At 49.4% G+C, this 69,069-nt stretch overlaps 4 protein-coding genes across 8 annotated transcripts in view; 1 reads left to right on the top strand and 3 right to left on the bottom strand.

The window, feature by feature from the left end:
• Window positions 1-2,936, bottom strand: part of C1QTNF6 (C1q and TNF related 6) — an 8,888-nt gene extending 5,952 nt beyond the window's left edge. Inside the window, exon 1 of one of the 2 annotated variants that reach the window (XM_075753072.1) lies at window positions 2,826-2,936. Coding sequence is in view for 1 of the 2 variants with exons in the window: in XM_075753069.1 (XP_075609184.1) it covers window positions 194-202 (9 nt within the window). In the remaining variant the exon portion in view is untranslated. Of the gene's footprint in view, window positions 1-193; window positions 334-2,825 lie in introns of those variants that run through there. The other variant, XM_075753069.1, reaches the window with a different exon arrangement.
• Window positions 2,937-9,808: 6,872 nt separating this feature from the next.
• Window positions 9,809-15,655, bottom strand: SSTR3 (somatostatin receptor 3). Its single transcript, XM_075742878.1, has 2 exons — window positions 14,938-15,655; window positions 9,809-11,918 (listed from the first exon to the last, which is right to left on the bottom strand). The coding sequence occupies exon 2, from the start codon at window positions 11,861-11,863 to the stop codon at window positions 10,658-10,660; it is 1,206 nt and encodes a 401-aa protein (XP_075598993.1). The 5' UTR covers window positions 11,864-11,918; window positions 14,938-15,655; the 3' UTR covers window positions 9,809-10,657.
• Window positions 15,656-18,218: 2,563 nt separating this feature from the next.
• Window positions 18,219-28,151, bottom strand: RAC2 (Rac family small GTPase 2). 3 transcript variants are annotated; one of them, XM_075753060.1, is made up of 7 exons: window positions 27,939-28,151; window positions 24,884-24,955; window positions 23,072-23,189; window positions 21,507-21,569; window positions 20,643-20,802; window positions 19,232-19,366; window positions 18,219-18,740 (listed from the first exon to the last, which is right to left on the bottom strand). In XM_075753060.1, the coding sequence occupies exons 1-6, from the start codon at window positions 27,971-27,973 to the stop codon at window positions 19,236-19,238; spliced, it is 579 nt and encodes a 192-aa protein (XP_075609175.1). In that variant the 5' UTR covers window positions 27,974-28,151; the 3' UTR covers window positions 18,219-18,740; window positions 19,232-19,235. The 3 variants fall into 3 exon arrangements, with proteins under 3 accessions (XP_075609175.1, XP_010299438.1, XP_075609178.1); XM_010301136.2 differs by having other exon boundaries at window positions 18,340-18,482; window positions 27,939-28,098; XM_075753063.1 differs by lacking the exon at window positions 18,219-18,740 and having other exon boundaries at window positions 19,238-19,366; window positions 20,639-20,802; window positions 27,939-28,098.
• Window positions 28,152-37,772: 9,621 nt separating this feature from the next.
• Window positions 37,773-56,161, top strand: CYTH4 (cytohesin 4). 2 transcript variants are annotated; one of them, XM_010301137.2, is made up of 13 exons: window positions 37,773-37,914; window positions 43,777-43,859; window positions 46,179-46,279; window positions 46,523-46,589; window positions 48,871-48,989; window positions 49,372-49,452; window positions 50,112-50,224; window positions 50,805-50,953; window positions 52,664-52,775; window positions 53,217-53,293; window positions 53,667-53,738; window positions 54,575-54,729; window positions 55,053-56,161. In XM_010301137.2, exons 1-13 carry the CDS (start codon window positions 37,896-37,898, stop codon window positions 55,123-55,125), a joined length of 1,221 nt encoding a protein of 406 aa, XP_010299439.1. In that variant the 5' UTR covers window positions 37,773-37,895; the 3' UTR covers window positions 55,126-56,161. The 2 variants fall into 2 exon arrangements, with proteins under 2 accessions (XP_010299439.1, XP_075609162.1); XM_075753047.1 differs by lacking the exon at window positions 48,871-48,989 and having other exon boundaries at window positions 37,819-37,914.
• Window positions 56,162-69,069: the final 12,908 nt, after the last annotated feature.

The following is a 69,069-nucleotide window of genomic DNA, read 5'->3' as shown; positions in this document are numbered from 1 at the left end:
CTCCATTGCAAACCGGCTTGGGTTTCATCGGCGTCTTTTAACTCTTTCCTATGTAGTTCCTTTGCCTTATATATGTGTTTGTTTTTTTTCTCTGCCTTTCACTTCCAAACAGCCTAGCCCTGGTCAGCAAAATGCATGCAGCACAGATTGCACCCTGTGCAAAGCGTGGGCTGGCAGCAGGGCAGTATCCTACCTTGAGCATCTCAGGGTGGTCAAGGTGGGGTGCATCAATGCAAGGGACAGATTTTTCTTCAGGTAGGATGGTGCAGGACTCTGCCTTCAGTCCCCTGTGTTATTCGTCATCTCATGTATTACCCTTTCACTTGGCTGGCCACACTCTCTCCTTAGGTGTACCTGTCCCACTCATAGTCTCCAAACTTCATCTTTCATTCGCTCCTGCATTGTTTCTTCTGCACGTCCCTGCAGCCTCTCATCCCAGGCATGATATTTCTAGCAGGCTCATCTGCCAACTGGGAGAGGCATCCATTTTTTCCCTCTGGTCATCCCCTCTCCCTGGGCAGATCCCCAAGCCTTGCACTCTGGTGCGTGTCATCCCCCGGTCACGTCCCCTGGTCAGGTCCCAGGCTAAGCAGTTCCAACAGGAGGGGTGTGCCTGGCCTGAAGCACAACCCCGCTGCAGGGAGCTGCCTGCCAGCAAAGCTGAGGATCTGGAGCAAACGCTGGCCATGATCTTTGCCCCCAGTCTGGCGCCAAGCTGACATGCTTGTGCTGTTGGGGTGAGCACTAAGTGGCTGCACCAGAGCCTAGGAATGAAGGGCGTTTGGGGAGGGAGGGTACAGGGGGTGGGGGATAAGGGACTTCTTACACTGCAGAATTGGTTGGGAAGAGGATTTTTGGGGTTCCTACCCTGCAGCAAAACTGGATTTGGGAACTTACACCCGGTGTGGCTGCACATAAGTATCTTTGGGAGGCAGGAGGAAGGATGGGCAATAGCTCTCTTCAGAAGTGCCAAGTCAGCACTGTGCCTCCTGCAGTTTCCGAGAGAAGCTGGAGAAGGCTCTAAGGTTTCTGAAGGGGAAAGGGTTTTGTGCGTGTCTGTGTATGCTTGGACTATTTTTTTGTTTTCCTTCTCCCATTTGTTTGGTTTGGGAATGGGAGGCCCCACTTCCCAAAGCGTGGCTGGCGTTTGGCAGGACCCCAGCACCACTGGAGAAGCAAGCAGAAAACTCTGAGAAAATATGTGCTGTAAGCTGGGGGGAAGGGAGGAAGGGGGGCTGGGAGTCCTGGAGATATTCTCAGGCTGCCTGTCAGCCCAGAGCTCCATGAACGTGGAGTGAACATGCCTCCCAGATGGGGTGGAAAGAGAACCAAGAAATGTGCTGCTGTGCTCGTGAGTTCCTAGCTGGGCTCCAGCACTGACATGCAATGAGACCCATTGCAAGTCTCCCATGTCTGCTTGTACCTCAGTTTCCCCTTTTGGAAAATGGGAGGGAGAAAGGTTAGGGCAACACTTTTTGCTAATGGAGCCTTGACGACTGACAGAAGTGGGTTTTTGTGATCAGTTGTGCTGTCTACTCCTGCCTGCTGCTGGTGGGAATTTTGGCAGCTGACAGTACTATTGTTGAAAGCCAATAAATTTTCTGGGGTGCATGAAAACTCAGAGACTGACACTGACGGCAAAGTTCCTCTCTGTTCCATCAAAGCTATTGCAGTGGCTCACTCCTTCAGGTTTTCCTGCCTGCCTTATTTCCAAGCATGACATTACCCTCTTTTGCAGCTCTCTGCCTTACCGTCTGGCCGCCTTTACCTTTACAAGGGGAACAAGTAGCAGGGAAGGCCATTGCCGTCATTTCCATCCCGCCTTTCCACCTGCACTCTCAAGTTGCTCACAACCAAGCAAATGTTCTTTGTGGAGGACCTTATCATCTGGGCCTTTGCCCTTCTCTCATCTGACTGCAGGAACAGCTCACAGCAGGTAGCGAGCAGGACTTTGTATTTAATGTCTCATCTGAGCTGAACAGGCACCTGCAGGGAGCCAGCAGACAAAGACTTGCACTGGTGGCATTGCCCAGCTGGGCAGCACTTTCTGCCAGTAAAGACACTTTAGCCAGGGTAACATTGCCCAGCTCCCTGAAGGGAGCTGGCTGTACCAGCAACATTTTGCCAGAGCAGCCACATTTGCAGGAGGGTTTGGCTTGTATGGCTGAATGCTCAAAGATACGAGTTTTGAGAATGCTATCCAATAACCCCATGCCAGCCATGCTTTTAAGTGTAACCCAAGCCTGAAGGTACCTTGTGTGCTCAACAATCTTCTCTCTCCCTCATCGCACGCTCTGCCTTGGAGGCAGCCCAGGGAAGCTCTGGCCAGATTGGACTGCAACAATCCCTGCTCAAAAGCAGCTGCTTCATCCTCCTTCTACATTTCCTCCCTTCTCCTACACCTCCCCCAACGCAGGCAAAGTAGGGGGTAAAGCCTGGCTCTCCCCCAGTGACTGCCTCCATCCCATTAACCCTCTCTACCACAGGTACAGAAGGAAGGAAATGACTTTGATGTTTTCTCCCCTTTCCAGCCCCTGCGTACAGCTCCGCTCCCCTGCTGCACATGTGGATTCCCTGCCCTGGTACACATACACAGGTACTTGCATTCACCCACAAACACCCACACACTCCCCCTTCACAGCTCCTCCCTCACCAAAACCTCCAGAGCAAAGGTATCTTCCGCACCAAGAGGTAAAGAAACAGCCCCTTCTCTTCCCCTTCCTGGCTGCTTCTCCTCCACCGCAGCTGCTTTTCCTTTCTCCACCCCTCTGCCCCCACTCTCCAAGAGCATCGGAAGCTGGGAGGGGAAGCGGAGGACCTCTTACCTCCGCTCCCCTCCGGAGGGGTCCCACGCTGGGTTATCCGTATCCTCAGCTGCTCCTGGTTAGCAGCACAGGGAGGGAGGGCTGGCAAGGCCCAGCTGACTGCAGCCAGATGCTCGCCAAGTGCTCTTATGTAATTACTGTCTTTTCCATCCTGCCTCCGAGGCCTTTTTGAGTGCCTCCCTCCTTGCTCTGGCCCGTGTCAGGCTTGGCTTTCCCTCCCTCCCTCCACCCACCCCACACAGCATCACGATTTGCTTAGCTCAACAGCTGATTCCTTCTGGAAGCAAAGTTCAAGCATTTCGCTACTGTCGCTGCTACCCTTGGAAAGAGAGCTCACGTGTGTGTCAAGAGCTGGGGAGTGAGGGGCAGCACTGCTCTGCACTCACCTCCTCTCCATCGCTGGCCGACCGCTGCCGGGTACCTTTGCCTTGCCCTCCCGTAGTGCCTGAAAAGGGGGAGGGGGGCACCTGAGACAAAGGAAAAGTGGCAGTGTGTTTTTATGCTTCAGTGCTTTGGGGTGCCCTCGGGTTACCCTGTAGCAGCAGCTGGCTCTCTGACATATCGGGATTGCTAATCATCTCCAGCCAGGCTGCAGAGGGGGTTGGGAAGACCAGATGACCTTTAAAAGTCCCTTCCAACCCAAACTATTCTAGGATTCTACGATAAGACGAATCTTTTCCAGCCTGTGGACTCCACGGATGTGCACGAGGCTTGTGTAACAGCCAGCCCTCGTTACCCAAGAGCACCAACACGGCATAAAATTATTGGCTTAGAATATGTTGTACGTCTCCGAGAATGGGCAGGCCTGTTGGACGTCAGCTGCGTGGCTACATTTGTCTCGTAACTTCTGCCCATGTGGGGCCTGAACCAACCAGGAACGACACGTTTCCTGGCTTTACGCAGGCTGAAACTGAGTATAAGGGCACTTCTGCCAGCAGGGATTTCTGCTGCTTGGCGGCCTGGACTGTCTCACACGGAGATCAAGGCCTGGCAGAGCCGCTACATTTTTTTGCTGTGCGTTGCTGAAACGCCACGTGGCTGAGGAGCAGCTGGAAGAGCCGTTCACCTGCGCTCATCGCTAGAGCAAAGCTGTTGCTAGACCTGGCAAGTCTCCAGCACTGAGCATGAAAGTGTGAGCTTGTCTCCCACTTCCCACTGCCCCCACAGCTAGTCCGAGACACCACGTGTCTGGCAGACCCAGCTGAACAGTGTATCAGAGACTGGCTGACAAGCTGCATCGGTGGGGGATGCCTTGCACCCATGCTGTCCCTCTCCCCACAGGTAGCTTTTCCAGCTTCAGTGTCCCATCTCTTACCCCCACCTTGTGACCCTGCCTGTGGAACCATTGAGACAAGAAACTGTGCCAGTATCCACCCCAAACTCTGGCATGTGACCACAAGTGCTAACCCTGCTGCAACCAGCAAGACTTTGCTGCCTTGTGAGCATCTAGGCCCAACAGCTTGGCTGGATGGGAGATACCAGGCAACACTGCAGTCTGTTTGAACCAGTTCTTAAAAATAACCTTCAGCCCAGCCTGCTGCCCTCTGCTTCTCTGCATCTGAATGCATCTAAATGCCTCCTCCTCCCATCCACTCCTATGTAGACCCATTTGTTCTTCTGTAGTGTCGTCCCCTAGCCCTGCCCTGAGCAGTTATGAACAGTAGATCACTAGTGAGGGCATCTCAACTCTCACAAGTAGGGCTGAGAAAGGTGGACAGTGGTTAGGGCAAGAAAATTTTCTTCAGAAGTACCCATGAGCTTTCTTACCAAAGAAACAAGCACTTTGTGGCATGACAGGGGAAGCTGGTTTTTAAGAGCTCACAGAAACTCTTGGATCTGTGACAGGTACTTCCCACTAAGGGAGACACCCTGGCACCAGGGGGGTTTGAAACACAGAGGTTCCACCATCACTTGGTAGTACTGTCCTGAGTCTGGTCCTAAAACCAGTCAACAGAGCAAGAGTCCTGCCACGTTGTCTGGCCATTTGGTCTAGCTCAAGCATGTTGATCGCTTTTTCTTCAAGGCATAGGTGTTGTTTGATACCCATGCAGTGAAGTTTCATGCTTTTCACAGCAACAGATCTCTGCTGAAGCTGTGTGATGCCTTGCTGTAGCTACAATGCCTCTGAGGGTCTAACAGCTCTGCATGGCCCTCCAGGCTCATACACCTGCATGGTGAATATATGGGATTTCCAAGAAGATACAATGTCGGTGGGGGGTCCTGATCGAAGTCCCGACTAAAGTCCCTCGTTCCTGCAGTCAGCACACCACGGAGCGTGCAGGGGTGCTGGGTCCAGCCATTCGTGCAGCATCCCCGCCGGGCACAGCCCTTGCCTCAAACCCGAGAACACTTCCAGTTGAGAAGACAGCGTGTGTGTGAGAAGCGGGCCCGGCTGGGCCGCAGCACGCCCGCCCGCCCGCCCGCCCGCACGGCGGCTGCCGACTCCCCCCTGCAGGACGCGCCGCGCAGCGCCCCGCGCTGCCTCCTCCCCGCCCCGCGCTGCCCGGCTGCCTGCAAACGGCGGGCAGCCCGCTTGTGTGTGCTCCCGGCACCTGTGGCCGAGGGCAGGTAGAGGCTGAGGTGGGCTCACCTTCCGTCGTCCTCTCTGCAAACCCACCCCCCACCCCCCCCCGCAGCTTAGCAGCTGCCCCGAGTGAAGACCACCGAAGGAAACAGTGATGGGGCACAGTCCGTGCACGCACAGGTCGTCAGGCAAAGCGTATGTATTTCCTTCCCACATGGTGCTGTTTGTCATGTGTAGAAGGACATGCTGCAGCCCAGGCACACGTCTTTCCCAGGCTGCATAGACGTGGGGGGGTGTGCGTGTGCGCACGCACATGACGTGGTAAGTGTGAGATCTGAGTGAGCTGGCTGCGTTGTGCATGGCGTTTGCATATTTTATGCTTGGGAAGGCAAAGCACAACATTTTTTTATGAGCAAATATTTGCATATTTTCCACTTATTCGAGCAGATAAAGCATTTCAATTCCTTGTTGAATCCTCAGGAGAGCCAGGAGCATCTTCTTTTCAAGGCTGTTTCCCTTTCTTGTATCTCCCTATCTCTTATCTACTGGCTACCCTATTTCAACAACTGATTAACTGCTTCCTGCCCCCTCCCCTCACCCCCTTGTTCCACAGTTCTGTACAATAGCTGAAGCAGAACGTGGCCTGGACAGTTTTGCTGTTGCCTGAGCTTAGCTGCTGTGTTTTCCTGCTGATGACAAATATAGCGGCTCCCTAACAACAGCTTCAAATGACATTAAGTGTGGGTTGTGTTAGCAGCAGCCTGGAAACGCACCCTCGCTTTTCCATGCTGGAACCCCTCCCCGATCACCATTCGTTGCCCTTCCAGCTTCTCTCCTGAAGATCTACTGCAGAGGAGAAGGGTCAAACTGAGTGGTCCAAAGCTGCCCCAGATCACTGTTGGGCTGGCAGAAATGTGCTTGGGTGTGCATGTGTGGTGGGTCCGTGTGTGGGGAGGGTCATTTGCAAGGTCCAGTTGTCATCTCCCAGTTTTAGCCCATGCCTGGGCTGTGTGTATGAAGGTGTCTGTGCTGTGTTCTTGTGTTCATGCTTAGGCCAAGAGGCACGTGTATGTCCCGGGTATGTGTGCATCTGTGTGGGTGGCCACATATGGTCTCATGCGCATATAGATATACTTGAATCAAAGCACCCACAGACATGAATATGTATATATATTTATACACATTCACACAGTCGCATGTACCCACACATACACACATGCAATCACATAAATATTCATTTGTATGCATATATACACATCACATATATATGCCTCTCTGTATCTGCTCCTGTGCACTCTGACGTATACACATGTACACATGGACTCTCTGAGCAACTGGCAGGATGGGCTCTCCATGCCTCTAGCACCCCCGGCTATGATCAAACGTTTGCTGGGAAGAGGCATTGCACAATGCTGCTGAAATCATTGCGGCCTTTTCTAGTCTTGCAGCTCTGATCTCTACGTGACAAGAATAAAACCTTTTGTGCAGCACAGGGCTTGATGGAGCCCTTATCTCCGTGTCTCTGCACCCAGAATAGAAAAATCCGTTTCCACATCTGACTGGAACAAATCCCCCTGAACACGGCCAGAATTTGACTTAGCAACTGCTCACAGTCCCGTTGGCTTCTGGGTTGCCCGGAGTCAACCACACCATGGTTAGGAGAGGGATCAAAAGGGCAGTCAGATTAATGCTATTATGACAGAGAAAGCTGGGGATTCACCAGGAGGGAGGCAGAGCTGAGGACAGCAGCAGGGGTCAGGAGGCAGCGAGGTACTGTCTGTCATTCCAAATGTCCGTTCCTATGAAAAATAGCCTTTTAATCAATGGTGATACTTTGCAGAATTTTGTAGCGCTTAGTTTGTCCTCATGCATTTCAGACAAAAAAAAACCCAAAACTTTTCTTTTCCCTCCCCCAGTCTTATTTTCCATTTTATCTCCATTTTTTTCCCCAATTTGTCACTGAAAAATAGGATGCAGCATAGAGGAGAAAACACAAGATAGAAGAATATGATACTTGTGACTCTTTTCTTTTAAACTCCTGTTTTAAGACGTCCAGTTTTCTGCAGGTTTCCCTGGAAAACATTTTGTTTTCCCCAGCAGGCTCCCCTGCAGAGCTGCCTTGCTAGTGGTCTCTGACTCCATGTATCAAAATGATGTCTCCTTGGTGCACTTGCTTGGTGCTGGCTAGCATTGCAGTGCTTGGGCTCTTCAGAGATGTAGGTATTTTAAGAAGCCAACCAGTCGGTGGAGTTTCTTGAGTGGTGACTTGCAGCAGATGGAGCTGCAAAGGCGTGCGAAATGAAGTCTCAGCTCAATTCAGTGGTGGAGAGCATCTCTGTTAAGCATGTTGGCAACCAAGGAACTCCCCCATCTCCCCATGGCAGCTGGGCAGCCACTCTGTGGAGAAGGAAACCTTCCTATATCTGCCCCCCACCCATCTGAGCTGTCTCCTGTGACGTCCTCATTCACTATCACTGACCTTCTACAGCGCCTGGTCATCAGCCATGAGCAGCGCTACGTGGTCCCCAGCTGATATGATTTCTCCTCTATCCTACAGTGATTGCTGTGCCAGTGGTGCCCAGCATTCCCCTTGCCCTGTTTCTCACTGCAAAAGGAGCAACACAGACCCCCATTTAAAGTGCTGTGGTGTCCATCTAGTTGACCACTCGGCAGCCAGACCTTTTAATCTTCCTACTGTTTGTTGCCCCATATAGGTGCAGGAGCTTTGGCAGTTCACCTTCATTCTGCTAGGACTTCTTGACTGTGCTTTGTCCAGTGGATGCTGCAGGAGCTCCCCAAGCAAAAAAAAAAAAAAAAAAAAGATGCTTTTTTAGTCCAGCAGACTGTGTATCCCACACCCATGAATAGTTTAGCTGTTTTTCTCACTGGGGCCCACAGTATGGGCAGCTGGTGCATGGCTGGAAGGAGGAGGAGATGTGAAGAGGTAGCAGAAGATAGAAATTAGCTACCAAGCACTTTCTTTTCCCCATGAGTTGAGCCAGCACTCCTGGGTGTCTGACTGCCCACGCTCAAAGGAGCAAGCACGCTTTGTAAGAGGAGCAAAGCAATAGCTGTGTGGTATTGCTGATAGCTCAGATCCTGAGGCTGAGCCTACAGGCTTGGACAGCTTGGCATCAGCATCCCAGGCTCAAAGACAAAACAAGAGGATGGAGGATTCATAGGGACAATTGTCACCTCTGTCAGGGAGGTGACAGCTGTACCAGTGGCTGAGGGCACCACTGAATGTCTTTTGCTTGGTCATGTTTGCAGTCCCTTCCCACACTTCCTCTGCTCTTTGGCTTGGCTAGGACATGTCTCCTCACCTGATGCTCTGCTATGCAGGTGTCCTGCACTCCACTTCCCCTGATGCCTACCAGGTCTTCACTTGTTCTCACATCACCTTTGGGTGACCTTGTCTCTTGCTTCCTCATAAAGTGATTCTGTTCCCATCATCCTCAGCTGCTGCAGCTTGTTCTGCTTCCCAGTACAGGGCTTTTGTCTTCTGTCCCAGCATGCCTGGCCTCGTGCCATCCCTTCCCACCTTATGCCTTCTCTCAAGTCACCTGTGAGACACCTTTCCATCACCCAGCTCTTGTCACTGACCCTCCATGGACTGCCTCCTCCAACATCACCTGACCTCAGGGAGGCACGTCTCCTCCTGGTGGATCCCTCCTTCCCATTTGTTAAAATAGAATGAAGCCAAAGTGGAGGGAGAGACCTTCATCCCACCCACCCTTGTGCACTGCTGCTCCTCCAGCCTGCACACTCAGACGGGCCTACCCACAACTTCCCTCCAACAGCTGATGCACAGAAGCAAGCACTCATCCACCACTTATTTACAGCAACACACATACTCTTACACTCTTACCCAAGTATTCACACGCACACACACATTTCTAGATACACTTGTATGCCTGCACAAGCATATCTACACAGTTACACAAACACACTTCCTCATCTGTGTTTGTATACACTCACACACACACATACCCCTTATCTACATTTGTACACGTTTATACACGCCCCACGGCCACACACAGATTAGCATCAGTGCCCAACCCATGCACATCTCCCACCAGCACTGGCTCCTCTATCTCTAACCCTGTTCAGGCATTCTCACACACGTACAGTCCAGTGATCAAACTTTCGCATGCAACCACCTTTCTACACATGCAAACGCATCATATCTTCTCCATCCTGAGCCGAATATTCTGACATTTCCCATAAGACAAATCAATTCACACACTGGAGATCCCATGACCTCCTTCTGCTCCCTGCCCCCATCCTGTACTGATATATGCCTTGATCTTCTGTACCAGCCAAATGTTACTCCATACAAAGACCAACTCATCTCCAAGACATTGTGTATTCTCAGGAGAACCAAGTCTATAGCACCCTCCCTCCCCTAAACACACAGAATAGTTCTGCCCAGTTGGCCTTTTAAGTCCAAAAGCTTTTTGTTTATTTACAGTAAGGCTTAGATAGAGGAAAAGGGGAAGGGCATTTCAGCTTGTAAGAAACTCTGCCTCCAACCCATGCCTTGTTGTCTTCTTCTCTACCTCTGCACCAGGGTGCAGAGGCACCAGGAAAACCCTAAAGAATATGAGGTTCAGGAAAAAATTGTCCCATTTGTTCTCCCAGCTAAGTCTCATCAACCTACCCAGAGTCCATGAGAGCCCTGGTAAGAAAGAGAAGGCCTTGAGCAGTCAGAGTGGTCTCCAGCCAGGACCAGCATGGGTAGAGACACTGTCCCCAAGACTTATTGAAGAGCTAGAGAAGGGTCAGACATTCATGCAACTAGCATGTCTTAGCTGCAGACATTTTTCTTCCTGTTCTTCCTTTAGGGTAAACCACTTCTCCTGTTTATAAGGAAGATAACCAAGGCACTGAAATGCCTGTTCTAGATCTTCAATGGTACATGTCATATATGCCATTTTGAGGATTTTCTTGAGGTGCCACAGTCAAATGGCAGCTGGTGCCTTGCACAGCTGGGTGATCTAAGGATGGATCATGCAGTCTAGGGCTGGCCTTGCTCTCTCCATACTGTCAGTGCCCATCACCTCTTCAGCTCTCCCTGAATCCAGTTCTTCCTTTACCTGGTACCACACAAACCTGAGGTGTCCCCTCCAAAGCCAAGAACAATGCCTTGCTTCTTCCACAAGCTCATGGAGCCCTCTTCATCTTTAAGCAGAGTTTCGGCCATGAATATTTCCTTGTATCAACCTCTCCCATTGCCTTGGTGGAAAAGCACAGAGGGTGAAGGGGATCCCATGTCCCAATATCTCTTTCTCCTGCACCATCCCTTTCATCATAAATAACTCACATGCAATTTGTTGCTCTTTTCACATCCCACAGGCTCCTCAGGGAGTGGTTTTTGCTCACTGTTTTCTCCTTCCCCACTGCTTAAAGGGTGTTCCTGCCTGTCATTACCATTTTGGGTGATCTTGCTGATCTCACCCTCTTCCCCTTCATCATCAGTCTTCTCTGGGGGACATGCTGGCACTTCCTGGCTCTGGACTCGGCGAGACGGCCTGAGGATGGCCCTCCGGAAGCCCTGCTTGAAGCGGTAGGAGAGGAAGCCATAGATGATAGGATTGGCACAGCTGTTGGCATATGGCAGCACCACCACGAGGAAGTAGACACCAAAGAGGGACGGCTCCTCTGGCAGTGGGCAGACGACATTGATTATGTTGAGAACATAGAAGGGGAGCCAGCAAAGGATGAAGACAGCCACAACAGCCACCACCATGCGGGTTACCCTGCGCTCTGAAAGCTTGTGCTTGGAGGACAGAGCCCTCACCCGCCTGCCAGAGGAACGGACCTTCACGACGATAAGAAGGTAGCAGAGACAAATCACCAGCAGTGGCCCAAAGAATCCTAGGGTGGCAGTGTAGACGATGAAGCCAGCTCTCCACACGGAGGCAGGCTCTGGCCACTGAATGTGGCATGTGCTCATCCCTAAGGGGACATCTGAGAAGACCACCACGGGCAGCACCACCACGGAAGACAGCACCCACACAGTTGCACTCACAGCCTTGGCCACTCGTGCTGTCCGCCATTTGGAGGACTTCCCTGGGTGGACCACGGCCAGGTAGCGATCAACACTCATCACTGTCAGGCAGAAGATGCTGGTGAACTGGTTGATGGCATCCACAGCCATCACCAGGCGGCACATGAAAGACCCAAAAGGCCAGTAGGACAGAGCATTTTGTGCGGCCAGGAATGGGAGGCCCAGCATGAAAAGCTCATCAGCTAGGGCCAGATTCAATATGTAGACGTTGGTCACTGACTCGCTTACAGAGTGCCGTAGGACCACATAAATGACCAGAGAATTCCCGATCAGCCCCACCACACAGACAATGAGGTACACCAGGGGGATGAGGACACCGCTGACAACCACACCAGGACTGGTGGTGGTGGAGCTGTTGGGGGTGGTGAAGCCTGCCCAGCTGCCAGAGGCATTCCCCTCCTCTGACACTGCCGGCGTGGGGAGGCTGAAAGCAGAAGTGTCCATAGCAGAGTCAAGGAAGAGGGCAGGGGGCAGTGTCCTTGCAGGATCAGTTAGCAATCTGGAGGTGAGAGGGGGAGAAAAAAGCCATTGATACTGGGGACATGACAGCTGAACAAGCCACAGAAAAAACTACCACATTTACTGTATGTAGGTATGGATGGGCATGGGAAGTCGAGGTGAGTGTGGATGCTGGCAGCTGCTGGAAGATGTAGGACAATATCGACCTCATCCAGTCCTGGGATGCACGGTGGGCATGGAGGGACAAACTGGAACATGGCTCAATGTGGGCCAATGTATCCTTTCCCCTTGGGAAAGATCCTCTGGGGAAAGAACCACAGACTAGGATAGGGAAATTTCTCATTTTCTGCTAATGGCTGCAATACTGAGGACATAGTCACCAGGGGCCTGATTCTCATTTATGAGTGGCAGGTGCCTTATGAACAAAAGAGGGAAGAGCATCCAGTGACAAAGTGCCATTCCAACTCTGGCTCCCCATTCACTGGGTATCCTCTGGCTTGCTGAAGCTCTGTTTGGACTGGCCAGGATATCATAGGGTTGTTAGCCCCACCAGCAATGAAAGCACCTCCATTCTCAATCCAAGCCCAGAGGCTGAGCTCAGCACCTGAGCTGGAAGGTAGCTGGTTTGTGTTATGCCAGTTTGAGAGTAAAGGAAGACCTAGATTATTTTGGGAACACCAAGAGGGATCAGTCCAGATCTCTCTTGACTCTTTCTCTCTTGTTTTCTCTCTCTCCTTCTGCACCCTGCAACACACTGCTAATGGAAGAGGCTCTGCCTGCCCCAGCTGTTTGCAACACCAAAGCAGTGTCCCAGCCCTCCTAATCTGAGGTGCCCAATTGCCCGTCACATCAAGGTTTGGCATGGAAACAGCACTCCACTCACTCAGAAAGAGCCTTGAACAAACAAGCTGTCCACCAGCTCTCTGCTGACACTGGGTGAGAAGCTGCAGGGAGAGAAGAGACAGATAAGGGAAGGATGTGCCCTTTGTCTTTTGTCAGGGCTCCAGATATATGAGTGATAGAGCCCAGCATATACTCCAGACCAGAGACACTCTGGCAAACCTAACGCAGGGGAGATTTGTCATGCTTTCAGTATCACCCAGGCTCTGGCAAAATTTTCTGAAAGTGTGGACTGGCAGGGTCACCCTCTTGATGAATTGGTTCCTTGGAAATGAGAATGGCTTGGTAGAAGAGAACAGGGATTCTGAGGCTCACCTTTACCCATCCCAACAAATCTCTTAGGGCTCTGAAGCTCCTTTGTTATTGAAATGAAAACTGGGGATGTCAAAGGAAGGGGCTCCCAGTATTAACTACTTTCAGGAGGCCAGAAACACTCCAGAGACTTTTCTCCCAGGGGGGATACTCTGTAGCATCACAACTTTGTGCACACATGTCTATATATTACAGCTTTTATTCATTTTTGTAGATGTCATTCCAGCTTCTGTAAACCTTAGGGGACACCTGAGCTTTGGATGGATTCCTTGGATACCAGATAGGCAAACCCAACAGATTCCACAGGTGTATAAATTCTTATGCTGGAAGAACTTCATCTGATAGGCCCCACAAAACCACAATTGGTCAACTATGTCTCAAGGCCATTTCTACAGGCTATTGCATAAATGTTTCCTGCTGTACTTAAATGAGCTTTGAAGGACTGGAATTGTTTTGACTTTCTTTATTTGCAGGTGCCGTGGGCTGTGACACACTGTCCTGATAGAAGCCCATCTCTTGGGGTCCTGCAGTACTGGGTTGTCCCACACATCATGAGTGACTGCAGTGAATGGGCAGAGTAGGAAGTGATTTGAAACACTATTTCTAAGCTCAAGGTTCTTTCCTCTGATATTTTTTTTCCAGTGCTGTTCCAGTGACGCAAGTCACTTGTTGGAGGAAAGGGGCAGGCAGTGGCTGCTCTGGGGACAAAGATCCCTGCAAAGCGTGGCAGAGACCAGAGCAGTATGTTCATAAAATGATGATCCTCTAAAACGTGGGAACATAGTTAGGAATCCCTTTGGATATTTCTCCTGCAGGAAAGGAATTTCCAAAAAAAGCATTTGGAGACAGAGCCCTACAAATACCAAATATGCATGGGGACACTCATGCTGGGGCTGAAGAGCATATGGGGAAGTGTCTGGGGTCCAGACCTCAGAGCTGATTGCTCAGGCTGTGGTTTAGCAATACAGTAAACCCAGCTTCAGAGCTCCAAAAGCCCTATCAAAAATGCTAAGGCATGCGACAAAACGCTGATTCACTATAAACTCATTCTCCTCTTCAGAGAACTGCAGTGGAGAAACTTCGTCTTTAAGCAGGTGTGGTCTGTCTGTGCCATTCTAACTTTGTCAAATACCATCTACCAGCTCAAACGCCATATCACATTTCTGGCTAGTTTGACAGAACAAACACTGGACACCAGTGCCTCATCTGGATTGGATTCACTCTGCTGGCTGCTTTGGCAGCACCCACGTAGGCAGGAATTGATGAGGAACCTTGGCCTCAGACTGATAATGTGTTGGCATCTGCTTGGGGTCTGTCCCTAGTGATGTGGACTGCACCTGTTGCAAGACGCTTGGGATCCCCTAACAGGTGCTGCCAGAATATACCTGGTCTGTACATCTGGAGAGCAGGGGAAAGCAGAGAGGTAGGAGGTAAATCAGTGCCACTGTTTTCTTTATGAAAATATATATATAAAAATATATATATTTCTGCATTGAATGAGAGGAGGAGGTGGATGCTAAAAGCTGAGCCTAGACCTGGTTATAAAGCAGGAATAAAAGCTGGGAGGGACTACAGAGTCCAGTAACCTGCAACCCTCTTGCCATCCTCCCCTCCTGTCCACCTTGTTTCCCATGGCCCCATTCCAGCTCGGGACTCCCCCTGCCTCACCATGGGGCTGAGCTCTCTGGTAGGGACCAGGCTGGGCTGGCAGAGTTGGGGGGTCAGGAGCAGGGGTGGGGGTGGGGGTTGGCAGGTTTGTTTCTCTGGGACTGCAGAGTTAACTTCTGCATGGACTCATGCCCGCGGGAGACATCTGGGAAGAGCAGGCAGAGCCGCCTGGTACTTACGTGTCGTTGGGATGTACATTTTCCTCTGCTTCACCAGGAGAATCCGTGTCATATTTTTCCCCTTCCCCTTTCTTAAAAGCAATTGAGCAAAGCAGTCCCAGGAGGGAGTGAGTCCCACCATGTACTACCGGAGGCGCAAGTCCTTCTTCCTGGACCTGCCCATCTCCCCCTCCGTGACTGGTGTGGGACTGGGGCCCACTGCCGTGCCCGCTGGTGGCCAGCCGGCCGGGCTGGCGTCCCTCCGGGGATGCGCGGTCCCTCACCCTCACGCCGGCGGGTCTCTCCCCCGCGTTCCCCTCGCCATCTGCGGGAAAGGGGTCTCGTCTGCCGGGCTCGGGCAGACAGAGGAGTGGAGTGGCGGCTACCGGGGGATGGATGCCGGCAGCCAATGGGCGCCACGCACGGAAACACCGGCAGGAGAAGGAGAAGGAGAAGGAGGGGATGGACGATAGGGCAGGAGAACAGAGAGAAGCGGGGAGAAGAGACTGGGATGGAGAAAGAGGGAGAGGGAGGGGCAGGAGAAGGGCAAAGGGAGAGGGGGAGCGCAGAGGGGAGGATGTAGGAATAGGGAGTGCGGTGAAAGGAGATGGGGACAGTGGAGGGGAGAGGGAAAGAATGAAGAGAGGGATGCAGAGAGCAGCTGTGTGGTGGGAGAGTGGCGTGGCAGGAGGGGGGGCTCCGCTCAGATCATCTCCCCTAGGCGGGAGGAGTTGTGGCAGCGCAAAGCGCCCTGTAAATGCCCACGGGCACACAGGAGAGGGGCTCCCTGTTCCGAGGATCTTCCAGGCAGGACTGGTGCTGCTCAGAGCTGCAGGGACGTGGCAAAGCCTTCTGGCTGGCAAGATACTCAGAACCTGGGGTGGATGCTGAGCACACAAACCCTTTTCCCTTCTGCTCTGCCCTGCGAGCACCTCCAGCTGGATGGACCTGAGGGCAGATGGGCAAATAGAGGGGCTGCCTGTCTCAACTGTCTCCCTCCCCTGGCTCCCTCCACGATCTCATGCCTTCTACACTTTCTTTGGGAAAAAGTCCCAATTCAACAGCCACAAACTCTCCCACCAGATTTCATCTTTGCTGCAAGGGGTGGACCCAGAAGAAATGAGTCAGGGCGAGAAATTAAGCTCCTTTGTGTGAGCAGTTCTCCCAGGAAGGAAATCAGGATTTCCCAATGCCATTCCCTGCACAAAGTGCTTCCCTATAGTCCTCATCCCCTTCCCTGCCCCGCAGCCAACAGCAATGACTCCTTGTGCTGTGCAGTCACCCACCTCTTGACATTTGGCACTGCTGTGACAGGCATCGGAGCTCCTAGGGCCAGTTCCAGCCTTAACAGAAGCCGGGAGCATCTCTGAGAGCAGATCATAGCAGGGTCTAAAACCTGGTCTTCCAAAGTTGCTTGAGCAATTTTATGTCCAACCAGTGCTGCTTAAAAGTGAACAGGCGAAGGCAGTACAGGGCTTCAAAGTTGTCAGGATGCTTTAGCCTAGGTCTTGGCCACAATGGTCTCTGGAGACACTCAGGAGAAATGAGGTCTCACTGGGGAAGGAATGGCATGGGCAGCACCCAGTGGCTGTCTTTGTCATGGCAGGGCAGGTATCTGCACCACCATGCAGAAAGCCCGTGAGCTAGTGTCTTAAAAGAAACAAAGCCATGCAATATCAGAGCTCTACCCAGGCCAGCTACCTTTTGCAGGACTTGTTAGCATAAGCACAGTCATAGGATGACAACTTCCAGATCTCCAGCTTGCTTCCTCAATGCTCAGAGTCCTGCCCCATTCTCTGTTCAGCTCCAATGGGGTTGTGCAAACTGCTTGAATTCTCTCAGGAGAGCTCAGCCTGTGCACCTCCACAGGTAGGCAGACATATGATTTTTTTTCATGCACATGGTGAGCCTCGCCCCTCTGCATTGCTGAGGAATAGGGTGGATTGAGGAGGTAAAGCCAAGGCTTGGAAACTGGAGAGGAAGTAATAATCCACTGGAAATTCATTGGTTTGAGTAAGGTTTAGGATTGTTAAGGGAGGCTAGGTCCCAGCCTCAGGGGCTTTGTGTCCCTTGGTCTTCAACAGGTATATGCCCACACCAGAGCTTCATTTCTGCTCTTCTGGACTTATGCTGACACAATTTACATTACCTTTAGACAGGGTTTAGGCAATTCATCCGGCAGCCCATGTGCAATACAGACATTTGTGGAGCTCGCTGCCACAGAATGTCCTCCAGGGTTGCTCTGGACATTATCAGTGGGTAATGTTTCACATCAGTGAATTAACTGCCTTACTCTGATCTGACCATGAATTGAATTTGCAGAAATTTCCCTGGCAGCAGGGTACCTCAGGCTTCACTGTGGTGGGTTGTTGCTGACACTACCCATGCACCTCCTCAGTGCAGGAAGCAGCCTTTGAAACTCAGCAGTGCTGCATCGGGGAGTGGTAAGCTGGATCAGCTCCACAGTTTCCCTGTGCCCTCCTAGGACTGCAGGATTTTGCACTGCCAATCATTGCACCCTGAGCCCTCCTCCCACCCCCAAGCAGTGGCAGTAGCAGCCACCCTGTAACACTTCTTATTCTCAAGTCCCTGCAATGCATCAGGAAGGCAGATGCTCACAGCTGCCAGATCCATAGTACCGCTGGGACCACTCTCTTCAGCTTAATTTTAGTGACTTGGAGGCAATTTGTCTGGACCGGTGACTCATTCCTTGCTTTTTTTTTTTTCTTTTCCTGCCCTCCCCCTTCCTGTTCTCGCTCTGCCTGTGCCTGGCAGCATGAGTGAGTGCCAGTACTGATATGACTGTGGGTGACGTGAGCTTAGGAGCATTAATGCAGAAATGTTTTGGTGAAAGGGTGTCCCCAGCAACCTGCAGGGACAGTCCCCACAGAGAGGAGTCCGGGCCCGGGTGTCCCCTCCCAAAGCCTGTATCTCATCCTCTGTGCGTCCCCAAGGGGAGACAACTTTGTCCTTTGAACACATGGAGGCTGAGAAGGGGAAGGGCAAAGCTGAGGTGTGTGACCCCGCTGCCTTTGACTGGCACACAATATTTGCACCTTACTGAGGAATGCATGGGGCTCAGCTGAGAATTTAGCAACTCAGTGCATGAATCAGACCTCATCTCTTCATCCTATAGTGGCCAGGGCTCACCAGTACCAAGTTTGGCATGGTGCTGCCTGGGTTGTCACTGCCGAAAGAGGGGTACAGCTAGCACATGCCTCCACCCCAGCTGTCCCATTGCTCACTGCTTCAGGGCTGTGTCATTGTTCCCCGCCCCGAGGTGCAACACATCGCAGACATGGCAGGAATGTACAGTCTGTTTATTGGGTCTTATTCACTATGTTGTAACCTTGGGGGTCGGTGAGGAAGGGAAGGGGCAGCTGGGGTGGGGTGAGTGTGGGGACATTGTGCAAATGGACAAACCAGTGCTACAGACCCACAACGGTCTTTCAAGCCAGCAGAAGTAAAAAGCGCAGTGAACGCCACAAGGCACTGAGCTCCGGGATGCTGGAGCCATCACTCTCCTGCGTGCTGGGCAGGGCCTGGCATCAGGACGGGGCCGGGATCTGTAGCCAAAAACATGACAGATCTCATGAAACCAGGCCAGGTATTTTCCTGCTCTCCCTCCCTCTGCCGTGGTGGTGGTGGGAGAATGAAGGGGCAGGGTCCCAGCTAGAAAGTTCTCGTTCTTCTCTCTCCTCAGGCTCTGGACAGCTTTGCCTCTCGTCCTGAAGCCTCTCTCCTCCCTCTGCTGCCTTGAGTTGAAGGGGAAGGGCAGGTGGGGGCAGTGAGGAGTAAAGGAGTCCTGAGGGAGAAACTGCTGCCTGCCAATGAACAGCAACACAAAAACCCCCTTGAGGTGAGTAGGGCCTGATAAGAGGAAGGGCCATTGGGCAATTGCCATGAATAAGGAACAGCTTTTTTAATTTTTTTTTCTTTCTATAGCAAAAGCTGTGGCTTCACAGCTCTCACAGCAGGTCATCCCCAGGGCAGCCTGGATGCAGTTCATTCTGTGGCAGAAGGTGACAGACCTTCTCTGTGAGGGCAGAGGTGGAAAATCCTGGGCTGCCCTGCACAGGAGATGAGAGCAAACCCGCCCATGGGTAGGCAGCTAAGAGGGGGAAGTATTTCGGGGGTCCATGTGCTCCATCATACCACGTCCTGTCCTTTCCTCAAGCAGGACTGCTGTCTCCCTCTCTGTCTTTGAGAGTGACCCATCCCACCAGACACAGCAGGTCATAGGAACCATAGCCCTGACCTTTCAGGAGCAGGAAAGGGCCACTGGTGTCACTCCCAGGAATCCTTTCAGACTTACTCGCTTAGAGGAGGCTGCATGCTCGTTTCTTTGTCCGAGTGGGCTGCGGGCAGAGGACTGCTCGGATGGCCTCGTCAAACACTGTCTTGAGGCCGCGCTGCGTCAAAGCTGAGCATTCGAGGTATTTCACGGAGTCTGTCGGGAGAAAAGTAGGTGCTGTAATGGGGAGGAAAGGAACTGGGGTAGGCAGCGGGGGTACCTAGGATTCTGCTGAAAAGGGTCCTCAGAAGAGGACCACGCAGGAGGAATACCACAGATCACGTCAGACAGAAAGAGATGCGTGTGCCTGTTATCACCGATACGTCTCTGGCTCCTATAACCTCACAGCCACAACACCGTCCTCCCTCAGTGCCCATTTTACAGTGTCCTGAGGCACATACACACCACCTAAACACCCCCTGAGTCTCATCTTGAGATGAGGTCTCAAGTTTCCTCAGGCTCCAAGCGTCATTCAGACCACCTGGCCTCAAGCACTGCTGGTGGCACCTCAAATCGCATGGGACCTCCCTTTTGAGATTCTGTAAATCCAAATTCTCAGAGACCTTGTGCTGGAAAGCAAGGCACCTAGATCTTGCCTGAATTGAATAAACACATCTCAGGTGATCAAAGCCATTAAGCATTGTCAGGACACACTTCACTCACTCAGGCAGTCTTGACTTCAGGGCAAAGCTTGCCAGCTGTACAAGACTAGGGTTTCCCTGTTCTCCACCCTTGTAGCCAGAGCAGAGCCATGGTGTGAAGCTGGCTATGTTATCCTGGCCTGACACTCTCTCCTCTGAACACCTGGTTGAAAACTTCCCCCACAACCTGTTCCCCACCCTCTCTGCTGCCTCTGTGTGCTGCATAAGAGCAGAGGGGTTACCTGGCACAGGCATTTGTGCATATCCCTAAATACAGGAGGGAGCTGATGCCCCTGAGATGAATGGTGAGGTGGGACACGCATATCCGGGGTTGCATATATAAGCCCCGGTAGTCAGAGGCAGGGACAGGAAGCTGCAGTTGCACGTCTTCCTGAGAGGTTAGAAAACTCATTCTTCCACCTCTTTCCGGATGTGGAGGAGAGGCCTCTGCCCACAGAGCTGCGGCTTTCACAGGAAAATACTGGCCCAGATAGAAACAGCAGAGTAAAAGGGGAGGAGAACGTGCAAATGTATATTTGTGTGTGTGTAGGATAGTGGCCAGAGACAGGCAGAAAACAGAGGGTTGAGGGGGTGAGGCTTCCTCAAGGGCAGATGTCCTTCCTGAGCCTCCTGAAATGCATTTTGTCCCAGGACCCTTGGTGTATCTCCCTGCGTCCCTCAGAGATACCACTGTGAGATACCTGCAAGAAAGCCTCACTAGGTTGAGGGGAAGCCCTTATATTCTTCCTGTCTCCTTTCAGTAGGTCCAAGATGTTGCCCCAAGCACATACCGATTTCCTTGGCCAGAGCAAGGCCCTGAGGATATGTAATGGGGGACAGCTTCTTCTCCTTCAACTTCTCGATGGTATCCTTGTCATCACGAAGATCCAGCTTTGTGCCCACAAGGATAATGGGAGTGCTAGGGCAGTGGTGCCGCACCTCGGGGAACCACTAGCAAGGGAGCAAAATGGCAAAAATGTGAGAAGTCACCCGTATGGGTGTGCACAAGGGAAACAAAGAGGCACCGCTGAACAAATGTCAGCAAGATAGCTAAACCCCTGTCCTTCCTCACAGCCCTTCCATCCAGTGTTGGGCACTATAGTCTGGCTCAGACAAGCCCTTGTTGCTGGGTACACAGGCAAAATCCCTGCCATGGAGCTGAAATTCTGTTAAGCAAAAGCACAAGTTGCTCTTCACCCTTCATGGCTCCATGAAACCCAGGGAGAAACCTGGAAGTCATAGGAAGGAAATACTATGTTGTTCCCCTCTCCATCCCTCTCTTCTTCCCTCACTTCCCATCCAAAGGCCGTGGGTACCTGCTTCTTATGCCCTATAGACTGGTCCTATGTGTCTGTGCTCGGACAGCCTTGGCTGAAAGATGTCAGCAGAACATAAACCTGTGGTCTCACAGCTGAATAGCCCAGCAAGATGAATATTAGCCCTTTAATAGGATTGGCTGCCGCCTTTGAGATGACCCAGAAAAGACATCTGAAGGATGCTGATATTTTAGTTCCTTCTGACTGACACAAAAAAGATATTTTCTCTCTGACTCTAGATGTCCTATTAGCAGTCTTCACCCACAGTCACTCTCTTGGCAAGACCACCACCAATCTCACCCTTCTCAACCCCTGATGGACCAGGATACTCTGTCTCACCTTAGCACGGACGTTTTCATAAGAAGCCGGGCTGACAAGTGAGAAGCAGATCAGGAAGACATCCTGTAGGCACACAACCATGGTGCAGCATTAGGATGAGAGCACGGGATTACATGACAAGAGGCAGGGAGGGGAATGAAGAGCTGGCTGGACAGCATCCTCTCTCTGCAGCAAAGAGGGTCATGGCAGGGAAAGCTCTCTCTCACAATATAACACAGTCCTGACTGCTGCTAATTGCCTCTAGAGGAGAGAAGGATATTTGCTCCCCTGACTCATGGTAACCATAGCCACCATTATCAGAAAAGCCAAACATTTAACTATGAGGATGGGGTTTTTGTGGTAGGCACACTCATCCTCATGGGAAATGGCCCGACAACGTCCTGCTCATTTCTCACAAAGCACCAGAGAGCTTTCAGGCCAGAATAATTTTGCCTGCTGTTGAGACAGAGCTAGACTCAACCCAAAAAAGTGCACATGCAGGATGCAAATGCATCTCAGTTATCCACATAAGCACTTCTCTTGGGCATGGCAGAATTTAGACTTCCATTAAAAATGAAACAGAACAAACCAAACCAAACAAAACCAGATCTTCAGGGTTATATTTCTTTCATCCAACTTTGCCTAGCTAAAACAAGGGTATATCAGGCCTAATCTATCCATTTCCATACTTCTACAACTGTCAGAGGCAAGTACCTTGGACCACATCCGATTACCTTGGAGAACAGTTTCCCCACCTATCCTTGGGATGTGTCCCAGGGTGGGTGCAACCATGTTGAGAAATGTGCCTGCTTGCACAGAGTGCAGAAGGAGCCTAGGCAAGCAGCTTACACCAGGTTTCTGACTTTTAGGTGGTTGAACCTAGCTGAAACAAATAATGCCCTCAATTCCTAGCCTTTTCAGTTGCAATGGCAACCTTCAGACCAGCACCTGAGGCAGCAGGGTCTTTCTGAGCTTGCCAAGAGAATGCTTGGAACAACATCCTCCAGGGAAGGTGACCCTGAAACCCTGAAATCACTCTGTCAACATGGTGAAAAACTGGTGAACACAGTATCTGAGGAGAGGCATTCATTTGTTCCATTAGAAGCTTGGGCTTAGTTGAGGCATCGGCGTATCAAATACATGTGTCCACACATCAGATCTCTTTTAAATGGCAGAAGCAAGAATAGTGGGGTTCAGAGAAATGTGAAATGCTCCTGCCTCAGCTCCTAAATTCTCTGAGCCTTTTTAACTTTGCAAGAGGAGGGTTTTTTACTAGGGCTGTGTAAGGCATCTGCTCCATGCTGAAATCAGTGTCAGCTGGACTCAAGTACCTTTGAAGATCTCAGTTTTCTTTTTAAGTTATCCCAGTAATAAAGTTGATCTAAGGGCTCCAAAAGACCCTTCGATGTCTTTTACCTTTAGGGTTTCGGGGCACTTGTATATCAACAGAGGTATTCCCAGAAAAGGGCAGAGAGAAATGGGAACAGTTCTGTCACTGCGTTATGGCAAATGTTGATTTTTGCAGTGGGGGACAGAGGCATATCTGAGGGAGGAGCAAGGGGCAAGGGGCATGGAGGGTGACCCACCGTCTGCGGGTAAGAGAGCGGCCTCAGCCTGTCATAATCCTCTTGTCCAGCAGTATCCCAAAGCCCCAGATTTACAGGCTTGCTGTCAACCATCACATTGGCGGAATAGTTATCGAACCTGAAATGCAGAGACATAGGCCATGGCTCAAATAGGAGAAGAGGGAGCCCTTCCTGTAGCATAGGTGGGTTTCACTAGGTGCACCCCAGAGCAAAGGGTAGTGATTCCTCTTCTCAGCTCCCCTGGGTGATGCTGGTTTCCTGTGAACCTCTACCTTACAGACTTCCCACTCACCATCAACCTCCTCCCTATCACCCAGCTGTCCTGGACAGCTGCCTGGCTGCAGCTCCACCTTTGCCACCATGCATGCAGATCCATAAACCCTCCAGCTTCCCACTTTTTTCCCCAGTATCCTTCCCACAACTGTGTCTTCTCTAGCCACCCATGTCTGTCTTCTGTGCTCTAAACCCCAGCTTTCTTCTTAAAAGTGAAGAAGAATCTATGTCTCTGTAGCTCCCCCAGAGCCTTGTACTCGTCAACAGACCTGCTGGAACTGCTATGCCAAGGTGTATCGCCTTACTGTTTGAAAATCCAGCATGAAACATTTGAGAACAGCTCTCAGGATTGCATGCTTGGGACTAAAGACTTATTGGAAAAAAAGGCTATTCAGTCAATAGAGGCGTTCTTCCCCTGGGTTCCTAGAAATTTTTCTTTCCTGTTCCTTTTGGTATATTTGTTTTTCAGGTTAAGGTGAAGAACCAATGCGAAGACCAATGTAAGAACCAATGCAAAGACCTTGTGAATGTGCTCATGGCACATGCACAATTGTAAGCTAAGCTATCCTGCCCAGGAGCACAAAATGGCCCCCCTTTCACATCTCCAGACACAAGTCTCAGACAGGAGGAGAAATGGCGTGTGCACAGAAAATGCATGGCCAGTTTGCGGCTACATGCTAGGAAGGGATGGCGCCCTTCCACAAACCAGCTTCTGAGAAGAGACGGGTTCTTGCTACCACAACCATTTTTTGCAACGTCTGTTGCAAATTGGTCTGGAGAAAAAAGCGAGGTACTAAAGTTTTCCTGAACCTATCCTTCCCAAGGAATCTGAACCTGAGCTGTCAGTCTGACACCCTGTGCTTAGCTCCTTTTCCCACCTCAGGAAGGCTGTACTCCACACCCCAGTGATGTGGTATGAGTACATGTGGCGTGCATCCCCAAACATACCCCACGTGCTGTAGGGACACAAATGCATCTGACCACTCAGCCTAAGACGGCCCTCACTTTGCCCCCTATTCCAACAGTCTGCAGGTCTGTCCCAGCCTCACGCAGACATCCGCTGGATTGCGCAGGGCTTCTACGCTGGCATTGAGCCGAATCCTGCGCTCTTACCATCAGGGTTATCAGTGCCTGCTCCAATGACAGTGGGTGCCTTGGACAAGGAAGGAAACGGGAACCCCTGTCCAGCCAACCACCCTCTCTTGGGTCTGGCCCAATTTTTGTAGCCTCGTGTCTGGTTGTTTTGCCTAGCAGGACCCCATCTATGACTTGTAAACTCAGCAGGCAGATAGATCCTTGAGTTGGTTTGTGTCTCCCCAAACCCCATTTATACCAGGGTTTTACAAGGCCACTTGTGCTTCTGGTGAAAGGTGATAGATGAGAAGTGTAGAGGCACCTTTGCTGGTTTGGCAGCCCTTCCACTGCTGGCGTAGAGATTGTGACCCTGCCTCCAGAGTGCACAACAAGGGATTTCTGCACGCCTCTGCATCCTGCTTTCATGCCTCCCACCCACCCAGGACCTGTTTATGTATCACTCACACAGTGGGGATGTATTCTCCTGGGAAGGCATTGGTGGTGTAGCTGATAAGGAGACAGGTTTTCCCCACAGCTCTGGAAGAGAAAGAAAAAAATAGCAGTGCAGTGCAGGCAGTCTTGCTCAGGTGAGGCGGGGATGGGTCAATCCTTCCACACTGCTAAGCTACCCCGTCAGGAGACCCCTGGAAGCAGAAACATATTCGGAGGAGCAGACAGCACATAACCATAGGTTAGACAACCGGCAGGAAGAAACACAGGATGTCACCCAGAAATGTTTGTTGTCTTTGAGCACGAAGGCTTGTTTTTACGGTCTGGTACAGAGATCACTCAGCTAGAACGCATCCCTTCTGAGATGGAGGTGAGAGCCCATTTTCCAGTCCATGCACAGTGCTGTACACTCACAACCAGGGCAGGTGTATTGATTCGGTGCCGGAGTTCCATGACAAAGCTGCCCAGCCAGCTACAGCTCCTGAATGCACAGGAACTCCTGCCAGGGGCTGATGGCACCTCTTTTTGACTTAGCCACAACACCTTCCAGCCTTGCCTGTCTGCAAGCAAGCAAGCTGCAGCATCACCCGCAGAGCGAGCCGTAAGCAGCCAGCAAGGTGCCTCTCTCTGTGGCTGACGGAGGCTGCTGGTGGTATTTCTGACCTAGAAGTTGGTGCTTCCTCTCTCCTCAGCCTCCCCCACACCCATGCTGCAGCGGGGTGGAGTGCAAATAAGCCAGGGTAGCAGCACAGTCCAGACTGAAGAGGTGGGAAAGGGTGGCAGTAAGGCTATCAAGGGGAGGAGAAGGTGTTGTGGGCAAGGTGAAGCCTGTAGTGAGGGAAAGAAGAAGAGGAGAGAAACTGGAAGAAGATAAAGCATCCAGGACAGGTGTGGAAAGGATAATCCTTCTCCTGCTAGGCTGCTATTTCGCAGGTCTGTGTGGCCTGGGGAAGTCTGGCCATGCATCGGCTACAGCATGTGTGAAATGCAGGTGGTGAGAGCAACCTGCCTCCTCAGCCTACGAGCATGGCTGCAAGGTGAGGGAGACACCTTTCCTGGGGGGGAGGCTGGAGTCCCGCTGCTGGGGATGCTCTGACCATCTCAGCTGTACCCACAGTCTGCTGTTGCAGAGCTGCAGCCCTGCCTTTTAGTGTGCCCTGGACAGGCACAGCTGCCATCTTTGCCCTGATCATGAGGCACCTGCCTCAGTCACTGCACTGTGGGGCAGCTGAGGAGGAAACTGAGCTCTTCGTTGTGCTCTGACACTTGTTTCTTCCTTCTGCCACCTCCCTTTCTTAGATCTTCCTCTCTCAGTCCCTTCTCTTTCCCCAGCTCCCTTGCTTCTGCCTTATCACAGAGATGTTGAGGAAGGGCCATGGGGGCTTCCTGAAGCTCTGCAGGGAATGGCTCAGGAGATCTATGGGGCTGGGAGGTGGTCAGTCATGGAAGAGGGGACAGTTCCGACTTAGTGTGGTTGAACAGAGGAGCACAAAGAGTCAGTGAAGGGGTGAGGGTTACAACAAAGCTATTGAGAGAAGAGGTGAGGTTAGTAGCACCTGCAGGTTCCTGGGACTGAACTCAGAGTGTTAAAGAGGTCAGTGTTTTGTGATGGAGGGGGCTTTGGGGCCAGAACAGCTATGGGGCAACATGAGGGGCTTAGCTGAGTGACAGCAGAAGGTCCTGTGGTCGATAAGGTTGAGCCAAGCAAGGGTGACATGCCTGGGAGGCATGTGAAGGGGGGAGAACTGAGAGCTCAGAGCGATGGGATGTCTGGACTATTGTTGTGTTGTGAGATGGTGAGAGGGGAGGTGCAGTGTACAGAGAAGCAAAATGACAGGACGGAAGACATTTAAGAGGAGTTGCAGTCAGAGGGGTTGAGAGCAGGATGTGTTGTGGGGTTAGCCACGATATGTGGGGAATGTTGCCTTGAGGGATGGTTACAGAGTTGGTGCAGTGTGTGAGGGGGAAACTGGGGGGGTTAACAGGGCAACAGATAAATGCCTGGTGCAGTTGTTCATCCAGCTCTGGCTTGCAGCTTTTAAGGGACTTTTCTTAGCGATAATGGTGTTTATTTGGGGGTCTGTCCTTCCTTGTCCCTTCTCCCCATCCCCTTGCCCCAGCCCCTGAGATTATGTCTAACATGTACTGTTATGTTTGCAGACATCTTCTTCCCCAGGCGAGTTTTGAAGGAGGAAGTGACTGTGGGGAGCAGGGCTGCTGCAAATGTCTCTTCATCTGCTACCTGATAGCTGCCCCAGATAACAGTCTGGCCAACTCCTAGCTGGGAAATGAATTAACCTACTCCATGCCAAATGTGGACTCTCCTCCCCCACCTACCCTGCATCTACTCATCCCACAGGGCAAGAAGAGGCCCTGTCCACCCCATCCCTCCTGCCCCCAGCAGTACTGACTGCTTCACTTATTGACGGCTTAGATTGGGCCATGTCCAAGGATCATGGGACATGGGCAGTGACACCATCATGCTGTGAAGGCAAGACTGTGTTACCTCCCACTCCCAAAGTGGCGTATACTTGTGCCTGTCTCAGTGGAAAGAGCTCCTCCTCCTTGTGCCCACAGAAAACCCTTGCCAACCAGTCTCCTCCACATCCTGATACAGAGATAACGTGCTGAGAAAAGCTGAACACAAAGATACTAGAGGACATCTCATCAAGACCATAGTGCTGTGTCCTCTCTCAGTCAGCCCCAGTGAGCAGATGGCTTTCAAGGAGCCATTCACCTGCAGGAGAGTGTTTGCACCACTTGGGTTTTAAATCTGATTCCTGCCTACAGGTTGAATTTGGCAGCAACACCACCACCTCCTGTGCGTGGGACAGACCTGATCCACTTTCCATGCCCCTTTTGCAGATGCCCTTCAAAATGCCCTCTTCCACACCCTCCCCAGAGGAAGGTCCCTTGCCCTGGGGAGGGAAGAGCGAGCGAGAGGGGGAACGCAGTCTGCAGGAGGTCAGAAGCAAAGCCGGGGAAGTTTCACCAAGCAGCCACCTTCTTTCTCGTCCCTTGTCACTGCCCCTCCCTCCCCGCATCCAGAGCAAACCAGCGGGGTACCTACCCGTCTCCCACCACGACACACTTGATGGCTTGCATGTCTCTGGACCCGTGGCGGAGGACAGCGCCCGGGGCAAAGGGAAGTCAGGCCAAGGCAAAAGCAGGGAGAGACGGGCAAATTTGGGTATCAGCCCTTGTGCTGCACTGAGCGGCAGGTTGCAGGGAGGGAGGAAGTGGAAGAGGGAACTTTACTTGACGATCACCCTCCAGTCCCTCCTCCCCTCCCACCACAGCAGCAACTCTGCAGCCGAGGCCGTTAGCTGGAGGCGGGGCATGCATGACTTCATGGTTGCTGTAATTATTTTTTTTCTCCCCGCATGTCTCACCCACTCCCTTCCCACCCCGTCCCAGTGAATGGCTGGGGGCACCAAGCTGCTTTTACAGGGGAGATGAACAAGGGTTAGAAGCGGAGTGAGAAAGTGGAGGGATGGATTTCCTTCTCCCTCTATCATCCAAACTCTGGAGGAGGTCTAAGGAGGGAAGGGAATTGAAGTGGGAGTACTGGGGTGACGTGGGGCAATGAAGATTTTTCAGGTCTTCCCAGTGCCCCTGAGTGTCAATGGTGAAACATCACAAGGAACAATGTTTTCTATGAAGCCTGAACAAGGAAGTTAAGCAACCTCTAGGAAGCAGCAGCCACACCATGGCTGCTCTATCCCTCCTCTCCTGTGGTAGTAAGGTCCTGCCACACTTGCTCACCTGCCCAGATTACTAGTACAAAGAAGTATTGTGTAAACCTGTGTGTTCACCATGAAGTGGAGCAAATGCATCAAAGTATGCAATGAACTGTTTTCTCTCCCCTGACAGTACTATGAGAGTCAAGACTGGTGGATGAGAGGAGCCCCTGCAAACCAGCTTCTCCCTATCCACAGTCTCCCCTACTTCTGTGCAAAAGCAACCAGTGGGAGCTGCTGCCAGACCTCTTCCATCTTGTCATAGAAGCATGGAATCATAAAATCATAAATTCATAGAATCATAGAATGGTTTGAGTTAGAAGGGACTTTTAAAGGTCATCTATTCCAACCCCCTCTGCAACGAGCAGTAGGTAGTAGTAGTACATCTTCAACTAGATCATGTTGCTCAGAGCCCCATCCAGCCTGGCCTTGAATGTTTCCAGGGATGGGGCATCTACAACCTCTCTGGGCAACCTGTTCCAGTGTTTCAGCAGCCTCATTGTAAAATATTTCTTCCTTATATCTAGTCCAAATCTACCCTCTTTTAGTTTAAAACCATTACCCCTTGTCCTATTGCTACAGGCCCTACTAAAAAGTCTGTCCTCATCTTTCTTATAAGCCCCCTTTGGGTATTGAAAGGCTGCAATAAAGTCTCCCCTGATCCTTCTCCTCTCCAAGCTAAACAAGCCCAACTCTCTCAGCCTGTCCTCATTGTCCTCAGAAAATAAAAGAATTTTAGAGCTAAGCAGCAAGGAGAACAAGGAAGCAATCACCCTAAGAAATAAGAGACAGGGAGCAGAAAGATCCCAGGAGGCTCTACTCCTTCCTTTCCCTTCTCGAAATGAGGGTCTGCCTCCTCTTCCTTGCTTCTCCTCCCATGCAATGCTAAGCCTGGGAAAGTGTGCATATTGGTGTGCTCCAGCCTGAACTGGATGGGCAGGAGATGCATTTTATAGAAGAAGGGATGTGGTGACACAGAATTAATTGGAATTTCCAGCCTTTGTCAGGAGGTCAGTTAGTCCAAGAACAGCGAGTTTTCAGCTGGGATGTTCCTGAAGGAAGGAAATCTGAGGGAAAGTGTTTCTCCAAAGGTTGGTGACCTTTGCGCTGCTGCAGCCACGGGAGGCTGTTGCAACTGACCTGCTCGGGAGGAGAGCTCTCCCATCCGTCACTCAGCACTGGCTGCAACCCAGAAACCTCCAACTGTGGAATGTTTCCAAGTCTTGCAGCTATTTCAGAAGCACAAAGCAACCAGCTGTACTAGGTGTTCCCTCTGTGGGTGGTAGGGAAGGGGGAAGAAGGAAACCCACTGACTCCTCTGCAAGCGAGAACAGGAACAGGCCATAGGAATACAGGTCAGAGAAGGGCAGGAGGGAGAGTGACAAAGGCTGTTACAGGGAGAGCAACAGCAGGAGCTGGAAAGGGCAGGCAGGCGCAGAAAAACAGTGGGCCGGGAGATGGGGACTCAGTCATAAGAGAAGGCAGGTAGATCTGGTTCTAGAGAATGCTACTGGTGGGTGAAAAAACCCCACTTACAGCTTGAATTAGGCCAGGAATCCTCAAACAAAGCATTGCTAGTAGAGCTGATAGTGTGCCATATCTTGCCTCCTCATCCTAGCCCAGCAAGAATCAAGGTGTGTCTTCAGGCCAAAGAAAGAGGACTATAGCTAGCCAGCAAAAGAGCGCAACCCATGGGCAGTGTGTTAGCACAAGGGGCATACTTCTCCATGAAAAAATCTGAGCTTTGACAACAATCCCTTTGCCAGAAAGGTTGGAGAGCTCTGTCACATCTCAGCTGGAAAGTTTTGGGACATCTGATTGGAATTTGCTCCCTGGGCAGTTGGACATATTGAGAGGTCTCTGTGGGAGACATCTGGGTGACAACTGAGGGACCAGGGATCAGGAGCTGGTGGAGTCCCTAGGGATTCAGGCAGCTCTAGGTTGGGGAGGATGGGGGCTGAGGAGAAAAGAGCTGAAGATAGCTGGAGAACACATTGAGTCTTACCTGGGACAGAGTAACAGTCCTGAGAGGACATTGGGGTGAGGGATGGGATTCAGGCTAAGGGATTCAGGACAGAAAACTGGCCAGTGGCACAGTAGGATCTGGTGGTAGGGATCAACAAGGACCACTGACCTGCTGACTGCCAGTGTGTGCTTCAGTCTTTGTAGCCCAGCATGTGGGCCTGTGGGACTGGCAGTGTGGAAGGGAGTGGGGAACAAGAAGAGGAGTTAAAATCGGTCAGGGAGGAGGGACTGTTGTTGAGACCCCATGTTCAAGTGAGCCCCCTGTCAAAGACACCATAGTTCTGTACGGCCAACAATGGGCTGTGGAAGTCCTGGCAAGAAGGTATATCTCCATCCCTCTTCTGGGCAAGTTACTTTTGGAAGATATTTGCAAGCTACTGCTATGGATAGTCAGGTCTCATCCAAGTCAGAGGTCTGTGCTGTAAATCTATAAACAACTTTCCTTCACCAGTGCCTCTGTAGAGGGACGATGGGAATCTACATAAAGGCTTTTAGGGGTTTTCTTTCCATCATATTTAAATTATTAAAAATGGGATATTACATTCAAATAACACACTATAATCACTCTGAGAAAAACTGGCACCTGCTACATTAAAACCTCCCAGTTGTGCATGTTGTAGGAAAGGGAAGGAAACTGCGGGAAATGGGTCCGTAGCCCCTAACGGAGCACATACAGATCTGTTGCTGCTTTGATGTCCTCTCACACCACCAAGAGGTGCTCTTGACGTGAGTTTCCTTCTGCATGTGCAGCGGGCGGAGCGAAGGCAGGCACCCATCTGAGGTTTCTTGTTCCCTTTGCTGAGTTTGAGGAAGACACTAATGGGAAAGAATTACTCAGTGACATAGTTTTTCTCTGAGCGACTTCCAGGGCCCTGGGCTGGGTCATGTCCAAGTGACCTGTCTGTGCTGAGTTTGCACGGCAACCATGTGGGACAGCAGGCAAGGGAGGAAATGCATGATACCACTTTTCCTCCCACAAAGATCCAAAACAGCAAAGAATTTCGGTGACTCCATTTTTTCCCCTCTTTCTATGGGGTTCTGCTCCCTCAGGGAGGATGCAAAAAGGGTGAGGGGCCTCTTTCAGAAATGACGTTTGCACTTCACAGCCCTGCACAGGAGGGCAGGAGCTGAGCAGGAGGTTTCTCCTTCAGCACAGAGTAGCAGGAGGAATCCTCTCCTGGGGGAAACACAAGGCTCATTTCTTTGCACACAATGGGCATGGCCACAGCAGGTACTCTCATTACCCTGGGCACTGACAGGATTTATTTTATGTGAGCTATTGCTCAGGCAATCCCGAGTGGCCATGAGACCTTTTCTGTGTGTGCTGGGCCCCCACCAGGGAAGAGAGTAATTTGCTTCAGCCTGCCTGAGCTGCAAACTGTCCCTGCTTGCTATATTCCCCTTTTGCACCTTCCCACTTCCCCATTCACACAGCTTTGCACCATCTGCCTCCTGCTTCTAGTTCTTGCTTTGTTGCTTCTCTTCTCCAAAATTCCTACCCCTCCCTGTGGCTGCCGCCCTCTCCCCTCACTGCTGTGATTTCTCACTGGTCTGAAAAACCTGCCCTGAATTCAGAGCTCAGATCATAACTGAAGTGGGGTGATGCACCTCAGGCCATGATGTTCTGCAGTCCCTGTTAGAGAGGTTGTAGAGTTGCTTCACACACGGTCTTTTTTTCTAACATGGCCATGTGAAGAGCTTCTCTAGCCTAAAATTACCTTGTCAAGCAAAAGCTGGGGGGAAAAAAAGTTTCCAATCCAGTGTCACTGAAGACAAACTATCTACATTTACAACATAACTCAAGACCAACTCAACTTGGTCTAGTCTTAGACCTGTCTCGCTCATGGGGTTTTCCAGAGACTAGCCCTACTGCAATCAGGGGCAGGTGGTCCATTCCTAAAACATTGTCATGGAGGCTCATCTATTTTCAGACTGTGACTACTCTCAGCCTTTCCAATTTTGGGCAAAACAGCTGGTCCACTGTCATCCTCCTATCCGGAGCACTAAAAGACTTTCACCTCCTCCACCTCTTTTCCACTATGTACCTGGGTAAGCAGAAAACCATGGCACAGACCTTCAGGCATCGAGTTCTTTGTGATGGCGGATTCACACCTGCACTTCCCTTAGTTGAGAAGTTGTTCACATACTCTAAATCATACTGGTTTTTTATGGCTTGGCCTTATCTGCTTCTCTGTACTTCTGCATGTCCCCAGTGGTTCTGATATCAGTTTCCATTCTTACAGACGTTTTGTTCTCAGCCTGTGACAACCCCCATCTCGCTGATACCACTCTATTACTTAATGGTGATAAATACAGATCAATATCTGACTGTGCATCCCTTCCCACTTGGGTGGTCAGATGATCCAACAACCTTTTTCACCTGCCTGTTGTAGAGGGGGGTAAGGGACTAGAGATTACATGTGAAAATTCTAAATTGAGTATCAACTGCTTGACTTGGCTCCCCTGCCTGCTGACAGTCTCACACATTATCAGATGTTAGATATACTATATTTTATAAAAGCAGATCTAAAACATATCTTTACATAGTAGACTATGGTATCTTCTAGGAAGGCTTCATCAGGGAAGTGAAAAGAGCTGTTTAGACTACTAAGGAAATCTATAGCTACTCTGTTCTGCAAGACTAATATTTCCTGAACTACCACAGTAAAATCTTTAGCGACTTCTACATCTTTTTTCAAAGGCATAAAACTTCAATCTTGCTGCACTTCTGAGTCCAACAAAAAAAACCCTCTCGCTCTTCATTCAAGTTTATCAGACTCTAAGTGACCCTCCTGTAATCTTTATAATAGGTTTGGGCTTTTTTTTCCTGTGGCCTTTTATAATCACCATCTTGTTACTTTTAAAATGGACTCTAGTTGCTTGAATTAGTAAAAGCAGTTGAGAATAGGCTATTCCAGGTACTCTGCACTAGTAGCTTTACTTACTGCCTGCATGTTTGCATCCTGAGCTACTGCTCTGTCTGTCACAGCCTGTGTTGCTCCTCACACTGGATAAGGATTATTTTATTCCAATTATTAAAAGAAAAATTCTGTTATTGTCTTTGCTCTAGTGCTGTTTTACCTTGCATCAAAATACTGTCTGTGCAGTTTATAATCCTCACAATACCATGCAAGAAGTGTTACACTCTTTCCTGCCATGCTGCAATCCCTAAACCCAACCTGAATGGCAGCCTAATCCTCCTGAAGGAGCTACGGAATTTGTACAAATCTGTACTTTGTCTCTCTGTGGAAATACAGTTGACATGTTTAGCACAGAGAAATATTTAGCATTGGCTTTGTCACTGTCTTTATCGCCTTGAAAGTAGTAGGAAATATTTATATTTCCTTTGTATTTACACAATTATTTTAAGCCTATATCGAGTAGTAGAAAAGTGCACCCATGATGTTGGTTTGATATTTTCCTTTGTGAACACCAGAGCAACAGATTATTCCAGTTCCAGTTTAAGTCTCCCTGTACAGTCAGGAAGCATCCTGGGAGAAAAAATGGTTCATGGCACAGGGGTCACAGGGAGCAGCCTTGGAGTATTGATCTGCAGCAGTCTGCCTAATCTGCCCATGCTTGATGAAATGAGAACTGCTGGTCCAGCCTGGATACCCCAATTGCACACATTCCCACCTCTTGCCTGCACAGCCCCAGCCTGAGCTAACCACAGCTAGGAAGGATGTGCAATGGCAGTAGCAATTACTGGATCTAACTCCAGTCCTGTATCAGAAGCACTGATTTTCAGGGATCTGCTTCTTCCTGTCCCTGTTCCAAACAACTCTGGAGGCACAGGAGAAGAACTGCTTTACCTGTAGGGTTGTAGATGTGAAGGGGAGTGATAGGAGGGGACAAAAAGAGCCAAATGCCACCCAAGACCTATCTGACCTCTCGCAGTCCCCTTTACTTACCCTGATATAATGTAGGCCCCCTCAACACCCTCTCCCACCCAGTCATCTTGTTCACTTGCTGACACCTTTTCTTGCACAGCTAAGAGAACTTTGTTTGCACCTCTGAGCCAGGTATGCTTTGGAGCAAGCAGTGGCCACTCCTGTCTCTACTCTTCACCTTGTTGAAATAATCTCTATCACTTGGAAAATGTTCTTCCTCTTGTCTCCTGCTTTTCCAGAGAGTGCGTTCTTGGATGAGACATGGCCTTGATCTAATCTGGGTTGCTCTTTTCCCAGATGTTGCTGCAGTTGTTGTGGTGTGGTTTTTTAATGTATAGGCCACAGGTTTCTCTAGAAGGAGGAAGATGCCAGAACCAGTGCCCAATACAAGAGTCAGTCCCCTGAATGTGGGTATCTTTCAGCAAAAGTTGATTTTTGTTGCACGTCAAATTCTCCTTGCTTAGTCTGTATTTGACCTAGAATCTAGGTATCTATGCTGGCCTTGTTGACAACACCAGTGGGAGAACCCATGTGCTCTGAGGCTATCAGCTAGCTCTGACCACAGTGTATAGCATTTAACTTTCATCTCCCCTAGGATCCATTTGATGTTTCTGTGCCCCCGGGGCATAATTAATTTTCATGTGTTCTTTCTTGCTTGCTTGCTTGCTTTTCTTGCTTGCTTTCATTCTTGCTAGCTTTTCTGGTTTTTTCCTCTCCCTCCCTCCCTCCCTCCCTTCCTTCCTTCCTTCCTTCCTTCCTTCCTTCCTTCCTTCCTTCCTTCCTTCCTTCCTTCCTTCCTTCCTTCCTTCCTTCTTCTCCTTCATTCTCTCTGTCTTTGCTTTTTCTTTGGTTCCACCCCACCTTTTCCACTTGAAATAATGAGATGGTTGTGTTGTATCCCTTTCATGGTATTTTCATGCCATGACCACAGAACATATGTTACTTACCTTAAGGGCACTTCCAGATGCATTGCTGGCTGGGATAGTGTTGGTATCCACCTGAGTTCACTACAAATCCATATTGTCTGTCTGGGATGCTCAAGCAAACTCACCTCTCATATGGGTCTAGGTTTTCTCAAGAGAGGAATTGGTCGTTTTGCTCCAGGGTAAGCCTGGAACCAAACTAGTTTGTGCGCCACGTGAATGAGTGAGGGACTAAGGGAGAGGGAGACATACATACTCTGCACTTTGGAAAGAATGGGAGATGCTCTAGGCTTAGTTTATTCATATGATCCTGTCTCACTTCTTGTGTACCCTCATGAAAAAAACATCTCACAGGTGTTTCATTTTTACATGGAATAGACTTATGCAGTTTTTTAATAGTGCATTTCCCACTCAGACTCCTCTAGCTGAAATAACTGAAAGCATTTGAAGTGCACAACCACTGTTAAAAGCAAGGCTACCAGAACCAGGAGAATGCAAGCAGTGGAGGTCATCATTGAACTGACTTAGTACGTAAGGTCCCAAAACAGAGCAGTCAGGGATTCCAAAAGGCAGGCAGGAAAAGCTGTGGAAAGAAGGAAGCACCAAGGAGTTAAGAGATGAAGCAAGTATGGATTAGAGACACGGGTACAGGTTTTGCATTGCTCTCTGTTGGAGTGGCTGAGAGTACTTTTGCAGTGCACAGCAGCTTCCATTTTGGTGTTTTCAGGGTGGTTTGACCTGCCCACAGTCCTGATCAAGCTGCCTATATATGTCACCTACCCTTGGGGCAGGCAAGATCAGGTCTTTCAAGAAAGTGCTTTAGGTTGATGTGTCTGTCTGATGTCAGCTCAATACTCCTGAAACAATTTATTTTTTTTTAAAACAATGATGGAAGTACTGGAGGTGACAGGCTGGACCCAGCCCCAGTGCAGGAACTGGGTCACTGTGCCGGACTGTGGGGGAGTGAATTCTCCTCTGATGTGGCCCAAAATCTCAAGACAAAAACTGAGTTTACAAGAGGTGGGTTCTTGGCAATTTGTGACCCAAAGGCAGGCCTCTGATAAACTTTAAGAGTGGACATTGGGTGTGATGAAGGTCAGGATAGACATGGTTTGGAATCAGTTTGCATTAATAAATCTCGTTCTCTTTGCCTTCCTTTTATGCCTCCCGAACAGGCTCCTAGCTTCTTCTTTGAAAACGTTGACCCTGACCATGGAAATTGAGTGGTGAACATTTGCCACTGACTCTTCCTAAAGATCATAGGTTATTTGTGACCCTGCCTACAGCTGCCTGTATTCTCCCTCCATTCTGGATTTCTGACACCCTTTGACATCTTTAAGGTTGGGATATCTGCCACTCTTCATTGGAAGTTCATTAGAGCTCTTGTCCTCTCCAATAACAGCACCGAACCCATAACATAACCACAGATAACAGCAAATGTGGGACTCAGAGGAAGGGGGAACAATCTGTGTCTTTCTTTGTGAGGGCAAGAGGCCTGTTTGGGCATCACACCTGGTTTGAATGTTACCTTCAGCTATTTATTCACAGTCACAGTTCTTCTGGCTCTGACATGGTGCTCTCCTGCATGCTTCTTTTTCCCCACATTGCCTACGTAAATCACATGGCAACCAGATACAACTAACTCAAGGGGCAGTGTACAGCCTTCTGGGGGTGTGTGGAGGGGATGGAGGAAAAAAAGCACCTCTCTGCCTTGCAGATGAACAGACCACCACAAGTTCCTTCAAATCTGTCCTGCTAATGCCAGCTCTCCTACCACCAGCAATATTGCTAAATCTTGAGAGAGCACTTTTTTCCTCCTTGGATTTAGGAGGTTTCCCAAGAAAAATAGTTTGTTAGTGGGTAAAAAAAGGAGCAAGACTTAGAGTACAAGTCACTTAGTGGGCAGTGAGCAAATTAAAAGAATGAAAAGACTCTCTTCTCACCTCCATTAACTGCTCCCAGTTTTGGAGTGTTCACACACACACATACCCCCTGCTGCAGAATTGACACAGGAAGAACCTTTCCTTTAAAATGAAACCACTTCCCGAATCAGATGGGTTTTCTGAATCCAGAACTTCCTTTTTTCCCCTCCTCTCTCCTTGGAGTATCTCAGACAAAAGCCCGAGGCACCATCAGCCTCTCACTGCTCATTTCAGTCCCCTCAAACACAGATGTGTGCTCTGGGTGGATCTGCATTTCAGAAGTAGCCAAGGAGCCCCTGTTAGCTCATAGCAGTATGCACCTACAGTTTGCTTCACTGATGAAAGCTCATGAGACGTGATCGGAGGGACGAGGAGGGGAAGGGCGGAGTCACAAGGCAACCCGTCCCCCAAGTGCTGCTACGACCTTGGTCACTGGCTCCAAGTTGTTTCAGTTCTGTGAAGCATCTGCAGAAGCAGAAGGCAAAGAGTAACAACAATTTTGTTGAAAATACATTGCTCTCTTCAGGATGGACTTTTGTCCTGCTGGTAAGCTTTGACCGTCTTTTGTCTTGTTTTCTGTGAGGGCTGTGTGCTCAGTTTGATGGAGCAGAGCACACCATGAAATCCCCAGCCAGAGTGGATGCTGTACCTTGTGGCTGAAGGATGAGATGGTGGAAGATCCCTGGTGGTGCAGTTAATTGCTTGTCAGCTTGAGCATTAGGCATGGTTTTCTTTTTACTTGCTCTCCCGTAAACAAACTCCTTTCAGATTAGGAGAACTTTTCCTGCTGATTTGAATGGCCTTTGTGCTGAGAGTGTCTATTGCTGCGATCCTTTGTGCTGGTGATCCTGAGGTGAGCTGGAAATTGACTAAGGGGCATCAAGAGTATATGTGACACTTGGCATGAGCACTACAAGCTTTGGTTTCTTTTCATGCAGCTCTGGCATGGCTTGCAAGCTCCTCAGTGGTGATTCCGTACAGCCCCCATGAGCTGGTTTGCCTTTGCAGAGCCTCTCATGCAGCTGGGTATCCCAGTACAGCATGCTTGCAAGGCTTTTGGTACTGGGGCCTCTCTTGCTTATGTCCATCTTAAAGATAAATGACTGTATTAGGGTTCTACCAGCTCCAAGTGACCTGCAGGTGGGCCTGCATGGTCTCGAAATAATCTCAAAAGGCAGATGTGGATGTGGGGAGATAAGCCACATCTGAGGAACTGAGAGAGATCTCAGGTTTTATTTCCTAGTTTGGCAGGTGGTGGATAAAGTGGTTGGGATTCAGCAGGGAAAGGCATACTGCCAGACAGAACATTTCTAGCCTCTGGCTGAGGAAGCTCTGAGTGTCTCTGCAAAGGCAGCAGATAGAGAGAGCTGAACAGGAATAGGCTGAACAAGGGCCAGGAAGAAAAAGGATCATCTTGCAATGGCCCTGCAATGGTCTGATTCTGTCCTCGCAGGCTTTTGTGTACAGGATGTAGAGCACAGAGTGAAGGAAAAAAGCAGTGCTCAGTTTCAACAACTGTTCTGTACTTTTTGGCTCCTAGGTGGGTAGCCGAGGAAAGGGCATGCTCAAACCGCATACCAGCCTTGCTTGTCAGGGAAATTGGTGGGACCTATGGGAGCTGAGCTCTCGCCAGCATCTGGCTATGCATGTTGGTGAAGGCGGGTCTCTTCAGATCACCCAGCCCTCACCACCTGGACAAAGCTTCTGCAGGACAAACTATGCAGGAGGAAGGGGGTTACCTCATGTTTTACTACTTAGAGATGTGTTTTCCATAGAAACTGAGGCTCTCAGAACTGATGGTCTGACACAGTAATTCACTGATGTTTTGTGTTACCGAGTCAATTACATCTTAAAAGTTACACACTGCCGTAGCACAATGAGGTCCTGCTCAGGGACAATGTGACTTTGCTCAGCTCTGGCTAGAGGCAGAGCCCGAAGACAGGCTATGCCTGAAGAGATACGCTGGTTCTGACCAATGTCTTTGCTCAGTCTCAGCCTGTCACTTCACAGCTGGGTAGGAAAGTGGGTTTGTTTGATGCCGCTCTACCTTGGGAGCCAAGGCTGCTGCCAGATGCAGTTTTCCAGTGAGCTTTGTAGCACGGGATGTGTTTAAAGTTGCTTGGTTGTGGCGTGATTTTCCTGAAGGTCAGAGGTGCACATACACCTTTTCCTGGTGTTGCTGCTACCTGGAGACACAATGGTCCTGTTAGGTACCTGTCTGCCACAGCCACGTGCAGCTGAGACCTATGTCTGTGGGGAGGCTGTTCATTTCCTGCAGCGGGTGTCCTCTTCCACCTCCCTTCAGGACCCTCTAGTGACTCTCTGGGTAAGGCCACAGAGCCAGCATGCCAAATCCTTGAGCTGGGTGTGCAAGACATGGGAGAGCAGACTGGTACCATGGTATCCTGTGCTAGAATGTGTGGGGTGAGACCCATAGGCAAAAGCGTCTGGAAGTTATCCTGATTGCTTTAAGTTGTCATGTGGGATAAATGGACCAGGAGACAACATAAATTCTTCTTCATAGCTGGAATGTGCATAGCTGCTGCTTCTTCCTCCCCATAGCTGGAATGTGCAAATTAAACCTGCACAAGTTCCATGTTGCATTTCTTCTGACACAAGCTGGAAGAGAACTGTGGAGTGGCTGCAGGAGGGAGACAGATTGGGCTGGAGGGAATTGGGGAACTGGAAGGCTTCCTGTTTTCTGCCTTGTACCCAGCTGGGGAGGTGGTGGTCTGTGCTGGAGATGACAGAGCAGCCATATAAAAAAAGAAAAGGTATTTCAGGTGAAATTCTTCCACCAGACAGCTTCATCCAGGCAGAAGGTGCCCATCAGGCTGCTCTGCTTGTGTGTTGCCATGGGTGGAGGTGCCCAAACCCTTTAGCAGCCACACTCAGAGCCCTACATTGCCTTGGAAATGGGCCAGCTGAACCTCTGCTGTTATACTGTGGGTGGGTAGCACATGGATGGTCCGTAACAGTGCTATAGATGCAGTCATTCTTCATAACCTTCCCCTGTTGTTTCTGCAATCCATCCTTCCAGCTCTCCTGGGTAGTCACTTCCCACTTGTCTCTGTGCTCCAAAAGCCTCACTCGGCACCTGGACAGCTCTGCACAGCCCTTTGCAATGGGAAATGAGACCAGCAAACACAGTATTCTTTCCTGGCCACATGAGTACTCAGACTTTTGGGTAACTCCGGTCTGCCCTCCAGATGGGGAGGCCAAGGGTGTAAGTCATCACAACTGGAATTGAAATCTGTGTTCTTTTCTGAGTGACAGCACTAAAAATACAAGCCTGGGCAATTCATGAAGAACTGGCAGGTCTTTCTATCTGTGTCTGCCCTGAGAGTGGGGAAACAACCTCAAGAGTAAGTGTAAACCCCAGAAATGTGATGCTGATGTGCTTTCCTTTCAACATTTGGTCTCTGAAAATAAATTCCAAGCAGTGACTTCATGTCCTCTTTGGAGAGGGTGCTAGTCAGGCTTTTTTGTTGTGAGTCTGAACTGGAAAACTTCAACGCTGGTTTGGCTGACAGCATCGCCCTGAAACCTGCGGGTGTTTTCATCAGGGTGAAATTTCCCCCTGTGCAGAGAACCCTGACCAGGGCTATGCTTCATCTGTGTCCTGACCTAGCCCTAGAGGGAAGTGGAACTTGGTGAGACTGAGGACTTTGGGGAGGCTGAAAACGTTCCTCAGTCTCCCAGTGCAGGGATGAATTCCCTCTGCCATTGCAAGCGTCTGGAGCGAGCCAGGTGGTGCTTCACTTGGAGCATCCTTCTCCTGCTGGCTCGGCTCATTCTCAGCATGGAGGGGGATGGAAAGGCAAAGCAGCTTGCTCTCATTATCTCATCTGCTGCTAGCCCAGCTGCCTCTGCTGCCTTCTGTACCTTTCTGTGGATGGTTCCCCAAACAAGCCTTTTGTGTTCACTTCCCCTAACTGTACACCCCAATGTGGGCAATGACATTGATGGACGGCCTCAAAACAGCCTTCAGCAGAGCATGAGGCCTGCAGTTAGGGAAGCAGAGTAACGTGCAGGCACTGACCTCAGAATTATTTTCCAAGGCGATCAGGGACTAAAGGAAACTGTTTAGGAAACTTAGGAAACCTTACAAGGATCCTCTCTGCAGCTCAGTCTAAATTGCTGTGAAAGTTTGATCCATCCATTTTTTTTACTCACTATGTCACCCTTTCCTGGTTTTTTATCTCTTGATTCCCTCCCCTTCTGCATGACTCATATGCTTTTTCTCCCCTGCCCTCCACACACACACACACAGAGTCCTTCCCACACTTTTCTCATTCTGACAAACTGGACAGCTAAATCACTTGGGAGTTGGGGTTTTCAGATGTTCAGGAGGAAGGGGGACTGAGTTATTTACAGCCTCGGTGGGGGTCGTGTGGGTGAGATGGGTGTCCTCTGGGAGCCTCACATCTCTCTGAGATGCTTTAGGCTGCTTCAGTAGGCACAGACCAACTGAAGCAAAGCAACCAGCCACACCACAGACTTTGCTGATGGGGTGGGGGGAAGGGGAGGTTCCTCAGGTATGTCCTGCTACTGTGCTTTTGTGGAAAGAAATGCAGGACAAAAGATCTCAGTAGTAATTTGTCAAGGAATCACCCCAGTGATTCCATAATTACCAGCCCCTGTAAGGGTGAGAGATAAAGCTGGGGAGACGGAGAGGCTGGCCTCATCTCCTGCGGCTGCAAAAAGGGCAGTAGACATAAAGTAAGCTGAAACACCCAGGCACTGCTCACAGGCGCAGGGCTGACATTCAAGGGGAAGTCAGCAACCTGCCTACAAGTAGCAAAGCCACTGCATGTGGGTTTTTTTTGTTGTTGTTGTTTCTTTTTGTTTGGTTGCATTTAGTTTGTTTGTATGCTCACTGGCTTGCATGTTAGCTTTCCCCTCATACAGATTTGGCTGTTACGAGCTGCTGGATGCCACAGGTTTTCTTCCCCTCTTGACTAGCTTCAGCAATCAATCAGCTTCTTTCAGCTCTTCACAAGGGTTGCTTTGCAGAGCTGGGAAGAGACTGGGTCCTTCCCAGCCTTGGCTTCGTGCTGGCTCCTTGCCCAGTGCTTTCCTCCCAGAGGCTCAGCAGCCTCTCCCCAGGGAATGCAATGCTTGAAAACAGCGGGAGGAGTGATGGGAGAGAGGCTACAGCCTGAGAAAAGTCACAGGACAGATGTAGCACATGAAAACCCAACCAGCCAGGAGGATGGGGGAAAGATTAGGATCGGGGAAGGCAGGTCGCTCTCAGCTGTTGTGGCCATGACAGGAAAGAAGGATATGGGCTCTGAGATGACTGCCCTTGTCCCCTTTTCCTTCTGTCTGTCTTGGCTAGTTCCTTCCCTTTTTTTCCCCACTCATATTTATAGCAGTTGTTTTGCATGTGAGTTCCACACGAAGATAATTTCCAAGGCAGCTGGTGCCACTTCCCCTTTTTCCAGGAAGACAGGAGGCCCAGGGGATTTTGGCTTATGAAACAGTGGAGCAGGACATCCAGTGACCTGATGTGGCTTCCTGGGGAAGCTTTGTCTTGCAGTGTTTAGGTACAGCACTGACCCTGTCTGCAAGTTCTGCAGTGACCTCCCAGGAGCTCCAGTGCTCTCAGCCTTGTGTGAGCCCCATTTTTTTCCTGGGGCTCACCATCTGCTTTGCCTCTCTAGAACTGCAGACTCCTCTTTCTCCTTGCTGAAGAGACTGTGCTTCACCTGGATTATATTTAACAGCAGTGCTGTCACCCTTATTATTCTAGTCTTTTATGAATAATTTTGTGGTCAGCTTGGTTCTTCTGGTATCTGTTTAACTTCCTGTACATTGCAAGGAAGCCTACTTGTATTTCTGCACTGTCTGTAGTCCACAGAACAACAGCCTCCCACAGATGCTCCTTCTTCAGCAAGGCTTTCATCACCCCAGATCCTGCCCTCAGACTTGTAAAACCTCCATTCTCTCTCTTAAGCCATTTCTGACCAGCTGTGGTGGATCAATCCATGAAGCCATGGCTCTTCATGGGAGGTTTGGATGCACATGAAGTATTTAGGTCACAGCTTTTCAGTACATAAAGAGGACTGACATAAAAACCACCGAACAGCATTTGGTAAGACCTCTTCATTGTCCTTATGGCGAGCAAAATCAGTTGAGTTGGCAGGGTGGGCTGCTGCTGGGTTAAATCAGAGGACTACCAGCACAGCGGCTGGCTGCTAGGAGGGATATATGGGGTCTGTGCTGCTCGCTCTGGACTGAGAACCACTTGCAGGACAAAGCTGAGGTGCAGTGGCTGCAACAGCAGAAACACAGAAACCAGAGTTGCTGTGGCAGGAGAGAGGACAGGCGCTTAGAGATTGAGGCAAGTTTTCCTGTGATATGTTGGCCCCAGTACTATACTCACAGGGATCTTTGTTCTTCCAGAGTCAACTGACTTGAGTGAGGCTGAAGAGGCTGAAATACAGACAGTCAGGCAGCACAGACAGAAGCTTTTGGAAGACATTAAGGTAAGGAGCATCCTGTTTCTCCTGTATGCCTAGTTTTCTGAAAACTGTCTTCACCAATTAGTGTCTTCACGTAACAGTTCAGGCCATGCAGAAGTGCTCATGCACGGGAGACATTTGCTCTGGAATGATCCAACCTGAATTCTGAACTTCAGGCTCCCTTGGCATATTTGCCACCAGTGTACGTCCAGCCTGTGGTACTCTCTGCTGCAGGAGTCATCAACAACCCTAGTGGGATATTTGAGAAAGGCTGGTCAGATCATGAGCAGGGATGAGCTGGGATTGCATATTTAGGATTAAGGAAATGAGTATGACTTTACTAAGTCATACTGACAGGGACCTGGCTCAGCATTTATGATTATTTTTAATTACTGATCACCTGCTAATGACATATCAGTCCTAGTTACCTGCTGCATCCCCCTGTGTTTATCAAACTTTTGTTTGTGTACCTCTAACAAATTGTCCGTGAAGGATCCTATCTCTTTAGAGAGGTGTGATGGCAGGACCTTCCGGGCAAGTTTCTGTGGTTGAACTTGCTTTTCTGCTTTTCTTTCAGCAGACCCACACATTTCTCTGCAGACTCCTAAAATGTCTGAAAGTGACAGATTCAAAATCAGTCAGTAATATTGCATCGCAGTCATGCACAATGCTGTACACTTTGTATTCTGTTCTGCTTCCACCACCATGGAATGTGGTCTCCCATTTGAGAGAACTTATTGCACTGAATCATTGGACTTGCACTGATTTTCCCAGAACAGGAAGATGTCCTGATACCTGGGGAATAGGTGCAATATTTCCTTGGCATAAAGGACTACGCCAAAATACCTATTACTTCTTAGGCTTCCAGACTCACCATTTCTGCTGCAAATCAGAATGGGGTCTTGTGCCTTCTTGCAAAACAGACTATGGATGTAAGTGCATGTGGTTTGTTTGTGTGTGGTTCTTATCACTTCAATTTTCAGAATAGGCAATGGGCAGTGTAGGAAGCAGGATACTTGAATAATACTATGGGGTTTACCCACTATGGACAGAGAAAAGCTGCTACACAGACCCATACTCTAAATCCCAAAGCCATTAACCAATGGGGTATGCATTGTCCAATGGAGCAGGATGAGTTTAGGTGAAAGAGTACCTAGAACTAGAGACATTTTTCCAGATGGATTTCTTCAGAAAGTATCTAGCAATACCCTTTAACACAAAGACTTGGGGGGATGTCTGGTGGGGGGAGATGGAGGAGGGGTGAGGATGGGTCTAGACTTGCTGGTTACACTGCCAAAAGGCAGCAGGGAATAAAATAACAAAACTTACAATCATTTTAAATTCAGGAGCTAGGATCACAGCTTTGTTACATTTGTGCAATACCTAAAGTTTAGTAAGGAACACTCCCAGCTCTGGAGACTGGTGAAGAACAACAGAATGAAGGCCAGAGCAAAACTGAAATCCAGAAGCTCTTTTAAATTATGTGATATTGGAGAACTTCAGTTTCTTTATGTGGGTGCATACTGCAGCCACATCCTCACTCCTTGTTGAGGCAAGATCTGTCATAAAACAACCCTTCTTTGCCTGCCTGTTGTGGTTGGAATGGGGAAGAATTTGGGTGATTCCTGGAAGAGAGCTGGGATGCACTCTGGCTCTGAGGAGGACCATAACTGTAGGATGGAAGCAAGGAGATAAAGACATCTTCGTTTCACTGGTAACACAGAATACCCAGCCAAAAAGGCCATGGTCTGTAATGGGCCTAAAGGAAACTGAATTCTACAATTGATTTTTTAAAATTTGGCAGTGATTACTCTTCTTTTACTCCTTTCTCCACCTAAAGAAAGACAGGTATCTACTCAATGGCATTTAAATGATAGTTATGTTAAAAACTCTGTGTTTCACAATGTGGCCACTTCAGGTTCCTATTGACCTCACAGTTACTGGTTCCACTTCCCCTTTCCTGGATGTGTAGCAGGGCTATGCAAAGTAAAAGCTAGAAGGAAATGGGCACAATGGAAGGAGTCTCACATCTGACATTGTTTGAGGAACTGAAATCACCACTGGTGTGAGTTCTCTGCCATTCTCCACGCTGGCTAAGCTTGACTTTCCAGCTTTAATTGACAACAGACATGAGAACATTCTTCTGTCCCTCTCTCCCATTTTTTTCATCTGGAATCCAGCAGTGTCACCCCAGAGCAGTGCTCGTTTCATAGATATCCTTGGCTGGTCATGACCATCTGACCTGTCCTTTTCCTATGATTGACGGAAAAAGTAAGACATGTTTTGTATGCATCTGCTGTTTTTCACTCCATTGCCTTCATCCTCCTGATATTTCTTTTGCAGAAGCTGAAGAAAGAGATTGCTGAGGTGTTTGCAGAGATTGAGTGCTTCCAAAATGCAGAGGAGAGGCAAGAGGCAGACAGTAATCCTGGGGAGCAGACCAGGCAAGTGGGACAAGATGGGTATTCCTTTGTTTACAAAATCTCTCTCTTGATGTTGAGAAAACAAAAACACTCATGGGACAAGGACAAGGAAATGAGGCCATGAATCCCCTTCTCTCCTCTGAGATTTCTCTTTATTCCTGGATGGTTGGACACTTGTCCTTGAGATATCTGATTCACTTGTGAGTGAATTGAAACATGGCCCTTTATTCTAAGTTTGGCTTTCCTTCTTCTTTGTGTTTGCAGCAAACTATCACAGAGGGATAAACTTCTGTCCCTGGGTCGGAAGAAATTCAACATGGACCCTGCAAAGGTAGGATTTGCTCATTCCACCTATGAGGAGAAAGCTGGGAGGAAGAACTTCTGTTGGCTACTGGTCAACTTGCCAAAAGAACTATGGCATGGGACTGTGGGGCTGGTTTCCTGCCTCATTAAGGCTCCAATTAGTAGCATCCTCAGTCCTGTCCCTGAATAAGGTCTTCTGATACGATCAAGCTGTGTTGCCTTGCCTCATCATGTGCCTACAGGCCATCCCATCAGATGCAACCCAAAACTAAGAGAAATAAAGGGAGGATAGTTTAACAGTGCCAGTGTGTCAAGAGAGAAAAATCTTCAGTCCAGTTCTTCTTCCCCATGAGAGGCTAAGAGTTGGCCATAGTGTGATGGAGGAGGATAAAGTAAGAAGGTGAGAAGTTTTGAGAGTGTGTCAGGTTCCTTGGTTCATTCACAACAGAAAAGGACAAGATGCCTCTGTTGTTTTGGAAGTAGGTTTGATTTTGGTAGTACTTGCTGGGCTGTGGAGGGAATCCAGGTTTTCCACTTTCTGGGACTCTGACAAGTGTGGTCCAGACTCCACAGCCTTCAGCCTTCTGCAGAAATCTCTAAAATAGTCATGATTAAATAGAAGAGGTGTAAGAAAGATAGTTTCCTCTTCGTTTCTCCTCACTGGTAGACCATTTTTTGACCCCTGTAAGGAAAACCACAAGCTGCTATTGAACTGCTCATCATCAGCTAACCACCACAGCATCTCGGGTGGCTGCTGGTCTGAGTGACAACTTTTCATACCTCCTCCTCTGCTCTGCTGAGACCCTCAAGATGCCTTCCCCAGTATCCACACCACTGCTGGAGCACTTGCTAGTCCCCTGGACATCCCTCTGCCAGTGGGAGCTGTCTCAGAGCAGTGATATCAGTACTTCCAGCCTGCGCAAGAGGAGGTTTCATTTTGTCTTTCTGTCTGACCTTGGTTTGATGCCTCAGAGACATCTCTCTCTGTAGGACTGTGCCATGCTGTGCAGAAATACCTGAACTTGTTCTGACCCCAAACCAGTTTATCTTTATTATTTCAATGGCGATCAGCCTGGTCAAAATATATTATATGCCTATATTATGCAGATTTCTGTTTATTGCTTCCCTTTTGCTACGTGCCACAGGCTGAGAGGTGCTGCAATGCAAGGAAACTTCTTTGCCCCTCCTTGCTAAGGTTATGCTTCATCCATGCAATGCTGATACTTTAAATGAGTTCCTATCCCCAAGATCTCAGGACAAGTTCCTGAGGCTAGAGGAGGTAAGTGTTAGGAATCTGGCTTAACAAAAACTTCTGGGAGAAACATTTTCTTCTGGAAAACGGAGCCCCATCATCATCAAAATGCTTTGCAAAATTAAACTGATCTTACCAAAATTCCATCTGGGGAAAAGGAAAGGAAAATAGTGTGGAAAAATCTCACAAACATTTCAATTTCTTCTTTTGAAACTGCTTTTACTTTGGGGCATTTTAGAAATAGTTTCTTATATATTACAAGGTAAAGTGAATTGATTCTGTTGAAGTTGAACATTTTGATGGATCTAAAACAATTTTCATTCCTTTATTGTATTTTGTGAGGAGAATTGCAATGTGGTCTGGAGAGTTGCAGTGGCTTTAGATTTTGTTAGGCATCTGAACTAAACCTCAACATTCTGTCACTGAAAATCATGAAATTCCCTCTAAAATAGGATGTTGACTCTGCACAGCCCAACTCAGACCCTCTATATTCCTAAAAATACCCATATTCCAGCCTTACTGGCTGGGGAGGATGGAGCTGAAAAGATTAGACTTCTCTGTTCTGTGACATAGAAAAAAATTTAGGAAAAATTAATTTTAAGTTGTCTCAAGCCCATGTTTTTATCTGAGTACATTTTTATTATGTGTTTTTTTAAACAAATATTTTTTTATTTAAGTTAATTCAGAAAAAAAATGACATTTAGGAACAGAACACTAAGAAACTTGGATTGAAAATATTAAAATTAACTATTTTGACTTTGCCTTTTTGGACTTTTAACCTACATTGCCCTTTTTCGTTTGTTGGAGTTTCCATCCCAGTGAAATATTTATCCAAATCTAAGGACGAAATGGAAGTGGGACTGACCCACCACAGTGTATGAAGAGGGATGGAATAAGGGTGGGAACATGGCTGTGGTCTCCCATAAAGGGGCTGCGAAGTAACAGTGGAGGCAACATCATCAAAGCCAAGGCAGGCTGATATCAAGGTGTTGGGCTCCTACTTTCTCATCAGCCCACAGAGCTGTCTTACTTCACTGTCTTGCTTCTCCTCCCCCAGGGGATCCAGTACCTGATTGAGCATGAGGTATTGTCCTCAGACCTGCAGGAGATCGCCAAATTCCTCCACAAGGGTGAAGGCCTGAACAAGACAGCCATTGGGGATTACCTGGGTGGGAGGTAAGCAACCCAGCCAAGATGAAGAGGCCCTTTGGAGGCCTTGTCCTACCTGGCCCCTCTCAACTACCATTTTAGATGACCCCTAGCAGACCTCAGTCAGGTGCCAAGACTGAACATACCTCAAACTGCAGTGGGCTGGGTGGGCAGCACACCCTGGGTGAGGGACTTTGGCGTGTGGCTAAGGCTGGCTGTATGGGCTACCTTTCCTTCTGACTGTAATGGGGTGAGTGTTCCCAGACAAAAGTGTGCAACATAGTTTCTCATTGGTCAGAAGGGAAGTGGAAGCTGGGATGGAGCCAGGTGCATGTTGTCACACCAAGGGGTATCCAAACTGAGCAGGGTCAAAGCTCTCTTCTGACCTTTTCCCTCTATCATCTCCCAGGGATGCCACAAACATTCAGATCCTCCAAGCCTTTGTGGAATGTCACCAGTTTGCCAACCTCAACCTGGTGCAGGCACTGAGGTGAGTGAGCAAGCAGGATGCAGGGGATGGAGCAGGAGGCTGCTCAGCCACGGGGTCTTACCACCCAGGAAGGTTGTGAGGCTGTAGTGGGCTGAAGTGCGGCTTCCAAGGCCCTGCTGTGTATGTTGGCTCCAAGACTGTTGCTCTGTGAGATGTTAACACCCTTTCCTGGGGGAATTCATTCATGGCCTCTTGACTGTACTGGCCATATGCAGAGAAGATGGAGAAAGCAAGGTGGGTCATCATGGCTTCAGTGCTTGGGGGGACGAGGCAAGTGTCAGAAACATGTCTGTCCACAGTACCCGTTATGTCAGTGACAAAGTGACTCTGTCTTAGGACATCTTGTCTTCTTATAGGCCAGCCTCCTGGCAGGAATCTTTCTCTTGAGGTCTCTGCTGCCTTGCAGGGCACTCATTAGGGAAGAGGAGCCATGATTACCAGGATGCCTAGTTCTGCTTCCTCCTTTTAGTGTGTTTGACACTGATGAGCCCCGGCAATTTCTAGAGAGAGGAGGAGACCTCCTGCTTCATGCAGTGTGTTGTCTCCCCAGTGTGATGGGATGACTTGTTTTATTTTCTTGGTGTCCCATGGGTTGAGGGAAGGGATAAATGTCCCTTCCACACAATCTGACTAACTCTCTGACATGCTGCTCCTGATAGACAGTTCCTGTGGAGCTTCCGGCTGCCTGGGGAAGCACAGAAGATTGACCGGATGATGGAGGCCTTTGCCAACTGGTACTGCAAGTGTAACCCAGGAGTATTCCAGTCCACAGGTAGTTATGGAGAGAAGGTGGCCTGTAAAGCTGAGCTCCACTGTTTGCAAGAGAGAGGAGCCTTCCTTTTGCATTCACAAAGCCTTCCTCTTCCATTCACAAAGTGAGGGCATCACTTGGAAATGTGGATGTTTCCCCTTAAGCTGAAGGAGGCAGCCCAGTTTCTGTGGAGCTTTTCAATAGGCTGAGGGTCTTCGGTCCTCCTTTTGCTACTGTGCTGCAGTCCATCCGCATAGGCAATAGACTTGAGAAGTGCTCCCAGCCCCACATGAGGTATACCTCACTGCAGCAAGGATAGCACTGACACAGGTCTGTAGAAGCTTTTCTGCTGGTAGAACCATTATTGGAGTAGTGCTACCCAACTTGTCCCGTTACCCTGACGGGATGGAATCATCTCTATCATAGGTAATCAGCTTTGTCCCTCTTACTCCTAACAGAGGGGACATCTCCCTTTTCCTCCTACAGCTGAGAGAATGACACTGTTCTCCAGTGACTGGAAACCAAGCCACCTGTTAGAGTGCGGATTGATCTGCCCTCTGAGACAAGTGCCATACATCTTGGTTTTCTTTCTCATTGCCAGATACCTGCTATATACTCTCCTTCTCTATCATCATGCTTAACACCAGCCTGCACAACCCCAATGTGAAAGACAAGCCCCCCTTTGAAAGGTTTGTGTCCATCAACAGAGGCATCGACAATGGAGGGGACCTGCCAGAAGAGCTCTTAAAGGTAAGACCTCCCATTTTCTCATCAGTCCCTCTTTTCTGTCTGGTTGGGGGGTCCACTGAGAAGCAAAGGTCCACAGGTCTCAGTGTAATGCAGGTCTGCTGACCTTCTGTTGTACAAGGGGAAGGGCTGCATGAGGAAAGAGGGTAGTATGTACAAAAGCAAAGCTGGAAAACATGGAAACTGCTTTGTAGAGGGGCTGCACACATGCTTGTTGGTGAGGACATGGAGCAAGAGATGGGGCTGGAGACATTCAGGGAATAGCAGTATCAGTTTAAGAAAGTTTGTGCTTTTAAGTGTGCCCATGTGAGACAGGAACAGATACTGTAACTGTGTGAGAGAGGAAGACGTGAGCTGCGGGTGTCTATGTGTTGGGTAGGTATGAGGCTGTGTGAATGGGGCACCCACTTCTGTGGGAGGTAGCTGGGCACCTGACTCTTTTGGCCAGTTTTGAAAGTCCTAGGCCCCAAAGGTGACTTTCTTGTGTGTCTCTGTGTGTGTGAGACAATGTCACTGTGGCCCAGATTATGAATCCCTTTCCCTGGTTTGTACCTAAATGTCTCAGCTGACTCCTGTGTTTACATCAGATAGGACACCAGTGCCTGACCTTTCTTACACCAGGTTATATCTTTGAGTAGAACCAACAAGCCCCAAATGAGTGTCAGGGTTTCTTCCAATATCTCTTCTGGCATCTGTAAAGCTCTCAGCATGTCCATGGTCCTCTGATCCCAGAGGATGAAGATGCAGAGATGGGGAGACAGAGACAGGGGGTGCACCCATTAGCAAAGCTGGAGTTACTGTTTACCCAAGGGCTCAGCAGGCATGGGATCTGCCCTATGAGAAAAGTTAGAAGTGGGCAGCCTAGCTACATGTGTCTAGCTTCACCCAACCAACCTGGCGAGAATAACTTGTGTCCTTTGTCAAAGAGGCTGCTTACATTCCACACTTGGAATCCCCTCAGGGTAAAAAATTTAGATTTTTCTGTGGAGTGTTATTTCTTTCAGACAATTTGAGGGAAGCTGCAGGAGCCTGTACTTTCAAATTTTTTTTTATGGCCTGGGACTTGTGTAATAAATGATGGCAAATCCAATGATGCAAGCAACATTTTTGTACCCCTTGAAAGCTAGTAACGTGCCTCCCTGTCACTCTGCTGTTAGGAATGTCACACTGTGTGTCGCTCAGTGCAAATGCCTTGGTTCTATGAAATATGCCTCCTTGTGGTCATGCAGATGTGTGCATTGGTCTCCACACGCAAGTTCTCAGCAGAGCGTTTTGGCACCACCAACCCAGGACCTAAATGGGGCTGCAGTCTCTGTCGTGTCATGTCCCCACCACTGCCTTAGTACTGCCTTGGTGCTGCACACAGCGGCACTTGTGTGACACGCTGGGGTCAGTCACTGCGGCCTCTCTTGATATGGGTGCCCACTTTTGTGTCTGTGACTTTCCAAAGTCGAGCCCAAAAGGGCTCTCTTTTTTTGATGCAGAAAGCAGAAAAGAGCTGGTGATCCCCCTTGAGACCCTGTGAGGTGTATACTGAGGGCTGTTGTACCCCCAGTGCTCACTGCTCGTTCCCCTCGCCATTCACCCACCTGCCCCTGTGGAAACAGAGTGATGAACAAATCGACTTAGGAGGGTTGTGTACAAGCTTCGTCAGAAATCTGTCTTTCTTTCTCTTTTTCCCTCTCACTTTCCCCCACCAATGCTCTTGGGCAGAATCTGTTTGAGAGCATCAAGAACGAGCCATTCTCCATACCAGAGGATGATGGGAACGACCTCACGCATACTTTCTTCAACCCTAACCGGGAGGGCTGGCTCCTAAAACTAGGTAAGGGGGAGGAAGCCCCTAGCTCCTCTGAATTCTGTGCCTGCCTGCCTCCCACCACAAATCTCCCCCAGCACCTCTGCTGCCCTTCCCTCTGGTCTGCTGTGGTGGCGTGAGGCTGACACCTGCTGTTGAAACCAGCCACCTGCTCTCTCCTCCCAGTCAGCTCCTGCAGGCTCTATCTGCTCAAAAAGGGACTTAGAAAGATATCCCTCACCTCTCCCCATTTCCAGCCCCATCAGATCAAAATTGGTTCCGTCTGTGTGTGCGTGTCCACTATATGGCATTACATGAGCAGTGAGCACCATGGTTTCCTCCTTGGGGCTGATCTACAGGGAGAGCTGGGAGGGTATGCCTGTGTGTGCATGTCTGGAGCTTGGGGCAGGGGGGCAGAAAGGATGGCAGAGTGTGTGACTAATGGCTTTTGAACCTCACTGACTTTAGGAGGACGTGTGAAAACCTGGAAACGCCGCTGGTTCATTCTGACCGATAACTGCCTGTACTACTTTGAATATACCACGGTAAAGGCTTAACTCCCAGTTGGGAAACTATGTCCTGGGTGGTTATGAATGACTAAGGGGCCAGGGAGGAGCAAAGGGTAGGGGGCTTCAACCCTTCAACACTATGCTCCCAGACTGAACGCAGACCTCCCTTCTCCCCTATGCTGTTTCCTCCCCTCTGGCCTTGAGGAGGAGGGAGGCTGGACACTGCAGCTATTCCTGTGATCTCCGGTTAACTAAGATCCCCATTGTGTAAATGGAGGGGGTATCCCCAGGCATACACTGCCCTTGTCGTCCCCACAAAGGCACACATCTGGGAAAACAGAGAGGCTGTAAATAGTGGCATGGATATGGGGAGCATGTTGGGTGTTAATTCATGTTTCCTTGCCTTCAGGACAAAGAGCCTCTGGGCATTATCCCCCTAGAGAACCTCTCAGTCCGGAAGGTGGATGATCCCAAAAAGCCAGTAAGTCTCCATTGCTCAGTACTCTGCCAATGCAGGCTCTCAGGTGGTGGGAAGAGAGGGTGCACATACCCCATTCTTACCGTGCTGCTCAGAGGGAAGGTGCCATGCCAAACTGTCTTGTCCACTCGTCTAAATGTGATGGTATCTAAACATGCTTGTATTTTACCAGGGAAGATCTGGTGTGAATGGAGACGTGTCCTTTGGCTGGCTGCACTGTATGTGTGCACGTGTGTGTGTGTAGGGGGGCAGAGATGAGTGCATACAGCTGACTCCCTACTCATTTTGCACCAGGAGATGTAGGTTCAATTTCTTTCCCCAGGTCTCTCCATAATGTCTTACAGCACATGTAGACCAGACAGTGCTGTGGTGTTAGGAAACTTGCCCAGGAAGTGACACTCTTTGTGCATCTTCTATGGATGTGGAGACCACTCTTTGATGTGGCATCACTCTGGGACAAGTGCCTTCTGTCTGTGTGATGGTAGACAGAAGATAAGACGTTGCTGTTAAAAGGGGAAGAGATCTTCATGAGCGGAGCAGAGTGACAGATCCCAGAAGGTGTTTTCTGGTAACTGTTGATGCTCCATCTCTCCATAAAGCCTCTTTTAGTGTCCAACCCTTCACAGGAGAGGTGTGTTTACCTAAGAGGAGTTACCTGGAGATCGAACTCATAGGGGGATGCTTGGGGTGGGGAAGGAAAGGGTCTGCACCTTTCAGAGATAGAATGCTCTCCTCCCCTTTGGAAGCTCTCTGAGTGTGTCACCCATGGTTGAAGGCAGCATAGTTTCCTTCATCCACCCTGTCCTCCCTTACTGCTCCATTTTTTCCCTTTCTGACAGAACTGCTTTGAGCTCTTCAATCCCAACTGCAAAGGGCAGAAGATCAAAGCCTGCAAAACAGATGGGGATGGGAAGGTGGTTGAAGGCAAGCATCAGTCCTACAAGATCTCAGCAGCCACACCAGCAGAACGTGACGAGTGGATTGAGGCAATACGGTGAGGAGACCAGAACTGGAGGCCTGAGCTTGCCTTTGTTCAGCCCCAGGGACAAATGGCAGTGCAGTTTATTTGGCTACCAGAGTTTGAAAAAGGGGGTGGAACAAAATGTTTGCAGTCTAGCAACTGTAGTACCTCTTGACTTCAAAGAGTTTCAAGGTCCCTTCTGGAGAATCTCTAGCCACAGCTAAATTCTCTGCTGTGGGTCTGCAGATCTCCAGTCTTACATTTGGTGAGTGGTCTCTCTGGGCAAGTTCAGTTAGGTTGCCTGTGCTGCTCACCAGCATTCTCTTAATTTTGCTCTCATTTCCTCTTATTTCCAGGACCAGCATCACACAGGATCCTTTCTATGATCTGGTCTCTGCCCGTAAGAAAAAGATTGCCAGCAAAAACTGATCCCTGACCTGGTCACCAGCAGCAGGAAGATGTAGCTGTTGGACAGCTTCTCTCCCATGCCGGGCTCTTCCAGTGAAGAAATTTGGGAGCATTGCGTCCCTCTGCCTCTCACTTGGCAGGAAGATGACTAACAGGACAACTTGCCAGATTTGCTTCTTTCCTTTCCAAACTGAAGGCAGAGGCACAGGGTGCAATCCACTGAGGACTGTCAGAACCGTGGACGTAGCATTTTCCATGTCCAAATGTGGAGGCTCAACAGCAGCTAGCCTTTGGGTTCTCCCAGATAGCCCTAGGCATGCAGGACAGGATCTGAAGGGAGACAAGAATGTCTCCAGAACATCTCCAGCCCCTCCCGCCATCAAACCAGGTCTGGCTGTTTTTCTGTGAGGAAACATGTAGATGCTCTTGAAGCACCAAATCATGGTCCTGTCAGTTGCAGAGCAGAAAAGCCCCAGTGGTTTCTCTTCCACGAACAGATGTGTAGTGGTTGTGGAGAAGGGGCCACTGATGTTTAAGAACCTCGCTGCGAAACCAGAGGCCAAGGGAAGATAAGAAGCCCTCTTATCTATTCAGAAGAGAGCCCCCTCCACCTCTCGGTATAACCGTGAGAGATGTAACCCTGGGAAGTCCCTGCTCTGTAGTCAAGTCATAGGTTTTAGAAAGTTAAGGATGTTGGATGGGGCGATAAGAGGTAACTGACTGTAGAGAGGCTGTGGGATCAGGGAAGCAGCTCTGGGTCTTTTGTCTCTCTGTTTTGAGACTCGGGGACCACCACAAGTCTCCCTAGGGAAGAAATCCAAACACTAGCTCTTCTCCTGGCTGATGGCACCCCAACAAAGGTTGCTTCCTTGTACCACCCCAGAGGCCTGGGCTTTGTATCTGAAAGGCCTGCAGCCAGAAGGTATGAAAAATTGGAGGTGCATACACAGCATACACACAGAGGCTTTCCCATCTTTACATATTGGTTTCATCTAGAGTCGGGGTTTTTGTCTCTTGTGTGAAGAAAGAAATAAAAGTGCTTGAAACAAGCTCAAAACTCAGGGTAACATGATCGTTTTAATGATAAAGGCAGAGGATGTGAGATAAAAGTGTCGTGTTCCTATGCCTAGCACAGCGGTCTGAGCACCACCGCAGCTCTGCAGTGCACCCAAAATGCAGGCAGGCTGAGCGTGGCACAAGCAGGCAGCTGTCGGGCAGCGTGGGAGGAAGGAGTAGTTAATGGGACAAGAGGAAAGGTGCAGGGAGCCGTGACACTGCAAACTGGGAACAGCATGGAAGCAAATACTAGAGACTTGCTAGAGACAATTACACCTGCAGAGTTAAAGGATGTGATAAATTATTGCTTTTTCATCTGTTACCTTTCGGGTCTCTTCTTGTAAACATTGGTGCTGTCTGTCTCTTGCCGTTTTTCTTCCTGCAGAGGGCTCTATCTACCAGGTAATCTGCAGCAGGGCCAGCACGGCCGATTATTCATTCCAGTTATTTTTGCCCAAGCCACAGGAATGTTGAATTAATTTCAAGAGGCAGGGAGTGTATCTTGGAGTTGAAGCACGCGCTCACCCCAGAGAAGGAACCAGTGAAGGTTTTCTTCTGCTCGCGCCTGCAAATGTCTCCAGCGTTGAATCTCTCTGTCACTGATGTGATACGGAGTGAGTTTTCTGCCCACTGCTCTAGAGCACATGTGCTCACACACACATTCACTCTAGCTTTGGGTTCAATGCAAGGAGGCAGGGTCAAGTCCAGAGGTGGGAGGAGAAGTCAGAATATGGCCCTTTATCTTGGCAATGTCACCAATATATGTAAAAGAAATATAAATGTGCATTTGGTTGGTGAAAGATGCCCCAGAGCTTAGGATTTGGATAAGAAATGCCTGTTCTAGTGCCTCTCAGGCTCATGCTCTGTGTGACAAAAGCCATCAAAATGTAGCCTGGAGTCCCTTACCCACAAAATAGGTGAGGGAATCCAGGCTAAGCCTTCCCTAGAGTTTACCTGGATCGTTCCTATGACAGCAGGGTCTATCCAAGCTCTTCCTAGTCCCTCCTCATCCCAAATCCTTGTAGGATTTACCTTCAGGCTGCCTATGTCCTTTCCCTTCCTTCTTCCCCCAGATACCCATGGACTGCAGAGCAGAATTACTCCTAGCAGGGACAGGCTGGGAAGGACATCTTGTGAGAGGCAAAACAATGCACAGAATCAGGCAATTGTGTAATTTCCATCCACCAAACTAACCACAAGAGTCAGAGGGAGATGGACCAGGTTTCTTCTCTCCTAGGTAGGGAGAGAAACAGTAAGTTTAAATTTCTATTGCTTTTCCTTGGCTCCAGCACAGAAAATTCATTTCCAAACTCCTTGCTATACCACGCCCCAATCTCCTCAGTGCCATGAACACAATGATACCTGATGTTGTCCACCAGCAGTGTGACATGGGCACCCTCTGAGTGGTACCCCTGACCTCATGCCTGCTGAATGCCAATGTGTTTGGTATTGGCTAGGGTGTCTCAGGACAGGTCTGTAAAACTTGACCATCCCCTCATATCCATGTGCTTTGACAGCCGTGCTTGGAGCCCTTGCAAATTTCTGATGGGAATGACTTGTGCAACTAGAATGGCACCGCCATGGAATGTGTTGCTGGCCACCATCGCACTTTCCCTTTGCTGAGGGCACCTGCAGAACCACACACATGAATGCATACACACAGACACACAGACGCACAGATTACCCTTAGTAATTTAGTAATTTAGTACCCTTCAGGTACTAAATCTGACAGATTTGCTATCTGCTAGATGTGTTCCTCTTTCTCATCATAGGCAGCGTATGTGGCTCACACAGACATACACACAGAAGACTGACATGTATTTCCTGCCTGCCTAAGGACTCCTGTGCACACCTAGTAATTAATTTTCATAATAAATATCCATCTATTTTAATAAAAGGGCTGGGAGGAGCATACTGCAAATATGTAGAATAAACTGCATCCTGCCTCCTCCCCTCATCTTCGCGTCCTCCTGTCCCCTGTTTATCAGCTCCCTTTTGGAAGGCTAATACATTTTAAAAAGGCTTTCTAGAAATTGTTTGCAGTGACAGAGATGGAGCAGCTGTGAGGAGAGCCAGCAGTCTCGTTCAGTACAGCTTAGGTATCTAGCAAAGGGTAGAGAAAAACTCCGGGAGGTGGATGGGGAGGGCAGTGTACGAATGGAGACAGACTGGACTGAATTATGGATTCAGAGCCAATCAAAGGGCATGAGTTGAACCTTTTTCCAGGGGGTGAATGCCCTTGGTGATGGGAGCTCATGAGCAAATAGAGGCCTGTGTAAAGACAAGAGTCTGCAAGCCAGGAGAGGTGCTCAGTGGTGGGGTGGGAGCACCCATTTGAGATAGGGTCCATTCCCGGCAGGCCTGAAACTGCTCAGCTGTGTATCACACACCCTTCAGCGCAAAGGGAAAACCAAGCAGCTCTTTTCCGCTAGCTAAACAGGGTTTTCTGGATTGGGACTGCCAGCCTTTCAACTCCCTCTGTGGTACACCGTGTGAGCTCCCACACCTGACCCCTCCACAGCAGTGCAGGGATTGCCACCAAGAGGGGTCAGGTTTGCCAGCTTGTCCCTTAAACCTGGAGGAACAGAAGGCTATAACAAGGGCCTCAGAGGGATGGGAGCCAGTCTTCGTACCCTCTGGGATCAGTCACTTGTAAGGAAAGGAGCACAGCCTCGCTGCATTGGAGCTCGTTTGAATGGTACAGTCAGATTTGTGGGGCCAACGGGAGCAGTTCTTCCTGTCTCCCATCCCTTACATTTGATGGCTGGAAAGCAACTTGCTACCTGAGGGTGGGGGACTCCTTGCTGTACTTCCTCTCTCTTAAAACTTTCTTTGAAAATGTGATTCATACAGAAAGTCCAGAGCACAAAGCTAAAGGGCAGGATGGCTCTCAAAGGCACCATGGCCTCTCTGCTCACTTCTCCTTTTTACAGGAGAGCCAGTCTGGGGGGCTAGAGGAAGCCCAGGCAGACCGGGGTTGAGACTTGACCAGGGTTTCTTGGAGTTTCATTGCTATCACGTCTGCAGCGGCTCTGCTCTAAGTGCCTGCGACAGGGGCGTGCAGCAATCTCATCTCGCCACGCCATTTCCAATCCTGCTGCCGCCCTGCGATGAAGATGAATGTGGCTTGTCCCGGGTTATCACAATCCTCTGCGTGTGAGCCTGTATACAGACATCAGTTTGCTCCCAAAGGCTGATGCTATTGGGCTAACTGCAAGGAGGCTGTGTATGGTGGGACAGTGGGGACAAGGAAAGAGTCAGGGAAGGTGGAGGACTTTGGGTCTTGTGTGGGTAGTTGATGAAGAAGGGCTTGCAGTGACAAGAACATGGCTTTCACCTCAGCTCCAGAGCAGCTGCAGCAGGAATGTCAGGAACAAGGTATGACATCCCCTGAACAGCCTGCAATCTTTGCCGCAGCCACTGTGTCACATCACCAAGGGGCACTCCGTATCTCTGCAGCTCTCCTCTTTCTGTGGGGCTGAAGAGTAGTGTCACTAGACCTGCCAGCACAACACTTCAGGCAGAGAGAGGAGACGGTGCAAGGTGGCCATCACATCTGGGCCCTCAAGGGCACAGCATGTGCAGGGAGAGGACCACGTGCCCTGCTAGCACAGAATGTCTTTGCTCCTCTACCTTGCTGAATAAGTGGGGTTACATGTCCCTTTCTGCACGTGAGTAAAACCACAGGTATAGACGTGTGTGTGTGTGTGCTGTGTCCTGCACACTTGTAGTCACCCAAGCACATCAGCATGTACACAGGTACACAGACAGTCCACATGCATCGCAGCCAAATGCCCTTCCTTGCCCTCTCCTTGCGGAAGGGCTCTGGCAAAACAGTCTGTAAGGGAAGATCAGAGATCACAGAGGAGCAGCAAAGGGCTGCCCGTCTGGGGTCGGACGGCAAGCAGCATGTGGGGAGAGGGAGGCAGGACAGACTGCAGTGAGGTCTACAGGGACCACAGGACTCCTGCCCCATGGGAAGTGGGGACTAGTGGGAACACAGCCCTTCACCCAGGACAGAATTTGGGGAAGGACTGTTTGTGGTGTCTGTGTTAAGGGACATTACAAGGTGAGGCATTTAACAGTCCCCTCTTCCTTCTGAGGTACTAGGCTGACCTTAAGGCACCTACTGAAAAGACGTTTTCTGCTGCCTCTTTAACTATGGTGGGTGGCAACAAGGTTCCTGGGGTTGGCTGAAGAGGTGGTGATTTGTGCAATTAGTGTCTAATCAGTTCTATGAATATTTATTACTAGTCAGCAAGCTCCTGAGTGACAGTGAAGCCCCATCTGATTGGAATCACATTCACTGTTAAACCAGAGCCTCCTTTGGGGTTCACAGACCTACGACTGGGACAAAAGCCCCAAAAGGTATAACCATGCACATGGGAGGCATAGGAACCACTGGAAAATTTTATTTAATCCTTTTTTGGGGGAGGAAAAACTGAGGTTTTAAAATTGACTGGTTGGGGAGAGACACCTTGAAATAGTCTGGTATATTAACAAACTTAACCCATGACTGAGTTTGAGCTTGTTGGGTTTTTTTTTTTTTGTGCTTTCTCATTTATCTTCTATTGCAACATGGGAGAGAAAATAAAAGGGAGAGAAATATAAACTCCTGCAACTGTTTGAAGAGTCATGTAATAGTCAGGAATTTCTTGGGGCTTGTAATTGACCCTTCTTCCAACATGGCATAAAGTGTACAGAAAGCTAGTATTTTATTTCCTCAAGAAATACTACTATTTGGACTTTCTGTCATCATCAGAATTGTGATGCTTCTCAACTTTGCCCATATTTATGCTCCTTTCCAGAATGCCCTATTCTCCTTCTTTACTCACCCACCCCCCTGCCCCCCCCCCCGCCCAGCCCCTCAATTCTTTCACATCACCTTTGTCCCTCGCATCTCATTCCCGTGGTGCTTTCTGCCCTCTGTGCTTTGCTCATCCCTCTCCATAAACTCACCATCGTCCTCTCACCTTTAACAAATGCCCCTTTTCCCTTTTCCTGATGAGCGATGCCACCTCTCCTGCTCCCCGGACAGACTCCACTGTAAGCTCAGTCTGCATTGGCAGAGCTCTGGGAAAACCCCCTATTTTCAGTGGAAAGTTATTTGCTAAACCTAAGCCAAACTCTTCAGCTCCTGCTGCTCACCTGCAGCTTGGGTTTGTGCTGGAGGCACTGCCAAAAGCCTGTTATTACCTAAATGAAAAAGATATACAGCCCACCCTGAGAAAGAAGAGACACAGATAACAGTGATTTTCCCATTGCCTGCTGCCTTCTGACTGGGAAAAACACCCCAAATTCCAGCAGAGCTTCCAGGACCAGCCCTTAGAGGAGGGAGAAGGACAGAGACAGCTCCGCACAATGAAGGTCACATTTTCACTTTCTGCACGGATAAGGATCTGTGGCTTCTGGTGGCAGGGTGAGAGAAGATGCTCCGAATTTGCACCACAGCTATCCCCTTCCTCTCACGTGATTATGCTTGGCTTTGAGCCAATACAGGACTGGGAAAACTACAAAAATGGGAGCCAATAATAGACCCAGAATAAACAACAAGGTATCAGGGGAGGGAAGAGAAGTGAGGGTTGGCAAGCCTGAAATCATTATCATACTGTACCAGGGCTCTGTTCTGCAGAGCTGTTTTCCTTGCGACTTTCCTTGGCAGCTGCACCACTGTGCTCCGGAGCTGTGATTTCAATATCCAGGAGCTAACGGGCTGCTTAGCCCCCTTCTCCAGAGGGCCTTCAGCAGGAAAGTGTGTTTCACACACAAAGGGGCTAGGGGGACTTCAAGGGAGACAGTGGGAAGGGGCAGGGGGAGCAAGCAGCTCAGAGCCATGTGCTGCAGGGAAGAAGTGCACGCAGAGGTTCCTGGAAATTCCAGCTGACCCTAAAACCCCAGACATGCACAGCTTCACCTCACATGGCCTGGTGCCCATACAGTGATGCCTTTGGTCTGATACAGTTAAAATTCATGTTATGGTAGACAATACATCAGTGTGTGTAGACAACCAGTACTCAACTAATGGTAGACAACCAGTAACGAGTGGTGTCCCTGTCCTGGGACCAATATTATTTAATATTTTCATTAATGGCATAGATAGTGGGATTAAGTCCACCCTTGGCAAGTCTGCAGATGTCACCAAGCTGAGTGGTGCAGTTGATATACACTAGTGGGAAGGGATGACATCCAGAGGGACCTTGACAGGCTTGAGAAGTGGGACCATGTGAGCGTCATGAAGTTCAACAAGGCCAAGGGCAAGGTCCTGTACCTGAATCAGGGCAATCCTCAATATCAGCACAGACAGGGTAATGAATGGATTGAAAGCCACGCTGCAGAAAAGGACTTGGGGATGCTGGTGGATGAAAAGTTGGACATGTGTGCTTGCAGACCAGAAAACCAATCATCACATCCTGGGCTGCATGAAAAGAAGTGTGGCCAGCAGGTCGAGGGAGGTGATTCTCCCCCTTTACTCTAGTCTTGTAAGACCCCACCTGGAGTACTGTGTCCAACTCTAGGGTCCCCACTACAAGAAAGACATGGACCTGTTAGAGTAGGTCCAGAGGAGGGCCACAAAGATGACCAGAGGGCTGGAGCACCTCTCCTATGAGGACAGGCTGAGACAGTTGGGATTGTTTAGTCTGGAGAAAAGAAGGCTCCAAGGAGCTCTTAATGTGGCTTTTCAATATTTAAAGGGTTTTCCAGGGCTCATAGTGACTGGACAAGGGACAACTAGTTTAAACTGAAAGAGGGCAGATTTAAATGGGACATAAGGAAAAAAAAATTATGAGGGTGATGAGGCACTGGAACAGGTTGCCCAGAGAAGGTGTGGATGCCCCATCCCTGGAAATGTTCAAGGGCAGGCTGGATGGGGCTTTGGGCACGTGGTCTAGTGGAGGGTGTCCCTGCCCACGGCGGGCGGGTTGGAACTAGATGGTCTTTGAGGTCCCTTCCAACCCAAATGATTCTATGATTCTATGAACACATGCGCATACACACACGTTCCTTTTCCACTGCAGTGCCTTCTTACATCCATTTACCATTTGACTACATCTCATCTTTCCCAAGCTAGACCAAAATATCACAACTTCCCCAAACATAAAACTGGACTTTAAAAAAATCACAAGATTTTATGTGAACATTCAAGGGACTCTTCCCTAGTTATATTTTGAGGCTATTTTGTTCCTCTGGAGAAGAGAAAGAAATGTGCTTCCCTCCTTCCTTTTTTGTATTTGGTATGAGAATTGAAATTGTCATTTGATTCCACTGACTCCAGGTGCTGGGGCTGTAAGGAGAATATTAAATATCATCATGCTTAGGTCAAAATGGAAAGAGTTTGCATCATTTCCATGCACTCCTTTCATCAGACACCTCTACTCCTGCTGTAAGGCATGCTCTTACACTCAGATCTTCTCCCAAATGCTTGCCCTCCTGTGTTCCCTGGTACCTGACCAAAACATCTATGCACCACATGCAGCTCTGCATAGTCCTTTGCAATCACACAGAGAAATACTCTTTTGGGTTTTTTTTTTTTTTAAAGGAAAGGCCAATGTTTATCTTGCCACAGGGCAAGATATAGAGTCTCTTTCCAGCTTTCCCACAGACACCTCCATGATTTCCAGCTTTGCTACAGACTCCTCCACGATATCTCCTCATGCTTGTTTCCTAAATTCACCAAGGAAGCAGCTATAGCACGTACTCTGAGGAAAATCAAGAGCTCAGAAAGTGTTAGAAAGCATTCAGCATGCTGCTAAAAGATCCCACATCATTTAGTCTGATTGGGAGAAAACAAGGCTACCATTTTCATGTCAAATCCCTACACTTGCACAGCTCACAGCTCAACCCACTTCTGAAAAACCTCCAGCCCTTTAGCTGTGGGATACTACCCAGCTACACTGTTATGCTCTGGGAAATTCTCCTCCATCCAGAGCTGCAGGTGAACCCATGGGGCTCTGGTAACCCTTAGCAAACCCGTGGGGTCTTTGCTGTGGTGGAGGAAGGAGAAGAAAGCCTCTGTCCTCCAGGCAGGTTTGGGAGCTGCTGCTATTTCTTCTCCCCTTCCCTGAGCAGGCAGGCTGCTCCTGTGAGCTGGGAATTGCTAAAGATTGAAAACCTGTTCCTGTGAATTTCAGAGATGCCTGGCAGGGGCAGCTGGAGCAACGAAGGGTTCAGTGTGTTAAACTCACCATAGTAAAGCCGTAATGGGATTTTGCATGCTGCCGCAACTAGAATACCCAAACCAGCTCAGCATCTCGCCTCATCAGACATGCTTTCAATGCTTCCTTCTTGCTCCAGTCCCTTTCCTCCCCACCTGCAGTGCATGTCCCAACTCTAAGGCTTCTGAAAGATGTCTGTCTATCTGTACAGGAGGAAGTGGGGCTTTACCCCTCAGGCCAACCCAAGTCCCACAGGTTTTTTGGCTTCTTCCTCTGCTCCTTTTAGAAATGTGATAAGCATCATTTATAGGTGGAAATACATCAGCAGTGAAGGGGACAGGGTAGAATTGCTCCTTAGGAAGAAGGAGCAAGAAAGTGAGTTTCTGGGGAGGTGGATCGGACATGTGTGGAAAGGGGAGCTTGGAAAGAGACAGGTCAAATCGCAAATGGGACATGAAGGAAGGGCATGGAGCAAAACTGGGAGGAGGGATGCTTCAGGGAAAGAGATGGGAATGTTTCAGAGGAAGGATGCCTTCAGAATGAGAAGGGTGTGGACAAGGGTCCGAGAGGAAGGGTACATGGGAAATGGGGCTGTGAGAGGGCAGGCACTGGGTCTGAACAGGGGTTTGCAGTCTGTGGTCAGGGGAGCGCATGGGGGTGTGTGCGCATTGAGAGGGGATATCTGCACTATTATCTTAGAAAAAGCCATTTTGTAACCAGGAAGCTGGGATTCGCTCTACTGGATCTGCTTTTCCTCTACAAACCATTCAAGAGAGTTCATCTTGTTAAATCCACTGCACTGGAGAAGGTGAGGAGGTCAAATGACTTCTGCAGGATAGACTCTTAGCAAAGCTGTTTCCCTGCTATTGCAGAGACCCTACACCACCACCACACCCCACCACCCTCCACCCAGTTTAGGCTGTACCACTTAAAAGGAAGAAAACAGGATGAGAAATAAGGGTGGATGTGAGAGTGAACCCTCCTTCCATCTTGCATGGGACTCCAAGGCTGTGTGCTATCGCCCTAAGCTGATTGTGCTTCCTGTCCAGCTCTGCAGCTGCCCAGAAGTGGTGAGGGCAGGGAAGGTCTGGGGCTCCCTCCCAAACCCTGTGACCTGGTTAACTCAAAGCCACCCAAATCTGTTGGTTGGGCCCAGACTGTGCAGCAGAGGAAACATATAAAGGCCTGAGATACCTGCGCATCAGGGAGACGAGAGGTGGGGGCCTGCACAACCGAGGAGAAGCCTGATTAGTACATCTGTTCCTGCCTTACTCTCTCAGTGTGTTTTGTATCAGGAGTTCTTCACCTCAGGCACTGCAGTGGTCTCTGCCCCACAGAGCTGACTCTGGGGTGCAGCTCAAGGGTTGGGGAACCTGCTTAGACCTGGAGTATGTGTCTGCTGGGAGCCCGGGACGGAAAGGAGGAGTACGGACAAGATTAGGACTGAAAATTAGTGAGGAAGAACAAATGAAGGAAAAAGTGAGAAGAAAGCAGGCAGATCCACAGAGAGGCACCAGGGCAGCCTGTGTTTACATTTATTTAGCAGTGTTGCTGTGGAGTCCCCCTTTGCCTGAGCTTTTTACCCTGAACATGTATTGGCCACTCATCAGAGCACAGATTATGAGGCAGGAGGAAACAACCTCATCATCAAGAGAGGTTTTTACTGCCAGGGTTTTGACTAGGGCCCAACAGGCCCTTCAGAAACTCTCTTAAAAGCCAGAAGGATTTTTCACTCCTTTACCTCTTGAGCGCCTGAAAGCCAAGACTTCACCTTGAATTAGAAGGCAATAAATTGACCTGTGGAGAGCTGAGCCTCAGACCTCCTAGTGTTGCTGGGGGTTAGCTATTTCATCTTTACCTTTTCTTTACATTGTCTCTATAAAATGGGACATTATACTGAAGTAACCCTTTCGCTTCTCCATGGTTTGCCCCATCTACTGAGCTACAAGCTTACTGGGGCAAGGCAGGTGCTAGAGCAGCACAGTGCCTGTGTGCAATGGCAATGTTATTCTTGTTGGGGCTACTGAAAATAACCTCAATACACATAGCTGAGAGAGTGGACTGCAAATTCACAGATATCTTCATCATAAGCACAATCACAAGTTGAATCACTTTCTGGAGAACCTGACCCCTACCTATGCATACTTTCCTCCCTATTTCCCCCTTACTTTTCCACTCTCGTGAGGTTTTGCCCACTCCCTCTTTCCATGATTACTCCTTACCTCTCTCTTGAGCTCTTCAGTGGGATTGTGCTTGGCTGTCTCTTGGCCAGTGTGTCTTCTCCTCCACTGCAGTAAGGAGGTAGGCAGGGAGAGTAGGAGGGAACTGTCAAGCTGCCTCTGGGGAACCTCCCTGCCACACTGGTTTGGGATATCTTCCATCAAGATGCATGCCCAAAAGCCCATCTGACCCCAGGGCCTGACCATCGTGACACAGTCAGAGCTAGCCTCCCTCCCTCTCCAGCCCCCTCAACCCAAAATATAAGACTGAGTAGAAGTGAGAGAGATGTGAGTTATAAAGTAAGGGAAGAGTTGTCAGTGTCAATAATTCAGTAATTTGGAGTATTTAGAGTGGCCACCTCTGACACGGTGGGCATTAGAACAAGGAAGATGTGAGACATTTCTGTGCACACTGCTCCTTTCTAGCCCAGAGGAAGCCAGGAAGGTACCTGAAGGTTTGCTCTTCAGCTGTGAGTAAGCTTGCAAGGAAAACCGCATTGCTTGGGTCACTGACAACTTGACTGGCCAGAGCCCCAGGGGTAATGCTCCCTAGCTGGCTGGGTAACAAGAGCATCCGTCTCCAGTGCTGGCAGTGTGGCAGTCAGCCACTTGGCTAAAGGATGGATCAGATCATAACACTGCCAAGGAAAACCTGGGAGTGAGATGGAGTCCAATTCTGTCAGGCCAGGCTGTGGCTGCTTAGCAGTAGAAGGACAAAACTCAGTTGGGTCTTTCCTTTGGCACCCAGGCCTGGGAATGGATAGATAGGGGTGAATCCTCGTGTCACAATGAGCAGGAGAGGGTTGGGGCATCATATTTATCCCATCATCAGCCTTCCCTCCCAGCACCCAAATCAGACACTAGTTGTCAACCCTGCTGTGCCAAAAAAAACCCATCACAGATCCAAGGGGAGGGCAGAGCAGATTGAGGAGAGTGGGTGGAACTAGTAAAGGGTACATTGCTCCACCTCTCCCTAAATGCTCTCTTTCCCTTTTCCTTTTGGTACCCCATGGGCAGTGGTCTCCCATCTGCCCAGTGAGGAAAGGCAGGTGAATCCCTTCCTTTCACCACCTCTCCACAGAGGGTGTCCAAGGGCTGGGGAATGGCAAAATCTCATTTGCTAGTGCTCTGCCACAAAGCAGAGAGGCAAGTCATATCTGACTGAGGATAGTATACCACCAGGACAGCCTGGAAAGACCCAACCCACAGGGCTCCAGCCAGCAGCCAGCCATTCCTGCCATGTCTCTGCCTCACTCCACTCCATGGGGCAGGGGGAGACGGCTTGATACCCAAGCCTCCTCCTTCCCTTTGAGGGATGGACGTGTCTCCCTTTGTTCTTCTCAAGGGCAAGGTACAGTTGGGCATAGAGGAGGAGAGCAGATCTGTATGGGTGTTGGAGAATGGCTTCCCACCTAGAAACAGGCATGCTGTTAGCAAACAGCACTGCACAAGATTGTCGTTGTGTGATGCGGAGTCACAGGAGTAAGCACCCTGACAAAAGGCTGGCTCTAATTTCTCCTCTGCTCTGGGCTCTGTGTGCCAGGATGAGATGCATCAGGAGAGGTACCATTTTGCTAAATCTTGAAGCTGACACTTTTAATATCCATTAGCGTTGCTACTCTGCCAGAGAGCATTAGCTGAGATACATGGACTGTTCCCTCTCTGATCCCTAGCCCCAGCCCCTACCATCCCTCCTTTCATCTACCCAGCCCAGCTTGACTGCTGTTCCCAGTAGCAACAACATCAGTTATCTCAGGTTCAACCCCCCTCTTCAACAAATCTGTCACGGTTGTCTTTCACTCCGCTTCAAGGATTTTTGTATCTTGAGGAAAGTGTCTCTTCATGCAATGCACATGGACCCACACCCAGACACACACCTAGCAAAGGACAGAAGGCAAGACTTACTTTCTTCTGCCTCCAAAAAACAGATATGAAGCACTAAACAGAGCAAAGGAAGGAGAAAGTTTGAAATACAGATTCTGGCATTCCCTCTTGGCTGCATTGCAGGGGTCAGCAGAATCCTCTGCCAACATTTGTTTTTGAAGTAAATGAGTTGTCAAAGCCATCCCTGCCATCCCTTCACTCGCTTGGACTACTAAGAATCCAAGAGCAGTATGGTTGTTGGTCCTCTGCAGGGGATGAACAGAGGTGAGGAGAGTGAGTAGGATTTGCTCTGGATGTCTGTGACCAGGTTAGAAGATGGAGCTGGCCCTCTATGCATTGGTCAAACTGCTGTAGACTCGACACGCTACTTGCCAAATCCAGGTAACATGAAACAGCTTATACTCAGATAATTAAACTGTACTCTCCTCTACCTGAATGGGGGGGAGGGAGGCATATCATGTCCCTTGGCATTGGCTCTCCCTCAAACCAGGCATGAACCTCATAAGGCAGATTGCTGGTTTGCACAAGCCACAGCCATGCTCAGGACTGGGCTAACAATTGCAGTGTGGACAGCCTGAGAACAGTGCTCAGACTGTCTTGGATGTGTTCGGTGTAGATGTAACCCCAACGGGCTATGTCCATGGGCCTTCAGA

The sequence above is a fragment of the Balearica regulorum genome, chromosome 1 (genome assembly GCF_011004875.1).
Source record: "Balearica regulorum gibbericeps isolate bBalReg1 chromosome 1, bBalReg1.pri, whole genome shotgun sequence".
Taxonomy (NCBI): Eukaryota; Metazoa; Chordata; class Aves; order Gruiformes; family Gruidae; genus Balearica; species Balearica regulorum.
This window is presented reverse-complemented; position numbering and strand designations above follow the sequence as displayed.

Coding starts and splice junctions, on each gene's coding strand:
- CYTH4 (XM_010301137.2), top strand. Junction 49,453..50,111: donor AACCTGGTGCAGGCACTGAG/GTGAGTGAGCAA, acceptor TGCTCCTGATAG/ACAGTTCCTGTGGAGCTTCC. Junction 53,739..54,574: donor TGGATGATCCCAAAAAGCCA/GTAAGTCTCCAT, acceptor CCTTTCTGACAG/AACTGCTTTGAGCTCTTCAA.
- RAC2 (XM_075753060.1), bottom strand. CDS start 27,973: ATGCAAGCCATCAAGTGTGTCGTGGTGGGAGACGG. Junction 21,570..23,071: donor CGCTCTCTTACCCGCAGACG/GTGGGTCACCCT, acceptor GTGTGCCTACAG/GATGTCTTCCTGATCTGCTT. Junction 20,803..21,506: donor ATGAAAACGTCCGTGCTAAG/GTGAGACAGAGT, acceptor CTCCCTTGCTAG/TGGTTCCCCGAGGTGCGGCA.
- SSTR3 (XM_075742878.1), bottom strand. CDS start 11,863: ATGGACACTTCTGCTTTCAGCCTCCCCACGCCGGCAGTGTCAGAGGAG.